The sequence below is a fragment of the Vicugna pacos genome, chromosome 10 (assembly GCF_048564905.1).
Source record: "Vicugna pacos chromosome 10, VicPac4, whole genome shotgun sequence".
NCBI classification, from domain to species: domain Eukaryota; kingdom Metazoa; phylum Chordata; class Mammalia; order Artiodactyla; family Camelidae; genus Vicugna; species Vicugna pacos.
Genome location: NC_132996.1, coordinates 71,662,834 through 71,717,033, shown reverse-complemented (window position 1 = coordinate 71,717,033; position 54,200 = coordinate 71,662,834). Strand labels below are relative to the sequence as shown.

General features: G+C 54.5%; 2 protein-coding genes across 2 annotated transcripts; one reads left to right on the top strand and one right to left on the bottom strand.

The window, feature by feature from the left end:
• Positions 1 to 10,665: 10,665 nt before the first annotated feature.
• On the top strand, positions 10,666 to 16,804 carry LTO1 (LTO1 maturation factor of ABCE1). The gene is made up of 5 exons (XM_006210730.4): positions 10,666 to 10,861; positions 12,242 to 12,347; positions 13,272 to 13,342; positions 16,249 to 16,366; positions 16,649 to 16,804. Exons 1-5 carry the CDS (start codon positions 10,812 to 10,814, stop codon positions 16,715 to 16,717), a joined length of 414 nt encoding a protein of 137 aa, XP_006210792.1. The 5' UTR covers positions 10,666 to 10,811; the 3' UTR covers positions 16,718 to 16,804.
• Positions 16,805 to 26,614: 9,810 nt separating this feature from the next.
• CCND1 (cyclin D1) lies at positions 26,615 to 41,717 on the bottom strand. The gene is made up of 6 exons (XM_006210729.4): positions 41,549 to 41,717; positions 38,671 to 39,083; positions 36,895 to 37,110; positions 36,200 to 36,359; positions 32,357 to 32,505; positions 26,615 to 29,895 (listed from the first exon to the last, which is right to left on the bottom strand). The coding sequence occupies exons 1-6, from the start codon at positions 41,700 to 41,702 to the stop codon at positions 29,731 to 29,733; spliced, it is 1,257 nt and encodes a 418-aa protein (XP_006210791.2). The 5' UTR covers positions 41,703 to 41,717; the 3' UTR covers positions 26,615 to 29,730.
• Between the last annotated feature and the right edge of the window lie 12,483 nt (positions 41,718 to 54,200).

The window sequence follows — 54,200 nt, the reverse complement described above, 5'->3', positions numbered from 1 at the left end:
CCATCAACCTTCCTTCCTCCCTCCCTCCCTCTTAACTTTCTTGATAACTTTGAACTACCTGCTTGCTTTTTCTTCCTCCCATCTAGGGTTTAAGGCAAATATCACCAACTGTCATCCTTCTTAGAGGCTTATGTGTGCAGGGGACATCCTCGGAAGGAAGCACAAGGAGGGAGCACCTGTAGGAGGCCTGTATCCTGTACGTACACCTGTGTGTGCCATGGACTGAAGTACGTTCCCCCAAAGCCCTCTGCCGACGCCTTGGCCCCGGACACCTCAGGACGTGGCCGCATTTGGAGCGAGGGTCTTTCAGGGGGGCAAGCAGGTTAAAACGAGGTCATGAGGGTGGCCCCTCACCCAGCATGGCTGATGTCCTTGTAAGAAGAGGGAGAGACACCAGGGATGTGTCCACAGAGAAAAGGCCATGCAAGGACACGGGGAGATGCCATCTGCCAGCCAAGGGGAGAGGTCCTGGACTGGCGGCCTCCGGAACGGGGACAGTGCATTTCTGTTGTTCCAGCCCCTCACTGATGGGATTGTGTGGTGGTGCCCTTAGCAGACTGACAGACAGCACCACATACTTTTCTGAGACTGGGGCTGGATGAGAGAATGGCACCTGGACTTGGCCCAGGGAGCCCCTGGGAGGCCGGCTGCGGGCCACTCACCCGAGAATGAAGGAGGGACAGTCCAGATGAGGAGGGCTCCTCTGGGCCAGACTTGGGGGGAGCAATTTGGAGTCCTGCAGGCCCCTGGGAAGCCAGTGCACCCTGAGGAGCAGACGAGAAGGAGGGGGATGTCACCACAGGAGCCCCATCCACCCTGCTCCAGGACACGTGGGCTGGGATGCAGCCTCCATGGCTGTGGGGGCTGACGGACAGCTGCGCTGGGGAAGCCTGCTGAGGGGCCCTCAGGGGTCGCAGCTCTAGCCCCGGCAGCAGACCCCCTTGGTCTTTCTGGACCTCCACCTTACTGTCTGTAAAATGGGGGGGGGGTAGTGTCAGACTTGTGTCCTTGGAGTCCACATGACATTCCTTTTAAAAAGGTATGTATTACATGCATCCCAATGTTCACAGCAGCACTATATACAATAGCCAAGACATGGAAACAGCCTAAATGTCCCTTTTCAGAGGACTGGATAGAGAAGTTGTGGTATATTTATACAATGGAATACAACTCAGCCATAAAAAAGAATGAAATACTGCCATTTGCAGCAACAAGGATGGACCTGGAAACGTCATTCTAAGTGAAGCAGAGACAGAGAAAGAAAAATACCGTATGACATCACTCATATGTGGAATCTAAAAAAAAAAAAAAAAGGACACTGAACTCATCTACAAAACTGAAACAGACTTGCAGACATAGTAAATGATCTTATGGTTACCAGGGAAAGGGGGTGGGAAGGGATAATTTAGGAGGTTGAGGTTTATAAATTTTGGACACTATATACAAAAATAGATTTAAAAAAAAGTTTCTTCTGTATAGCACAGGAAATTATGTTCAATATCTTGTAATAACCTCTAAGGGAAAAAAATACATAAATGAGCATATGCATGTATATGCATGACTGGGACATTGCGCAGTACACCAGAATTGACACATTGTAACTAACTGTACTTAAATTTTTTTTTCAAAAGGTGCATATTAGTGGGCAGGGTAGAGCTCAGTGGCACAGCTTGTGCTTAGCAGGCACAAGGGCCTGGGTTCCATCCCCAGTACCTCCATTAAATAAATAAACAAATAAATAAACCTAACCTCCCCAACCCCCCCAAAATCAATCAATCAATCAATCAATCAGAAAGATGTGTATTATATATGAAATAGATCAACAATAAGGTCTTACTGTATAGCACAGGGGACTATGTTCAATATCTGATAATAACCTATAATAAAAAAGAATGAAAAAGAATATTCATGTATAACTGAGTCACTATGCTGTACACCAGAAATGAACACATTGCAATTGACTCTATTTCAATAAAAAAATAAATAAAAAGGTGTGTATTTAATTACACCACAGCAAATTCTATGGGCACAGAGGAAGTCTGTCTCTCCCACCCCTCCCCTCCCAAGCCCAGGGCATCCTTTGCCGCCTGAGCCCCCACTTGCCTGCCCTCCTCTCCCTCCATCACCCGCCTTCTATCCCTCCCTCCACTCCAGCCTCCCTGGGCTCTTCTCAGCTCCTCCAACCTGACCACTCACTCTCAGGTTCTCGAGTGACCGCTGCCCCCTCACTTAATTTTTCTAATTAATTAGTTTTTTATTGAAGTAGAGTTGATTTGCAATGTTGCGTTAGTTTCTAGTTACAGCATAGTGATGCAGTTGTACATATAAATTCTTTTTCGTTACAGATCGTTACAAGGTGTGGAACAGAGCTCCCCGTGCTGTACAGGAGGACCTGGCAGTTTAGCTGATCCGTGCGGAGTAGTTTGCGCGCCCTCACTACAGCGCAGCCCTACCTGAGCACGCCGGCCTCGGCCCGCACGTGGCCGCGGCCCCAGGGCGCGCGGAGGCCCACAGGAGGCTGCGGCACCTGCCGCCCACCCGCAGCGCGGGGGCGACGCCCTTGGCCGCCCCTCCGTGCTCCCGCAGACGTTTTCCCGGGGAGCTGTATCCCCTTCCTAGAACTGCCATGGACCCCACCACAAACCGGAGGCTTAGACCCGCGCAGATCTTCCCCTCCCCAGTTCTGCAGGCGGGAGGCTTGAGATCTGGGTGCCAGCAGGGGCCGCTCCCTCCTGGGCTCAGCGGGAGGACCCCCCCCCCCGCCTCTTCCAGCTTCAGGGGCCGCAAACAATCCTGGGCTGGTGACCGCATCCCTCCAACCTCTGCCTCTGTCTCCACGTGGCCTCGTCTTCTCCCCCGCGTGTCTCCTCTTCTGCCTTTAACGTAACACTTGTCATTGGATATAGGGCCAGGGCGGGTAACCCAGGGTGAACTCACCTCCAGATTCCTATGTCTGCAAAAATGCTTCTTCCAACTAAGGTCACATTCGCAGATTCTGGGTTTAGGATCTGTCTTCTTGGGGCCATCAATCAACGCAGGATGGACGGACCCAGACACGTGGAATTGCTCTGCTGGAAGGAGCATGCCCATTTAAAGCCTTTCCAGAGGCCGCCAGGCTGCATTCTCAAGTTATCTGTTTGGGGGCAGTTTTAATACAGGCTTGGGCACAGAGTCAGGCTCATCAGAAACACGGACCTCAATTTACTTCAGGGAAGGCTGAGAACCGATGGTGATGGCACCGCGCCCAGAGTTTCACCCACGGCTGACACCAACCCTGGGCTGGGAGCCCCACCTCCCCATACACGAGGGTGTGGGTGAGGCCTGAAGCAGGCCGGGGCTGGTGGGGGTCACCTCCTTCCTTGTCAGTTGTTCTGCCCTGTGGCCCCAGGACCCCAGGTGAAGTGACTGACGCTGTAATCTGGACCCCAGCACCAGCCCCGGATGAGGAGTCTGAGGCCTTGGGGGGCCGGACCAGGCAAAGTTCCAGAAGATGAGTGTCCCCCTGGGGCACCTGGGAGACAGGGCTCCAGAACCCCGCTTCTCCCATCAGCACTGGGCAGCCTGTCACCTGGCCCATGTTTTCTTCTCCCCTCTGTGATCTGAGGGCTCTGAGCCCGCAGGGGCAATGGGTGGGCCCATCAGCCCCTAATGGGGGCCGGGTAGGCAGAGGCTGAGCGTGGGTGGTGGGTGTAACGAGAAGGCCAGGCAGCCTGGGGTGGCCAGCCCCGGGACCAGGCTTCGACATTTGCTTCTGAAAAGCCGCGTAGCCCTCCAGAGCCTCAGTGAGTAATGCTGATAAAATCTATCTCCAAGGCTGCTGCTAAGAACGACAGTGATAATCTAAGAAGAGGATCTGACACATAGTGGGTCCTTATCAGCGTTATTACGGCCTGGCTGGGGGGAATGTTCCGGCACCCGTCGAAGGGCAGCGAGGAGAAGGTGCCCGAGCCCTGGCTGCGGGGCGGCGGCGGCCCGAGTGGGGCGGGAGCCTGTCTGAAGCGCAATGGCGCCCCCCAGTGGCGGGTGTGCGAACGGCCCCGCGCCGACTCAGGATGCGAGGAGCCCGTCGGCAGCGCCTGCGCGCCCCCTTCCACGGTCTCATGTGGTGGTTAATCCGCGGCCGGTTTCGCAGACACGGGGGAGAACCTCGGATAGTGGACCCTGGAGAGGAGGGCTCCATCCCTTCTGCACCGCGACATTAAAAATGTATGATATCTATAATGTTTTTGAATCGTATTTCCCGCGTGCCAGATACTCATCCTCTTACCAGCTCTGCGAGGTGGGTACCAGTATTCCTCCCATTTTACAGGCGGGCAAACTGAGGCGAGAGGGAGGGGAGTTCCACTAATGCCCGGTGGGTGAGACTGTATTTCAGATGCCGAAAAAGTTGGCTTCCTGGACCAGCACCACCCATGGAGCAGAGGGAAGGAAAGCCTGCCGAGGGGAGTGCCCACCCTCCAGCCGCAGACCCCGCTCTGGGCTTGACTGGAGGTTTCGAAACGCCTTCCAAATGCTGCCGTCCAGTCGTGGAGGGGGATCTTCGGAGTTGGAAGATTTGACAAAGGTGGACCTCCACTCTCCTGGCTCTGGAGAAGGAGCCCAAGGGGGGCTTTCTGCCCAGTGTGGGTGGGGAAAGGAGGGAGCCCCCTGGCTGGGGAGGACTGGGGGGACGCCTGGAGACGGAAGGGCTGAGGGGGAGAAGAGGAGCAGTCCCGGCCATTGCAGCCCCACTTCTCCAACTGCAGGTGTCAGGAAATGCACCTGGCTCGGAAGGGTTGGCTCCCATTTTGGTAAACGGTCTTTAAGCTCTGAAAAAGAGAGCTCTTTACCTGGGCACCCTCTGCAGGGGTGACCTTGCAGGCCATGGTCAAACACAGCCGAGGTGATGTCTGGCCCCTTCTCCCTCCAAGGCGGTAGAGGGTGGACCTTCTCATCCATGCGCATCCTCTCACTTATTCATTGAATAACCATCTCTTGGCATCTACTCTGTGCTAGACCCTGGGCAAAGTAAGCTCTGCAGTTTTGGTATCTGCTACCACTCAAATGTTCATATTTTCTTTTCAATTTCAACCTTTATTGCCTTTGAAAATCACAGTTTTGGAGAAACTGCTGCCTGGCTCATACTGGACTCAGCGTAAGTGGAAAATAGCCTTTCCTGGGTGAAGCTGTGCGGGTGTATTTGTTATGCAGCACAGCCTAGTCCAACCTGACTAATACAAGGGTACACAGTGGTTTGCATGCCCGCTCAGTGGAAGTCCTATTGCCACATCTTTGTGCTACTTTCCCCAGATACTCTGCTTCTCTATCAACATATGAGACCAGCCTGGGTTTAAGGAGTTTGGGGTTGGGGGGGGGCTTGCCTACCCAGATTCTCCTTTCAAGAAAGTAAGTGGCAGCCAACACCTTTGCTTCTTCCTGCATTGGGGAACAATGACTGTGTCCCTGGGGATCCCAGAGCAGAATCAGAAAGATGAGTGATTAGGAACTAGGGGGCTGGAATCACACCATCTGACCCGAATCTCAAAGCTTGTCCCATCAGCACTGGCCTAAGCCATGCAACCCCCCAGGGGTCCTGGCTGCTTTGGGGATTCGCAAGGCAGAGGCGGACCCCTGCTGGCCAGGGCCCTTCTGTAGGGGATGGGCATTTGCTCCTGGTCACTGGTCACAGCTCAGGCGCCCCCCATCCCCCACCCCAGGGCTCCTGCTTGGTGGCTGCTGTAGGATGCAGGGGTTCCTAAGGGGCAGGTTGAAAATGGCCCTTCCAGACAGGCTCCAGTGCGCCCCCTTCAGGGAAGGAGTGGAGAGAATCCACCAGAAATCCAGCAAGGGATTCAACCTTTGGATTCTTTGCCCCTAGCCCCAGAGGGTCAAACTTGGATTAAAGCCTGAAAAATTCCCCTTTTTCCAACTGCTTTTCATTTATTAATGTTAACTATAGAACAAGAGGGAGGTTTGTTTCCTGGAAGTGAGTTGTCATTTAATGAATTCCTTTCAAGAAACTGAATGCTTTTTTTTTTCTGATTACAAAAGGCGTTGTTAACTTTGTGATAAAAAAGAAATCAAATTCATAAAAACACATAAAGGAGAAAATAAAGATTGCTCATAATCTCATCAATCTTATTCCCCAGAGAGGAACACTCTAACTCCAAAATATGGATAGAAGTAACCTACGAAAGGAAAGATATCCTGTCCCTAGAGATGATTTTATTTTTTAATGGAGGCACTGGGGATTGAACCCAGGACTCTGTGCATGCTAAGCATGTGCTCTACCACTGAGCTCTACCCCACCTCCCTTGCAATTATTTCTGAACGTATGTCAAAACCAGTTGATATTCTAGCAGGTTTCTTCTTTAACTGCTGTAGGAGCAAATGACACATTTTGTTTTTAACTTGCTTTTTTTGTCCTAATAAAATGGATGTGTTTCCAGGTTAACCACGGTAGATGGACGTATCTGGTTTGGTTTGATTAGTGTTGGAGGCTGCCTAGTATTTTGCTGCAAATATAAAAATTAAAAAAAAAATCAATTCCAATAAGTCAACACTTTTCTATAAACTTTGATGAAATTTGTTCTTCATTTGAGTTATATCCACCTGGTTATCTTTGAACTTGAACAAGAATATATGCAACATTTCTATTTTTAAAAGTGTGTATTATTTGTTAATATAGTAGATTCCTAGGAATTGGTTATATCATCTCCTTTATAACTTTTGTTATAAATTAAATATTTAATAATAGTGTTTTGAAGCCACTAGAGTAAGTACAATCAAGGCAGATTTCAGAGAAACTAAAAGTTGAAACTTAGAAAGCTCTATACTTTGAACATCTTTTAAGATAGCTTCCATTGTACCCATACAAACCCTTTCTTGTTCCATTCAATTAGATGGAGAATCTCCAGTTCCTACGACAAACACATGCAAATATCACACATAACAAGGAGAGATGTTAATTCAGATTTTTTTCCTGCCCACTTTTGATGCGTTTGGTTTGCTAAGACGGATACCAAATTTGAGACTTATTTAAGGATTTTGAGATAAATTATACTTGAACTTTGAAACTGCCTTTTTCTACCTTCAAGGCCTTATTTTTATAGCTCAGTTCCCTTATTTGGGACATACCTGTAATACAAGGTTAAGGGGGCTGGGGGGAAGGGTATAAAGTTGTACATATCTGAAGATCATCGTTTTGTGAAAATTCAACGGAAGAAATATCTAACAAAATTAGCGAAAATTAATTGGTACCCAGAATGGTGGGAGAGTGGATTTGTTTCCTTATTTGCTTCGCCCTTTTTCCTACATTCCAAATGGTTGGTAATTTTGTTTGCTTAAAAAAAAAAAAAACTAAAAATGAGAAGACACTTAAAGGACAAAGTCATAAAAAGTCTATTTCATCTTCCAAAAATATATTTTATTGGACTTTTCTATTCTTAAATAAGTAATTCATGTTCATTGTGCTAACATGGAATACTCAGAAAAAATATAAAAGAGGTAATTTAAAAATCACTGAATTTTAAGAGGGAGGGTATAGCTTAGTGGTAAAGTGCATGCCTAGCATACACAAGGTCTTGGTTTCAATTCCCAGTACCTCTGTTTAAAAAAATAAACAAGCAAATCTAAAATTACCTCCCCCCCATTAAAAAATCACTGTAATTCCAAAATCTGTAATAATCACCACGATCATTTTTGTGTCCTTACTTTAGTTCTTTTTAAAAGCATAAATTATTTACTGCTGTTGGAATTGGAGTATATGCAGAGTTCCCCCCCTCCCTTTCCTTGAACATCATGAGCATTCTCTGTGACATTACTCTTTTTATTATTGTTATTATGTTTTGAAGGAGGTACAGGGGATTGAACCCAGACCTCCCGCATCTACGCATGCGCGCTACCACTGAGCTCTCACCCACCCCCCACATTGCTCTCATTTCAAATATTATTTTTGGCGGTTGCTTAAGAGTCTTCAGTATGCGTGCTCTACCATCTGTGTGTCATCGTTCTCCCTTTTGTCATTGTAAGCTGGTTTCTTTTTCTGGTTATCACGCTGCATCGAACAGCGTGGTACAAAAATTTTTCACTTCTCTCTGGTTATTTTCTTGAGCGGAAGTCCTAGAAGTGAAATTACCAGGTTGAAGGGTAGAAATATTTAACATGTCCTTCACACTTTCCCAAAACTGCTGGACCAAACGGCAGCTTTAACTTATGCGTCTGTGGACACTGATAGTATCTCTCCATTCTAAAAAAGTTTTTTTGTTTTTTGTTTTCTTTTTACAATTTTAAAAGGTAAAAAAATACAACTCGTTCTTTCGATACGCATTCTTTTACTATTAGTAAATCTGTCTTCTCTTTAACTTTTGTTTGCCAGCCAGCTGCAGTTCTTTTCTGTGAATTACATATTCAAGTCCTTGGCCCCTTTTTCTTTTTCTTTTTCTTTTTTCCTGTTAGGGCACATTTATTTTGAATCCATTTTAATAAGTTCTTTATAGACCAGAAAGATTATAAATTTAGTTATAATGTTTGTGGAAAACATATCTCCAGATCATTCTTTGCTTTTTGATTTTGCTCATTACCACCTTTGGCAGGCATGCATTTGCCTTGGTTTCCTTTGTGATTTCCTCCATGGTTTTGTGTGTGTGTGTGTGTGTGTGTGTGTGTGTGTGTGTGTGTGTGTGTGTATTTAAAAATATTTATTAAGTGTCCCTTACGTGCTGGGCAGTGGAGATGCAGCAGAGATAAGACAAACATAGCCCTTATCACCATCCTCCACGGTTTTTTACGTGTTAAAAATGCATCTCCATACTTAACTGAATGTTCCACCTGGATTTTTCATTTTTTAAAAAAAAGTCTTTAATTTGTTTGGAACTATTCTGATGAATGGTATGGGATTCATAAACTTGACTTTTCCCAAACCACAAATTTCTCTATTATAGTGATTGATTAATATCCCCTTTCACAATTAATTTGTGGTTCTTTTGATCACATGAGATTTTACATTTCATGGAGTCCCCTTCCAGGCCAGTCCACTCTTATTTCATTCACCTGTCTAGTCTTTTTCTTTTTTTTAATTGAAGTATAGTCAGTTATGATGTGTCAGTTTCTGGTGTCCAGCACAATGTTTCAGTCATACATATTCATACACCTTTCTATTCTTGAACCAACATGCGACAATATTTATATGGAGACTTTATCTTTTCATATCTGGTATAGCAAGTTCTCCAGATCAATGTCTTTTTCAAAAACATCTTAGTTATTCATATCAATTTAATTCATCCAGATGAAATTTAGGATTTTGACGCATTTCCCCCAGATCCTGTGGGATCTGATTGGCATTGTGTTTCTTCCCATCCAGGGTGGTGGTGTAGCTGTGGTTTTCTTCATATGGCTCAAATCTTGTTCCCAAGAAACAGATTGTGACTGTGGTGAAGTGGGTTTTCCCAGTCACTCCTGCTCAGGCTGCTGCTCATGATTGTTAGAATGACAGAAGGCTATTTTTTAAAAACTATTCATCGTGTATCTAGATACTTACTGAACTCTTCCTACAAATTCTGAGAGTGTCTTATGCATGTTTTGGATGGGCCAGCACACCTACAGATAACGGTACTTTGTGCTTTTTGACAGACTTCTTGCCTAATCTTACTGGGTTGGTTGGGCCTCCCAGATGTGCTTACTGGGCTTATGATAAAGGTATTCTTGTTTCACTCCTGATTTCAACGGGGATGCTTCTGGTATTTCATAGCTATGTTCCATCGTGGCTGACAGTTTGAAGTACCTTTTAAAAATCGTGTTCGGGAAGTATCTGTCACAGAAATGACAAATGGGAGGACCAAAACTAGAAGCTGTTTTTAAAAAATGGGGTGGATGCCTCCCGCTGGAGTGAGGGCCACCATTGCTCTTAATTACAAACCCTTCTCTGCTTCTTGATTCTACGTGAATTACGAATGACTCTGCTTTCGCTTTCAGAACCAACAACAGCAAGAATAAAAACACAAAACTTTTATTTCCGTTTTCAAATAACTCTAGGATTTCAAGAACGGACGCCAACATTTATTAACGCCTTTCCCAGGGAGTGTTACGCCGACCGGGCTGGTTCCCTGTCACCTGCGGCTGTTTCGGATTCCTCGGCGTCGAGCCAGCCCCGCGCTTCTTGAACAAAGGCCGCAGTCCCTGGATTACGGTTAACGAATTTGGTGGCATCTCGGGCGGGGGCCTGAAGTCTGACGCCGGCCTGGAACGTGCCCCTGGCCGTGGGCCGGAGTCAGCCAGCGCGGGGGGCCGGGCCACCCTCCCGTGGGCGCTGCCTCCACCCCGGGAGTTGCCCTTTCTGGAACTTTTCCCCCCCAAACCCCACGGGCAGAGCCTCCTGGCCGGAGCCTCAGGAGGCGTTGGTTCTTCGGTAACCTTCCCAGTTTCTTCCTTTCTTCCCCAGTTCTTTCCGAGCCGCTTTCGGCAGTTCGGCTTTATGTGCTTAGATTCGTGGAAATGAGGCCCTGGGTCACCGCCCGGCACCCAGGTTGGACGCTCGGGCCGGGAACGCACTGGCCTCGGGCCGGAGCTGGGGGGCGGGGCGTAGGGGCCTCGGGGCGGGGCCGCGTCTCAGCTCAGTCCGCCCAGCGCCGGCGCCGCGCACGCGCCCTGGCCCCGCGCTGTCGCACAATGAGCCCTCCCGCGTGCCGTCCTTACCCGGCCTGCCCCACGCGGCCGCCCCCGGAAGTGGACTTCGCCTCCGCAGAAGCGGTGCGTCTGTGCCTGAGTCTCGAGTGCCTGAGGCCGCAGCGCAAGGCAGCGGAGCCCGAGGGGCAGGGGTGGGCCGGGCTGCCGCCATGGCCGGGAGTCAGGACATGTTCGACGCCATCGTGATGGCGGATGAGAGGTGAGTGGCGGGGCTGGGCCAGGACCCCCCACTCTGGTAGGTCCGCTCTCAGCTGATGGGCTGCGGCTGCTGCGGCCGCTCGGGCCTTAGGGGAGCGCGCTGTGGTCCTGAAGGCGGCCTGCACGTGAAGGTCCGAGAGACTATTGATTCTCCTTTACTCATCAGCCTCTCGGGCCAGCGTCACGTGCCCAGCTGCTCCTCCGGACCCGCCTTTCCTGTCAGGGACTGCCTCACGCATCTGCTCGGCCTGATGACTGCCTTCTCCTGGGACGCCCCGTCCTCGGGTGGGACGGACCTTTGCCATCTGGGCGCTGCCCCTTTTTCTTGTTCTTTAGTGGTAGGACATACGGCAGCATTCATGGACATGCTGATAGATGTGTCAGGTGTCATCCTTTTCTCTCCAGAGTCCCTGGGGAGCGCCTAGGGCCGTGACGAGGGGGAGCTGTTGGTTGCTTTGTGGCTGTCTTTCCAGTGCCCGGCCCACTTGAGACCTCAATAGATGTCAGTTAAGAAAGAGAGTGAATACTTAACAGTCGGTCGCTGACATTTATTTAGAGCTTGCTGTGAATTGGACACTGAGCTAAGTGTTGTACCCGAGTAAGTGATTTTAGCCCTACTTGTGAAGTAGATCCTGTTACTCACCTTATTGTTCAGATCAGGAGGCAAAGTCACTCCTGGACCACACAACCAATAAGCGGGAGCTATACACTCTGCCTCACTGAGGGCACCAGCAAACGCCTTTCACTTTGGTGACTGCAGGTTGTGATGGTGCCAATTCCACTGTGAGCCGTCGAGGTCGGAGGTGCATTCTGAACCAGGCTCCATGGTCTTGGTGCATTTTGTGGCGATGTGATGGCGTTTCCCCTGCTAGTCTACTGAGACACGATGGAAAGCCGTGTATATATGGCAGAGTTTTTTGAAGCACTTGGCCAAATAGTCTGGCTTACAGGCTCACATATCTTTGGCTCTATGACCTGGCTGCAGACTAGTCACCTGGGAGAGTTTGAAAAGTAGATTCCTGGGCCTTACTCCAGACTTAGCGAATGTGAGAGGTGAGGCTCCTGAAGTGGTGTCTTTTGAGCTTTTCCTGTGTTTTTTTGGTATTTTACCAGATATGGGAATCATGTGTTTAGCCCATGTTCCTCACTGTAGAAGCAGTAAATTGGGCTTCAGGAGGGACAGTGACTTGCCAGAGGAGAGACTCAGAAAGGGGGAAAGCTGGGATTGGAACCTAAGTTTTCTGGCTTAAATGCTATCCTTTTCCTGCTGTACTGTGTCTTGCCTCGCTGGGGCTGGGATAACGTGGAAGGGAAGAGTTTTTCCAGGAAAAATACTCTTTCTTCTTTTTGTTTGCTCAAGCTTGCTTTCTCTCTGTCACAGGTTCCATGGGGAAGGCTATCAGGAAGGCTATGAAGAAGGGAGCAGCTTGGGCATAATTGAAGGAAGACAGCATGGCACATTACACGGAGCTAAAATCGGATCTGAGGTAAGTGGGAACCCCTCCAAGATGTGATTACTTTTCTGTTACAGTTTGTTATTTCTTTTGATGATCAGTGTGATGAAGCCACCACTTCAGACCTCTTAAAATGGCAGTAGACGAGACAGAGCGTTGGTGGAGATATAGTCTTAGGACAGAACCATATTTCTGTATAGAGACAGTGAAGTTGTGTGGGCTGGAGAAAGAGAAAACCAGTCCCCCTGGCACCTCAGTTCACGTTGAGTGTTCTGGTGCTGCCTCATGTCTTAAGCCAGCTGAATGAATCCTCACCCAAAGAGTGAGTGCCCTGTGTCGTGGGGAAACGTTCCGTTTATAGTTACACTGAAATTCCCTAGAATCCACAATTTTCCTTTTCTTCTGCCCTTCGTCCTAGTTTGGCTCCAGGTCTCTTGGTGTTGGAGTTAAGTAACTCAGCCAGGATGTGGTTACTTGAAGGCTCAACTGGGGCTGGAAGAGCCACTTCTCTTATGGCTTGCTCACACAGCTGTTACCGCTGTGTGGACCTCTCTGTCCACCTGGCTGCTTGAGTGTCCTCGTGACCTTGTGCCAGTAAGCCAAGGCAGCAAGGTGGAAGTGACCTTGTCCACCGACACCTAGATTCCAGAGTCATGTGCTGCCTCTTCCTTGGTGTTTTGCTCAAACAGGCCACCCCCATACAGTTGGAGGGACTGCACAGGGCATGGATATTCGGGGTTGGGGGAGGCGGGGTGCAGTGGGACCACCTTGAAGGCTGGCCACCCCCGATGACTTGACCGTCTGACTTCTTTTGCCTGCTGCTCGACAGGTGCTTCCAGAAAAGCATAGAAGGAACACCACCCCTTCTGTTCCCACCTTTTGTTTTGAGAGCTTGATAATTAGTTCAAATATAACTTTGTTATTAATTTCACTTGTGAATGTCTTGTCAATTCACAGATCGGGTGCTACCAAGGGTTTGCTTTTGCTTGGAGAGGTCTTCTGCACAGTTGTGCCACTGAGAAAGACAGGTAAAGCCTGAGATGTCTTCCTTGTTTGGTGTCTGGACCAGGAGTTCTGGTTCCATGGTGCACTGTGACCTTGGGTGGTTAACGTTTCAGTCTTCTCATCTGTAAAATGGGGAGAATAATCAGGCCAGAGTTGAATGTTGTTGTGTGATTTACAAGAAATAGTGAATTGAAAGTGCCGGGCACATTTTTGTTGTTCAGTGAACGTCTGTTCTTCTCAAGAGTTTGCGAACCACACCTGCCTTTTCCCTGGAGGCGTTAGAGCACTGAGTGGCTGTTAGGTGCCCTGCCAGGAAAGTAGTGTTGAAATCAATGAACTCTTCTTGCTTGTCTTTCCCTTAAGCTTCTAATAAACGGAGTACAATCGTCTCGGTATGATTAAGGCTCAGAAGTGCTGACTTCGTTGTCACTGCCTTTTTAACGTAGCCAGAAGGCCTGTGGATGAGGTGGCACAGTTCAAGTGTGTAACACACATCTGGTACTTGGAAGCACTGAGTAAAGGCAGCTGTTACTTGTGTCGTTTGTAGCCTCTTGAAACTGCGCTTACTGGGCGCTGCTGCTGGAGCCCACGGACCCTGTGGCACTGGTCTTCATTCTTACGCTGGCCATGCACCCTTGCCTGAGGGGCCATCCTGCTGCTCCTGGGAGCTGACACTCGGCTTCAGCGGCCTCTGTGTCCCTGTGACGCCTGGTGGCCTTGCCTAGCCTGGGAGGGCGCGAGGAGGGTGGGTAACAGCAGGGAGGGTGGCGTCCCCCATCCATGTGACTTGTCATTTTATTTGAAATATTTTGAAATTCTAGAGTTGGCGACAGCCCCGTATTCCCACGTAAGGGGAGGGGCGCTCACGCCGGAGCCTCGGCGCTGCTGGGATGGCCTGTGCCTGCGCTGCTCTGTTTGCCTGAGCAGTTGGTAGTTGACTGGATTTGCCCATTAGCCAAGGGCCACCTTCGAAGATTTTCCTCTGGAGACTCAGTGGGAGTTGTCAGTTGGTGATCCAGTTGGGACAGAGGTTGGCAGCCCATGGTGCCACTGGGTGGTGGTCAAAGCCAAGTGCAGCTCCCCACTCTGGGCGAGAGGGGAGGTCGGGGTGCATCATCTGGGAATTCTCGGTGCAGTCTCCCCTTCTCCCCGCACTGGGCTCTGCGGCTCACAGAGGGAGCTGTACCGGGCGGGAGGGGTCCCACACCCAGGGCTGCCAACCCACGCCCCAGGGCAGGGGTCCCTAACTTCTCAAAGCCGTGCACCCCGCCTGTCAGAGGAGCCCCAGTCTGGCCTGGGGCAGCCCCACCCCTGCTGCCCCAACCCTGCCAGCAGAGCTGAGGGTCCCTTTGAAACACAATCTAAGAGCCTTTATCTTAGAGTAATGGTTCACAGGTTTTTGGATTTTGTAAGTCTACAATTTTTTAAAACTCGGTAGAAGGCTGACGGAGCATCTTCCGCTTCGTTAATGCTCCAAGTGAGGGTGTGAACGAGAAACGCCTGCTGTCTGCTTCCTCATCCAGAAGGACAAGGGGCTTTTCACCCCGGAGGCACCATGGGGAGCACAGTGTCTCCCACTGAAGGCTGGTTCCCCGTTGGGTGGCTGGCCCTTTCTGATCCCTGATACGCGACTCTCCCTTCCCGAGCCTGGCGAAGCCTGCGGCCCTGCTCTCAGCCAGGGCTGAGCCCCGGGGCTCTGTGCCCACGTTTCCTCACGCCGACTGCGAGCAGGTCACACTCTCCTGACACGCACTGGCTCTGACCGTGCGTTGGGCTGGGTGTGTTTGGAGCAGCTTCACTGACGAGGAGAAGGGAGGGTCCGTCGAGACTTACAGTTGGAAGCAGTGGTGTTCTTCGCGGGGCGCCGGGACATTTCCCACGTGTCGGCATCTGCCTTCCGTCTCCCAGGAAACCAAGCGCTTTGTTGCTCTAACTGACTCGCTTTGACCTTTTGCGGTTTTGTGTTTTCTCTGAAAGGTGGCCATCGTAGTTTGTAAACTGATTTAAAAATGTGAGCCAGTCCTGGTCCCTTTAAATTACTGTCGATTCATCTGAGGGATGAGTCCTTGAAGGTTCTGTGGATCAGCTCTCTAGCCCTCTCCTGACACCCAAGTGATCAGATGTGGTCTAAGGGAGGCTGCTCGCAGGGTCCTTGTATGTGACCCAGAAGAGCACCTAAATGAATCGTTTTTAACCACCACCACCCCACCACCACTGAACGGGGGCCCCAGCCCCCAGGACCTGGTGGAAGTGAGGAGACGAACGTTTATTGAGCACCTGCTCTGTGGTAGGTTCTGGGCTTTGCTGGGATCATCGATCCCATGGAAGCCCGTGAGGTTCTGTCATCGCCCCGTTTGACAAATGAGGACGCCGAGGCTTGGAGAAGCGAAATCCCTGGGAGTCTGGGGGTGGTCGTGCTCCCTTCCGGCCGCCTCCCCAGGGGAGCTCTTGGTCTCCTGGGGGAAGGGGAGTTGAACTGGAACACCAGGTGCTGGTTGCTGCCCTTCAGAGGGAGAGGCTTGCGAGTTTACCGGCTGCTGACCTCCCCGAGGCTGTGAGCGGGAAGGTGTGGGACCCTGGAAACTCCCCAGCTCAGAGCTCGTGGTCATGCCGGGAGCTCTCTCCTGTCTGGTTCTGTCTGCTCCCGGGTCAGACCCGCGGGGGAGCGGTGGGCCTGCTAGTTGTCAGATGCTGGGCCACGGGCCTGGGGCGGAGGCCTCCCTGCAAGCTCAGTACACACCTGAGGTGGAGAAGCGCTGATGGGGCCAGGTGGGTAAATGTCGTTCAGCGTGGTGAGGATGTTAGTCACTGGCTTCTAAGCGCAGGCACGCCCCGCACGCCGCTGCCTTAAGGTGAGTGGCAGCGTCGTCACGCAAGCTGAGCCCGTTTTGCACAAGGGACTAAAAGTCTTTATTTCTGTGTTTTTCAGCAAAAAATTGAAGGTCTTAGAATCGCTGATTGGAATGATTCAGAAATTCCCTTATGATGACCCTACTTACGATAAACTTCACGAAGACTTAGATAGAATTAGAGGAAAATTTAAGCAGGTTGGTGTCCTGTGTGTTTCTTTTTGCTGGGGCGCCTTTCTCAGACATGGCTGGGCCAGTCCCTGGGGCTCACTTTGCTCGTGGTTTTGGGGCTGCATGTGCTGTATGGATGGTCAGTAAAAGCAAGTCGTTTTGCATCTTGATGTAAGAAAACCCACGATGGTCTGTGGAACAGGTGTTAGAACTGCTTTAAGGGTCGGCGACCTGGACGAGGGAAGCTGCAGCAAGAGAGAGCATTATGTTCTAGTTTTAAAAACCATCCTTTTGCTTTTGTGTCTTCAGCTTTGTTCATTGCTAAATGTTCAGCCGGACTTTAAAATTAGTGCAGAAGGTTCTGGACTTTCGTTCTGAGGATGACAGATGAACAAAGACGAAACATCAAGGAACAGATGTCCGTATGTTAAGTGTTTCAAAATGTGATTAAAGGCAAGACAATGACGGGGTATTCATTGTTTTGCGGGGAGGGTTCCAGCTTGGCTGGTGAAAGGGCTTCCTTCCCCCAGGGTCTGCCTGTGTCGCCTGGGCACCCCCGACGGGGCCCCTCTGCACAAGCCTGTGCTTTGTTGGGCCCCGTCTGCTCCGTGGTCTGAATGCGGCCCTGGCAGAGTGCTCGCGGGGCTGCGCACTTCTGGTCCAGAGTCCAGCCCGCCGGCCTCAGGGGTTCTTGGCACCTGGCGGCCTGGCTGGATCTAGAGTGGGCTTGGCTCTGGATGTGGTCACTGCCGGAGCCTCGGGCAGTGCGCAGAAGAACGATTTTAAAACCAAGAGCGGCAGAGTCGACAGGAAGTAAGTTACCGAAAGTGGTGGTGAGAAGTGTGGCGTCTGGCCAACCCTCAGGCGCCGGCGCTGGTGACATGCTTCCTGCCTGCTGTTCAGTCCTTCAGGACCCCCGAGGCGGGTGTCACTACCGCTTTACAGATGGGAACACCGGGGCCCAAGAGACTGCCTCGCCTGAGGGCGGCGGCAGCAGAGCTGGGACTCTGACCCCAGTGCCCGCCTCTCACCACTGTCTGGAGCTGCCTGTTCTGAAAGCCACAAACTCGGGGTCTCTGCCCACAGGTCCCCGCTGTGCTCCCTGGAGTGTCCCTTGTGGCCAGCCGACAGGGAGAGAGGCCAGCGGGTCCCAAGGGAGCCGGGACACGCTCTTGCTGTCTCCAGGCGGGTGGGGCTTGGCAGCATTGAAAACGGTTGAGGGGAGGATGTTTTAAACTGGACGCTGAACACGGGCTGCAGTCTACCTGCAGAAGCTTTGGGAGCCCGGATGCTGTGTTCTCCTGAGTGTGAGTCCTTCTGTCTTCTATCTTCTGCTCGTACTCAACAGGCGTCGTCTCTACACGGTGAGGCACAGGCTGGGGAGCGGGTTTCCCCATCAGATCAGTCTCTGCTGCCATGAGGGGTGCGTGATCATTTCTCTGCACGTGACGGCCCACGTCCAGGCCCCAGGACTCTCCCCATTCACCTGCTCCCAGCCCAGGGAGCAGATCTGGCAGCGATGGGTGAGATTAACGAGGGGTAGCTGTGGATCCGCTCCAGATTTCAGAATCATCGTGTCTGAGTGAGCTGTGCTTCCCCGGTGTGCGGCAGGGTCTGAGGCCTGGCTGGCGTCCTCGCCCGGTGCCAAGATAGAAATGGCTTTTAGCTGTTGAAGGACAGGCCCTGGCCTCCGTCCTGCTCAGCGGTTTTCCGTGTGGGTTGCTGGATGTCCGGTCTGCGGCTGCACCTCAGTCTTGGGGAGCCCAGGGCTGCGTCCACGGCCTCAGAGGCGCCTTCGTCACAGAGACCAACGGCCTGTGGGATCCAGGGGCTTCTGTTGTGGTTTTCCTTGGTGGGTTTTGTGTTTTCCAAGCTACCTGTTCTGATAATGTATTCTTTTTATAATTGGAGAGAAAAATAAATAGCATGTTTTAAAGCAAAAGGCTGTCTGGGACCATTTATGATGCCACGTCCCGCGAATTCATTCCTCAGTCGTGGGATTTGGGATTGAGGTACAAGGAGGGCCCTCGGCAGGCCAGCACCAGGCAGCCTCCTGTGCGTTTTCTTAGCCCGTGGAGAAACAGCTACTGTGAGAAAGTGATGCCCCTGATGTGCAGGAAAGGCTCAGATCCTGCTCCCCATGGCTGGCGCCCTGCCCGCGTGTATTACTCATCTCTCCTGCCCCAAACCTCGCTCTCTCCCCACCTCTACCCGCCCCAAGCTCAGCCTCTCCCATGCCAGGTGTTACCGGGAACAGCCGGCAGCTCCTTTCTCCTCTCCCCGTCACCTGGGACCAGGCTGCCTCCCTGATGTTCAGGGTCCCTGGACACCGGACTTGACCTGTGCTGGCCCAGCTCCTTCTTGGAGGGCGAGACCCAGTTTCCAGGAACCCTTGGTGGCCGAGAAGACGTCCTGGGTTACAGTACAGACAGAGCCTGCCTTCCTGTCTCTCCCACACTGTCCCAGGGAATGCCACCTGCGGAGACGTGGTCAGGAGAGCTTGCTGGCTGATGAGATGATGGAGGAAGTCCTGTATCCTGGGAGCTTCTGGGAAAGGTTGCACGACTCTCCTGAGAAGGTATCTCTTTTGGAAGTTGTCCCACAGGGATGTGACACCTGGAGATACGACAGGCACCTTGCAGCTGGCTCAAGACGGAGCCACACCTGGGCATGGCCGAGCCAGGCTGTAGGGCACCCGGCGGTGATGACGGCGTGGAGCAGCTGTGCTGACCAGCCCCGTATGTGAGCTGGTGAGCGTGCTGGTTCAGGGCCGCTTGGGTAGGGCGTCCGTTGTGGGCAGCACAGGCCTCCTGCTTGCCCCCTCCCCCGGCCCACTCCCTCCCATCCCTTCCTGTCCACCTGGACCGTCGGGTATAACCTTTTCCAGATGGACCTGGAGTGCAGGAGCTCGCTGGTTGGGTTTCATCCCTTTTGAGGGGCTCGTGGGTTTCCCAGGGCTTCGGCCTGCTCGCTCTTGCCTGTTGGAAACTCCAGGAGTTTTGTGTCAGGCCAGGCGGTTGTAACAGATGCCACACGCTGGGCGCCTTAAACAGCAGATACTTTCTCACAATTCTGGAGGCTGTGATCCAGGGGTGGGCAGGGCCGGCTCCTCCCTAGGCCTCTCCTCAGCGTGGAGACGGCTGTCTCACCCCCATGTCCTCATGTGGTCGTCCCTCGGCGTGTGTCTGTCCTCTTAAGGACCCCGTTCTGTTGGATGAAGGCCCCATCTCCAAGTACAGTCTCGTTCTCAGGGCTCCAGTGTGCATTTGTGGGGCGGGGACACAGTTCAGCCCATAGTAGCCGCCCTGTCTGGCTGCCTGGGCAGACTGTTAACTTGGGAGAGAAAAAAGCCTTTTCACTTAAAAGTTGAAGTTCATTTTCTTTTTCCTAGAACATTAGTCATTGGGAATAAACAGACAAATCAGCGCTTCACCTAAGCGTCCCACTTTGGGGCTGCACTGTCCGGGGCGCCGTGGTGGCTGAAGGGAACACCAGCCTCAGGCCAGTTGCAGGCCGGGGCACTCACTGTTTTTTATTTTTTTGTTTTGTTTTTTTTTTTAAGTTGAAGTATAGTTGATTTACACTGCTGTGTTAGTTTCTGGTGTACAGCATAGCGATTCAGATATATATATCTGAATATATATGTCCTTTTCCGTTTTCTTTTTCATTGTCGGTTATTACGAGATACTGAGTATAGTTCTCTGTGCTGTACAGTAGGACCTTCTTGTTTATTGGACGCTGGCTTTTTATTTATTTTACATTCCGTCCATTGTTTTTCCCCACCCGGTGGTGAGAAAAAAATGAAATGATTTGGAGGAAGAGATAAGAAGCCTTATTTACCGAGTGGCTGCTCAGTGGCTGCTCAGGGCTGCCTTGACCTCCCTCAGACACTAACCCTGGGAGGCGGGGCTGCTGCCCCCACCTCACAGATGGAGGCTCGGGGCCCCCAGTCGACTTGAGTGACATGCCGACGGTCGACGGTCGCAGTAAGTGGCTGACCTCAGGCCTCACTAAGCACAGCGGGGGCTCTAGCAGTTTGCCTAAATTATCCTTAGCCAGAACAGAGCCTCATTTTTCTGATGATTTGCAGCCTGTCTTTGTGACCAGTCTTGCATCTAGTGGATCTAGGCAGAGACAGATGGATTTATGGGAAGGGCCCCTGGCTGGCTGCAATAGGAGAGGCAGGGACTGAATGGGCTCACTGAGGGCTGGATGGGGCACCTGGAGAGCCTGGAGGTGTGTGCGTGGTGTGGGGTGCTCAGCTCTGCCTGGGGAAAAAGGGAGTGGAAAAGTGGGTGGGGAGACTTCCTGGAGGAGGTGACCTTGGCATGACTGGCTTTGTGAGCTTTCATCTGAGCTCAGCACCACAGAGAATCTCTCTCTTGCCCTACCTGAAACTCTGTGACTCAGAGAGATCGAAACCTGTAAGTAACAGGTGAGGCCATCCCAGCTCCACAGTTACTCCAGTCCCTGAGGAATGAGGTGAGGAACTGGTCTGCGGCTCAGGAAACTAGAATCACCAAACAAGTACGATTGATCTGAGAAAAGCAGGCAATGTTTTCAAGAGTCTTGCAGTTGCTGGTTAAGCCCCCAGAGGGGCAGAGGCCTGTCCAAGCCGCCAAGACTAGGGAGCTCAGCTGGGGCTTCCCTGTTCCGAGAAGGAAAGTCACTCCTTGCCCGTGAACTTCTCCATCGCCTTTTCTTCGGGGCTGATTGAATTCCGCACCTGACATCCAGGCCCTTGCTGGCCTGTCCCTCGGGGGCCCCCGCGGGGACAGCACTTTGGCCACACCTCCCCGGTGCCCTTCGCCAGGTCAGCAGGGCCTCGGGCCCCCGGGGTTGCAGGGACACTGAATGCGATCTCGTTTCCACCCGCTCGGGCGTGTGACGGGCCGGGGGCCCCGAGCGCCTGACAAATGGCCATTGAACTGAAGACTTAGGGGTGGGCTGTTTCCATCCTTTCTGCAAGGACTGATCGAGCTTCCGTTGTTGTCAGTGGGTGTGGGCCCTGAAGTCACAGGGCCTCGGGAGCGTGCTCCCTGGCTCTGAGGGTTCAGACACCTTGGGGTGGGGTGCTGATCGTGTCCCCTGAGGGGTCTGATGAAGTCCTGGCCCCTGGTGCTGTGAATGTGTCCTTATTTAGAAATGGAGTATTTGCAGGTGTGGCCTAGGGGCAGTTAAGGGGGGTTGTACTAGCGGTGGGTGGCCCCTCAGCTCGCTGCCTGTGCCCTTGAGGAGGAGAAGGCCGCGTGAGGACAGGTACACAGGACACACAGCCATGCTCGGGCAGAGGCCAAGACCAGAGGGATGCGGCTCCAAGCCAAGGAACGCCAGGGGTTGCCGGCAGCCAGCAGAGCCGAAGGGGGCGGAGGGCCCTGCCGACGCCTTGCCTTCAGTCTTCTGGCCTCCAGGACTCTGGGAGAATCGGTTCCTGTTGTTTTAGCCACCCAGGCAGTGGTCAGTTGTGCCGGCACCCCCAGGACACTGATGCGAGGTCTAGGCTGTCATTTGCCTGTCTGCAGAGCGAAGATACTGGACAGGTGATGTCCAGACCCTTCTTCCTCGCCTGGCATGGGGATTGGTGTTGGGGCTTCCCCAGGGGATTTGCCTCAGCTTCCTTGTCTCGGGTGCTCTAAGGAGCCAGTGGCAGGTGGCACCCGCACCCCAGAAAGACGCTGTTGTCTCAAGGCACAGGAGCCCCCTTGGCTCCATTCCCCTGAGAGGCTGCTGCCTTCGGGGGGGGGGGCTCTGCTGATTCTGTATGTGGGCTGACACGGGGTCCACCAGTGAAGGCTGGCTTGAACCTCTCCGCCGGTCTCAGCCCCTGCAGGGCCCTGGACCCTGTTGTTTATATCAGTAAGACGTACTTAACCTAGAAAAGGGAGAAAACCCGCACGTGGTGTAACAGTTAAGAGGCTTTGAAAACCAGATGTCAGAGTCTATGTCAAAGGGACTTGAACAGCGAGGAACAGTGATGGCTCCTGGAACAAAAGGGAGGCCTGAGCCAGCAACTTGTCTGGGGGTCTGGTACCCCCCATCTCCTTGCATGACTGGCCTCACACTCAGGCTCCAGCCGGTGGCCCTTCTCAGGGCAGCAGAAGAGCTGTGCCGGCCCCCAGGAGACCTCAGCGACAGAGGGGATGCTGCCTGTTCCAGAAGCTCCGGAAAATACCTCCCCGGATCTCGGTGGCTGTCAGACTTCACATCCACCCTTGAACCTGCCGCTCTGTCCCAGGAGGCGGGTGTGCTGTTGGCTTTGAGCCCATCGGCATCTGTCCTGGAGCTGGGGTGGGGTCAGTCCCACCCGAGCCGCATAGCTGAGAATGGTGGGCTCTGTCGAGAAACAGCTGGGTGCTGTCAACACCAGGAGAGGGGTTGGCGCTGGCACGGAGTCCAGGATGGCCAGCTCTATGAGCTGGAAGGGGAAAAGGAAGACGGCCTTGATGCCACCACCTGGGGGGACCACGTTTGCGTGTTGGGGCCTTTTTCTATGCCTGGATGATGCATGAGATGATGGTGCTAGTCCCACTGAAGAGACGGTGACATTGAGTGATAACTGTGTACCAGGTGCTGTGTGCTTCATGAACATCAAGCCCCCAGTCCTTCTGTCACCCCAGGAGGCGTTCACTGAGCAGAGGTGGACCGAGCCCCGCTTCCGTGCTGGGCACATCATGGGTACCAGGCTGCCCTCCCTGGAGCTTCTGTTCTTATAGACATGACCGTCCCCGTTTTATGGGTGAGAAAATTGAGTCTCGGTAGGTGAGTTCCTGGCTGTGGGATCCTGGCTCAGTCACATCACCTTTCTGGGCCCCAGTTTACTTGTCCACAACAGGGGTCAGCTACTTGCCCCCCTCAGCCCGGATCCAGCCCACTGCCCATCTTGGTGGATGAGTCCTGACCGGCGCATGGCTGTGCCCCTTCCTGTCCTGCCCTCTGTGGCCGCCCTGGCTCCACATGGTGGAGTCGAGGCGTTGGGTGGAGACTGCTGGGGCCAGCAAAACCCAGAGCACTCACGATCTGGCCTTTTGTGGTAGAGCCTGCTGGCCCTTGACCTAGAAGAGGAGGATAATTGTACCTGCATGAGCGAACGTGGGCTCCGCGAGGCCCTCTCCCCAGGGTGTCCCCTGCCTGTCGCCAACCCCTTGGGTTTGTTTCAGGATCCAGGGAGAAATGGTGTGTTTGACACTTAGCACAATGCCTGGTACCCTATACGGGCTCCTTGAACTTGAGCTATTATCCTCCTGCGATGGAACGAGGGAGGGCGGGCCTGGGGTCCAGAATGTGGGACGACCCTCCACCCAGATCAGTGTGCTCTGGAGACCGACCGCCCTGGGGAGGCCGTCTCAGCTGCTGGGAGCTGAAACTTGAAAGGATTAGCAGACGCTGCCGTCTTGGTAGGCTCAGGGCTGACGGCAGCCTTCAGCGGAGAGCTTCCCTGTCCCCCGGTGAGCCCCTGTGAGTGGCAGTGACAGCGCCCCCGGATGTGGGCCTCAGGCCTGCGGCCCCAGAGCTGCCCGCCCACCGGCCGCGGCTATTGTCTGCTGGCCGCGGTGTGGCTCAGGGCAGGGGCCTGTGGGCAGGGGGACTGTGGGAACGGATTAGAGGCCAGGGGCTTGCGTCCCCCCTGCATAAACTCCTGATCAAAGGCATTCCTGGGATGACAGAGCCTGTGTGCTGCAGAAGCCAGGCCAGGCCAGGCCAGCCCAGCGTGCGGGACACACGCCCTGCGTAGTCGCCCCCGGGAGCCCATCCTGCAGCGCCAACGGCTGGGATTGGCCTCGTGGTGGGATGGCTGTCCCCCACCACATGCAGAGCCAGCCCCGGCTTCCAGGAGGGACAGGCTGGGGGGTGGTCGCCCACCTCTGCAAGCGTGCCTCTGCCTCTCATCTGTGGACCTGGCAGGGAACTGACTGGCTTTAGCTCCCACGCTGTGTCCTGGGGCCTACTGGGCCTTGTCAGACAATGAGATGCTGCCTGGCCCCTGGGGAGCCTCCCAGTCCCAGATTCCTCACAGCCGAGGGCCTGCCCCCTGCACTCGGGTCAGGCAGGGCCTGGCCTCTGCGACTCACAAAGCCTGGAGTTCCTCCGCACAGCTCCACTCCTGAGCACCCACTGTGTGCAGGCGGGGAGCAGGGGCGGGGAGGGGTGGAGAGCGGGTGGGGGGAGTTGGAGGCTGGCAGAGAAGGATCAGTGAGACTGGCTGTCTTCAAGGGCTTACGAAACACGTGTGATGGTTCCGGGACCACCCGGAGCCACCTGTCTGGGGCCAGGGTGGGGACTGCCTGTAGAAGATCTCACATGAGCCTGAGGGAGAGCAGAGGGGGAGGGACTTCAGGCACCGCACTGGAGGTTGGAAGTGGTCTGGGGTGAGGCTGGGGGAGACAGGCCAGATCCCAGGACCCTGGATGGAGCTGGAAGGAGCTAAAAGCCCTAGGAGGGTCTGGCAGAGGCTGCCTGGGAGGCAGGAAGACCCCCGGTGAACCAGAGGGCCCGAGAGGGAACAGGGGTTCGGGCTGCCGGGAGTGGGCAGTGGAGGGTGCTGCTGGAAGCCTTTGTCTCAGAAGTCCCTCAGAAGCCAGCTTTATGTTTGCCGTCTGCATGGGGCAGTCACCCCCCCTGCCACCAGGGTATGAGGCCTTGGCTGCCACCCCACGAGGGGACACAGCTGCCCAAGGTAATATCTGTGGTCTGAGAGGTCAGTGCCCACGGCATAACCAAGAGGCGCCCACTGACCCCTCCTCCCGGGGGCTTCACAGCTGGAGAGACGGCCCTGGGGGACTTGGGGCCCTCCTCACTCAGCCCAAGCCCAAACCCTCTGTGTACTTACGGCCACGCATCGTGTCCCATCCTGGCTTCCTCCCTCTGCACCCCCTGCCCTGCCACCCCTCGTCCCCTCTGCACCCTCACTCCCTCTTCCTTCCCACTGTCTGACCCCCCAGCCTACAAATAGGTCTTCCATCTGAAACATCAGAAACCGTGAAACAGCCCCATGGGCCTGGCCTCCTGTGTGTAGAGCGGGCGGCTCTCCCGCCTCCTCTGCCTGGATTCTTGCTTGAATTTAATACAGCCAGAATATTACTCCTGGTCCTCCTGAAACTGCTCCTCAGGGTACCCCGAGGCCACCGCTTGGGCCCTGCTACACGCATGTGGTCTGGGGAGACAGACCATCGATGTCACCAGGCACCCCTGGTTCTCCCCATGCTGACACAGATGGCGTGTCCCTGGGACTGCACCACCGCAATGCTGCAGTCATCGGGCACCTGGCCTTCAGGGCGCCTCCTGCGGCTCCGACTGTCCCCGGTCTCCTGCTGTGTGGGACTCCTTTCTGGGCACCCTGCAGGCTCCAGGGCAGGGGCCTGGCCTCACATCCCATCTGCCCTGCCTGGGGCTGGCGCCCTGACCTCGTGGGATCCCCCCGGACAGGTGGCGCTTCCTAAAGGCTGGAGTGAACTGACCTGACAAGGAGGGACATCCTTGGCATGTGACCTGGCCCGCCTCCTGGCTCCCAAGCTCTCGCTGAATTCTCAGCCAGGGCTGGAGGGTGCATCAGGGAACCCCAGGCCCTGGGAAGAGGCCTCAGCCCCACAGAGCTGGAACCAGGGTTCACTCTCTGCTCCCCACCGCCACCCGGAGTTGGAAATGTGGCAGATGTCCAGAGGTGGGCGTCACAGGTGTCCACTCAGCCTCCCAGGTTGCTCGGTCCGTGTGAAAGGCCACTGGACCACGCCCAGACACTTGAGTTGCTCTCCCTGAGCTTGGGGCACCTCAGGGCTATGATTGCACCAGAAGAGTTAAGGAATGCAGACTTTATTTTCCTATCTGCAGGTAACCTGGGAGGGTGATCTGGCCAGACGTGGTCTGGTCACCAGGCAGTGGTGTGGTTGCATTATGGAGGCCAGAAGCCGTTGTCTGAGACGGTCGGGGCTGCCTGCGCATGTCTCCCCAGTGTCTTCTCAGGGGCCTCCCTCCTGGGGATCCACAGGGCCCTCCCACCACGCACCCAGCTGGGAGAGCATCTTGTACTCCTGGTCACCTGCGGACGGCTGGCTATGTCCGGAGACATCTTTGGTTGTCATCTAGTGGGTGGAGGCCAGAGAGGCAGCTAAACACCCCACAGTGCGTGGGACAGCCCCCGATGGTGGATGACCTGGCCCCAGGTGTCAGCGATGCCGAGGAGGGGCCCCAGCCTGTCCACCACCCCCACCCAAGGAACCGGCAGCTTGGGGCCCCCAGCCCCGACTCCCTGCCCACCCCAGAAACAGGCAGGCACTGCACTGGGGTTTTACCAATTTTATTTCTAGGCTTTTCACGTTTGTCTTGTTTCCTGCTGGAAACGTGCTGGTTACATGTCTGTGCTGGGAAACACCGTGGTGTGCGACGAAAAACACACAGACCCGAAGCACCTGCCTGCCGGGACCCACAGACTCGCTGGTCACGGGACAGACTCCCTGCGCTCCCGGACCCCCCACCGGCCTTTGAGCACATACATGTCGACCCCCCACCACGGACAGACGGTCCCTAAGAGACCCCCGTTTGGTTCAGACAGAGATGCCGCAGGCAGAATGGTTGAGGTAAGCGGAAGCCGTGTTCCCGCAGGCGCGGGTAGGGCGGGCGGGCTGCGCATGGCCTTGGTGCTCACGGGCTGGCAGACCAGCCGGTGCAACTCCTTTTGGTTCGGCAGCGTGCTAGGCAGCTCTTGGGGGCACAGCTCTGTGAGCTGGCTTCGTGGAGATCTGTAGTCTTTTTAAATTAGCATTTTGCTGTAATGAACAGAACAAGACAGAGAACACTAGTCCGTGATAACAGACTCAACACACCCCGAACAGTAACACATTGCAGAAGCTATTCCAATCTCCCCAAGGACTGAGTCCTCAAGCACAGCACCACGGTGGCACGTGAAGGCGCACTTGTTACAATAATAATAATAATAATGATGATGCAACTTTTCATAGCTATATGCACAGGACGACACAGGTGTCAAAACTACTATGATGGGACATCCCAGGTCAGACGGAGAGTCCAGCGTAACAGGCACAGGGCAAGGGAAAGGTCACAGCCTGTCTTCCGAGACGCCCGGGGTCCCCGGCGGGGGGACCCACCACGTCCCTTCTTGGGATCGCGTCCGCATGTCTGTTTGCCGAAGCAGGAGGCCGTGGGTCAGCCGGAGCCTGGCCGCCTGGCCTGCACATGGCTAAGTGAAGCATGAGGTACTGTGAAACAGGGACCTTTTTGGAATAGAGCAGTAATCACATTAAGTCAAAACTGATCACATAAAACAAAAAAACAAAAACAAAACCTACCAAAAAAAGGCCTCTGTCATACATTTTTCTATGAGAAAATCAAAACGAGAACATGGTAGTTATCTGACATTGTAAAACAAACAAACCAAAAAAAAAAAAAACAAAAACAAAAACAAAAAACCGATCCTCCAATAGCAGCAAAACAATGTGAAAGAGACACAGAAGCGACATGAATCTGTTTCCAAACCGGGCTGGGAAGTCATCGGTAGCAGCGAATAAGAAAACAAAGACAGCGGAGCTGCAGCCTGTCCCAAGCGTGGTCCCACCCGCCTCCCACCCCACACTTCCTCCCTCACCTCCTCTCTCCCTCCAAACGCCCCCTACATAATAATTACGAAAAGGTACATAGCCAAGATGTGCAAATCGTCTGTTGGTTGCTGTATTTTCCTTTGAAAGGAGGGGACGGGGGCAAGAATGCATTGGAACTGAACTTGTTTCAAGCATCCTAAATGGTCCTTGGGACTCCGACGCCCTCGGACTGCGTCACTCGGGAACGAAAACACGCCAGATCAGCCGAATCAATGTCTGTGTTTTTTTCCCTTGGGACTTAATTTTTTCCCCTCTCCTATAAAAGGACCTAACTTTTATAAACTGTAGTACACCTGCAACATCTAAGGCAGAAAGTGTGTGTGTGTGTGTGTGTGTGTGTGTGTGTGTAAATCAAGGGGGAGACTGCATTACTTTATAAAATCATACTGGCCTTACGAACATCCTCTGCAATAAATATTCTTTTTAGCCTTAACTATAAATTATATATTTTAGTGTTTAAAACCCTTCCGTTGTAAAACATCTAAAGATAACCCTGAAACTGTTGGCTCTCTAGGTAAACCTTTAAGGCCCCTACTTTCAAACACCAGTTGGCACCAAAGGACTCCTAAAACTTCAACTGCTCTACAGAAAAGGGAAGGAACACATCATCCTGGCAATGTGAGAATGCACATTTTCTTCTTGACCGGAACCTAGCCTTCCAAAACATCCCCCTTTCGCTCACACCATAGTGACATGCACCTGCCCTGTAATCCTGTCTGCACACAAGCACTGGAATATTCCCAAACCATTCCATTAAGAAACTGCTCCACCCCCCACCCCCCGCCTTCCTCCACACACATCAACAGAGATCGCCTAGAACTACGGGACTGAAAGTGCTTTGAAATGGAATGGTTTTGGAATATTGAGAAGGAAAAAAAAAAAAAAGCTGTGGCTTTCACCTGGACGTGAGCAGGCTGCAGGTCTGTTGGGTGAAAAACCAGCATTTCATAAACAGATAACTACAAAAATAGGAAGATTATAAAAATAGAATATATTAGGTCACTATCGCGGTTTCTCTTTGCGGTAGCGGACGCTGGGAGTCGGAGGTGGCTTTCCGTCCCTGCTACGCTGGCCGGCGCCCGACAAACCGCTCAGGTGGTCGGTCCACAGGAAGAAAGAGGATTAGCCCTCGAGGATGCTGAACTCTACGCTACGCCAGCCGAGAGGTTACATCAACCATGGGCAAGGGGAAGGTTACACGCCTACCTACGAAATAAAATAAACACGCACAAATGACTTATAAAGTGACTACATGCATAAAAGCAAGATACAGGATGCCTAGAACCGCTTTAAAGCTGTGCTCTGAGGAGAAGCACACAGGTACATTTCTCTATCTAAAACCCTCTTCTACTTTAAAAACGGGTTGTGGACTTTTTTCTATTTTTTTAAACCGTTTTTATGCTTTTTTTTTGTTTGTTTCTTTTAAACACATAAAGAATCAAACCTACTCCTCCCCTGTAGACTTGCTCCTTGTGTTAATAATGCCTATCCTTACAACAGAGACACGAACACATTAATATAAAAACTAGTTGATTATGGGGTATAAAATCGTCTATTTTTGTAGCACAACCCCCCTCCTGCCAGCTCAGGGTTACGCAAATACTATTTTTTTCTCTCCTTTTTTTTCTTTAAAGACCGGCTTTCGGGTACTTTTTTTTTTCTTCTGCTTAAGTCAGAGACGGAAGGGAGAAAGAGGAAAGAGAAAACCAGCAGTGAGGGGCGGGCCGCTCTCCCTCAGGTCGTGGCCAGGCCTGAGCGGCTCTGTCCCCGGAGCGAGCACCCTCAAATGTTCACGTCCCGCACGTCGGTGGGCGTGCAGGCCAGGTCGACCTCCTCCTCTTCCTCCTCCTCCTCTGCGGCCTTGGGGTCCAGGTTTTGCTGCTGGGCCTGGCGCAGGCTGGACTCCAGGAGGGCTTCGATCTGCTCCTGGCACGCACGGAGGCAGTCCTGGCGAGATGGGGGTCCTCAAAAGGGGGCCTGCAGCGAGGGGTCCCCCCCTGATGCTAACCTAAAACACCGCCTCCCCCAGACCCAGGGAAGGAAGACATGGAAGCTGCAGCCCAGGCTCCAGGACTGACAGTGTGGGCCCATTTGGCCACCAGCTGTCCCCCGAGGGGCCCCCACATCAACCAGGCAGTGGTGAGCACACTCAGGATGGAAGGTCTCCCGAGGACGCAGCTGCTCCCTGTCCGCCTGCCTTGCCTGCCCCGAGTCCCTAGCAGGGCCCAGGCCCCTAGCTGGAATTCCTCCCCAGGGCTCTGCTCTCCAGCTCCAGGTTCCCACCAGCCCCACCGCTGCCCCCAGCCAATTCAGCACCATCTGATCCAGGGCAGGGAGGCCCTCTGAGCCCTGCTTTTCGGACTTAACCTCTGCCACATCGGCCCTCATGGTGAACCCAGCCGGCCGTGATGAATGGCCGTCAAAAGCGTTCGGCCGTGCATGATCGGGAATGAATGCTGGGTGGCCCAGGACCCTTTATTTCCCATCCTCTCCTGCTCAGGCCCGCGTCCTGGGAGATGCACTGGCCTTGCACAGCTCCCACCCGCTGCAGACTTCCCCTCAACGTGACCACCCTGCACTTTCAATGGGGAGGCGGAACCACGGAGTCCAGGGGGCTCTCCTGGTCTCACTGGGGGCCGATCTCCCAGCAGCTCGAAGGCGCCTCTTGCAGCCCAGGCAACCTCGGCTCCCAGGTCTGAATGGGGAGGCCGCCCCAACCGCCGGAAGGCCACCCTCTACTCTACTACACCTCAACTCTAGAACCAGGTAAAGTCTCCTGTGCAGCGTGGGAAACAGACCCACGCCTTTCCCACAGGCATGGGGATCAGCCGCAGGCCCCCACGGGGAAGGGGCTGCTAACTTCCACCTAGCCAGGGCTGCAAACAGGTGGCCCCTAAGAGGTGGAGCCAGGCAGAAGGGCTTCTGAACCCCTGGGGCTCTCCTACGTGTAAGGGCTCTGTGCCTTCCAGGTGGGGGGGGACTTTCCTCTCCACTCTCCGGAAATCCATCAGGGCAAATGAGGAAGGCAGGGAAGGTGCAAGTGGTCCTTCAGAAGAGGAAAGTGAGGCCCAGGAGGTCTGGTGTGGAACCCAAGACTCCTGATGGGCACCTCAGGCTCTGATCTAAACCCCCATGGCAGCCTCAGGGGAGATGGCTTACTTGCCCCTGGAATCCAGGGGGCTGCGGGGTGGAGCTGAGAGCAGAGAAGGGCAGGAAGGGCCAGCTTATACTTGGGCTCCCTGGCCACGACCTGGGGCCTCCACTGCCTAGGGTTTCCCGCGCCTGAGCTCAGTTGCATCTGTCCTCCAGGCTAATGAATTTTAGCCTCAATCAACTTCTCCCCCACCCACCAGCCGTGAGGCACTTTTGTTTCAGATCTAATTAAAACAATATTCAAATGAGGGTTCACAAGACGATGTCCTACAACTGTCTGTGGACAGCACACTGTTGGTGGCGTTTCCAGCCGGGGGAGGCTGACCTCCGGCAAGGATGCACCATCCCTCAGGTGGCCACAGAGGCCGACAGGGGAGGCCTCCCGCCTCCAGGAGCTGCCTGCGCCTGCGGACAAGGACGCTTCTGCCTCTGGGGGGGGACACACAGGTGGCAGCCAGGCGCCGTTGGCAGAGGACAGGCAGGCGTCCACCTGGCACCTACCTTTCCTTCCTCGAGCCTTCTGGACACTCGAGGGCGGACTACCAGGAGGCGGCCTGAGCCAGAGCTGACCTGGACTGCGGCCAAGGTGGTCACTCGCTCCCACCCCGCATACCAGCGGGGTCGCCACTGACCTGTCTCCCCCCCACCCCCGAACCTCGCTGGTCTAATTTGGTAAATGCCGCGAACCCTTGTAATTATTTTAATTCTTTAAGAAAAAAGACTCGGGAATAAGACAATGGCATTTTTAAGAAGAAAGATACAACCGACTGTGGCTTTAACTGCCGTGGCCCCTCACAGCGCCGTAAAGACAAGCCGCCTGAGCCGGGCCGGCTGCGGGCTGCAGACCTCGCAGGGCCCTTGTAACGCGCCCACTTACTGGGCATCCACGTTGTCGCCGGACAAAGCGCGACCGTGCCCCGCCCCACTGTTAGGGCGTAGATCATTGACCCAGACTGCCTTGTGGCCCCTCTCCCTGGAGGGCTCCCCCTGGTAGGGGTTCATGCTCCTGGGAGCCCTGGGGACACCCGGAGTCTGTGAGGACCCGCCCGCCCCCAGGAGAAGGGGTGGAGTGGCCCCTAGACAGCCTGGGCCGGAGCCGCGGCCGGGTCTCTGCCTCTGCATGCAGGTGGCTGCCTGTCCCCACGTGGCCCTGGCCCCTGCAGCTTCCCACCCCGCCAACCCCAGGGCACTCGATGCTTCCAGTACCCAGAGCTGGCAGCCCCCCCCACCAGCCAGTGCGGGAGCAGTCACTTACCGGGTCACACCTGATCACTTTGGAAAGGAACCGCGTGAGGCGGTGGTAAGACAGGAAGCTGCTGGAGCCTCCCAGGTGCAGGCCTTGCACCGCGGCCACCACACTCCCAGCAGCCACCATCGAGGGCGGGTTGGAAATGAACTTCACGTCTACAGCAGAGGGAGAGAGGCAGAGGGGTCGTGAGTGGGGATGCTGCGGGATCCCAGTGATCTGGGAACCCCTGAGCCCCTGGTCTGCAAACAGCCGATTTCGAGGGGGCCATCGGGAAGTGGGCGAGGCTCCCTGCACCCCAGCCTCAGTTGGTCATCATCCTGGGCACCAGCGAGGGCAGAAGCCAGGCTCGGACCCGCAAAGTGAAAGAGAGCTTGTGATGCTCAATTAAAAACAGCAGACAAGCAAACGAGAAACAGCCATGGGAAGACACAATGGGCGGAGGCCTCCGGGTGGGTGGGGGGTGTCCTTCCCTTCCTCCCTCTAGCCCAAGAGTTCTTACAAAAATAAAAGCCCGGAGGAAAAACGGGGAGGACTCAGAAGCAAGCAGGAGTCCCCTCTACAGCACTGACCCCAAGTCCCTGCACGGCCAGGTCATAGGGACTTCGCCGGCAGGCCTCATCCCGGGCAAAGCTACTCCCCAGATCCCTCGGGCGCACCGGGGTGGCCCCTCACTGCAGTGAGCTGCGCGCCCCCACTTTACCTGCCTCCAGGGAGGCCGTAAGGGTGTAGTGATACCCCATTACTTTCGTCCACCCCTGTCAGCACCTCTTCAACTGCAGTGAAACCCTCCACCTCCAGGGGGGCCCTGGTTCCCTGGGTGGCACCAGGCCAGGGCCACCTCCTGGCAGTTCCCTGACTTGGGAACGTTTTGCCTCCTGCGGGAAACCTGTGGCCCCTCGCACACCTGTTATGGAGATGGGGAAGCCATAAGGACACTGAAGTGGCCACACAGCGCCCATGGGCTGCCTTTCTCTTGCTCCCAGCGAGGAAGCAGCATCTGAACCAGGGGATCTGTTGGCCTGGAGCCCTGCCCTATAAGGGCCAAGCGTGGCACCTGGCATCTGTCAGCCCCCATCACCTCCTCCTGCACCACTGAGCACCCAGAAATGGGGCCAGTGAGCTGAATGGGAGGTGATCAGGCACAGAGTGGGTGGGGCCCCCTCGGGCTGAGATGTCATCCCGGAATCAACAGCCTGGGCCTTGGGGGGTGGGCGCCATTGGTAGGGCTGGGGAGGAAGAAAGGCAGCCACCCCGATGGGGTGGAAAAGCAGCTGCTGGGCGCTCTGACCGCTTAAAAGGAAGCCCTTCCCAAGGAGGCCACCTCTCCCCTTCAAATGAGAGCCATGAATGGAAGCTCTCCATCGAGGCCGACCAGGCCTGCACAGAAATGGCCAGAGCACAGGTTCTGACCTGCTGCACCTCCAGACCCCAGTCTAAGCGGGGCGGAGCGGCGGGAGCGGGCTGTGTGCCCACGCGCCTCGTGGGGCTCGTCCGCTTACACCAGGCGCGTGTAGATTTCAACACCAAAGCTCCAGCAGTGGTTCCTACACGCCGCCCCGCTGTTCAGCCCAGCGGGCCGCAGTCAGAGCGGGCATCGGAGCCGCGTGGCTTTGCTGCCCACACTCAGACCCACTCATTAAGCTTGGTCCATGCCAGCTTCAAAAAGCACTGATAATTCTTCACCTCGCCAGAAGGCTCTACTGTGGATACATGTACGCACGCGTGTTAAAAGGGCAAAACCCAACCAAGTGTGTGGGTGACATGCCCCCCTCCACCCCGTGCACATTTGGGAACCCAGGTCTGCAGGGTGCACAGAGCGGGGAAGCAGGGCCCGCCCCCGACAGCCCCATTAAAAGGGACCCTTGCCATGTGGAGGGCAAAGTATCTCCCAGGACTTTTGCTCACGCCTCCACTTCACAAAACTGGTTTGTTTCTAGGCTGTAATATGTCACTCTCATCCCGAGGCCCCCGGTGACTAAGGACACAGCTGCATGTCAGCGCGTTCAAACGGTGCAGGACCAGGACTTGGGGGGCGGGTGCTGCTCCCCTCCCCTGGCCTGCCTGTCCCCCGATGGGGCCCCACTCTGGAGTAAATGCATGCGAAAAGCTGGGGTTGCCCCCAGCCATCCCTCCACCTTCACCCCAGGTGTGCCCAGGTGTCGATTCCTCGGGCCACACCCCCAGGCCAGGAGTGCTTGCTGGCCCAGGCTTAGCTGCTGGAGAGCTGGCGCCAAGCACAGTAACAGCCTCTGCACCAGGCTTCTGAGCTGCCAGCACCCCATGAAGGCTACACAGCCCGCTCCCCAGGGGTCCTGGGAGACGGGGAGCTCCGGGCCGCCCTGGGGGGAGGCTGTGCAAGAACTGTTCCTCGCATTATCTACAGGAAACTTCGCTGTTTCTCTGCACTACTTTCAGCTCCATAAAAGGCTGCCTGGAAGTCTCCGGAGGCCTCTCTTCTCGGAGGCGTCCCAGCCAGAGAATGCCTCCCTGCCCGCTTGCTGGGCTGGCCCCTGGAGGCCGAAGGGACGTGGGTGAGAGGCTCCCCACCCCCGCCCAAGGGCCTGTGCTGCGGGGCAGGAAAGCCTGGGGAGAGGGCGCCCTGAACCCTCAGATCCAAAGAGGCCAAAGAAGTTTTTGGTCTCTTGTCTGCCCCTCCCCCAAAATGGCTCACTTGGAGGGACCCAGAGAAGGGGATCGCGCCTTGAGCAGCAGAAGAGGGTAGAGGGGCCAGCAGAATCCTCCCAAGACTCCTGACCCAGAAGTACCAGCCCCCAGAGCTCCCGCATATTAGGGAGGCACAACAAGATGTCAGGCTGGGGGGGGCTCTGTCCCTTCTGGGGAGGAGGTAGATGTCAACCCCCCTCTTTGGTGCTGTGGGGCCTTCAGGTCACCCAGAGTGAGCCCCAAACAGATTTGACAGCTGAGGCCTGACCGGGGTGGAGGTGGCTCACAGCAGGGCTGGAGGGATGGGGGCATGGGCCCTCTGGTCAGGGTCTCCAGGTGTCCTGGGCCCGGCTCATTGGATCAGAGGCGAGGACGAGGTTGCAGGGGGTCAGAGGCAGGGTTGGCAGAAGCAGGAAGCAACACTGTGGTCTGCACTGGGTTCTGAAGACTGGTTGCCTTGGGGGCTGGGGACAGGGTAGTGCCAGGGAGGGGCCTCCAGGGACAGTCCAGAGCAGTGCCGGGGAAGGGAGGGAGGAACCCCTGCCGCCAACCACAGCAGCCCCAGCCCGGGCCCCTCTGGAGCCACTCCCAGGGCAGTGAGCGGAGCCGGCCTGCGGCGCCCCTGGCGGGGCCTCAGGCGGCCCAGCGCCTCTGTTGGCCGCCCCCGCACAAGGGCTGCTGCCGGCTGCCCAGAGCACGTGGTGCAGGCCCTGCCGGAGGCTCTCCCCACCCCTGTAGGCGCCCTGGCAGGTGGCCCAGCCCGGGAGAGGCCAGGAGGGGGCCCCCGCAGCTCAGGCTCCTTGAGGACATGGGAAGGACTTGGGGGGGGGGGGCAGGAGGCAGGCTGACCAGCCAAGGTAAACGCCTTTCAGCATGGAGTGACCCCCGCCTGGCGTAGGGAGCAGAAGCCACAACATGGCTGGACACAGGCAGGCCACTGCCCACCCCTATCCCCATGGTGGCAGTGGCCAGGCTCAGCTGCCCCGCCCTAGGAGACAACACCCCCCCCCCCCCCCGGAGCCCCAACGAACAGCCCAGATCTCTGCTACCCAGAAAGGGACAGAGGAGCACTTCTGAGAGTGGGAGGCGCCAGGGGCCAGCTCCTCAGATGGGGAAACGGAGGCAGAGGGCCAGAAGCTGCTTCCGGGGCGCAGGGGCGCGCGGGAGGCGGGGCCAGCACCCTACCTGTGGCACAAAGGGCGACGAAGGTCTGCGCGTGTTTGCGGATGATCTGTTTGTTCTCCTCAGCCACCGGCATTTTGGAGAGGAAGTGCTCGATGAAGTCGTGCGGGGTCATGGCCGCCAGGTTCCACTTGAGTTTGTTCACCAGGAGCAGCTCCATTTGCTGCGGAAATCGGGGGCCAAGCATAAAGAGGCGCACGCAGGCGCAGCTCGCAGACGACCCCAGTGGGACCGGGTTGGGGGAGAAGGGACAGGGGTGTTGAGGGTCCTGGAAGTGGCGGCCAACGCGCGATCCCACATCAAAACTGAGAGGGTGCCGCTTAGTCTCCCGCTCTGAATTAAGCCGATCCTTCGCCAGTGGAGACCACAAGACCGCCCACACCTTGAACGCGAGGGCTAGTAATTCGTGCGGGACCCGCGCGGCCACCGCTAGAGGGCGCGCGCCGCCTACTTTTCGCGGCGCTAGGGGCGTAGAGGTGGTGGGAGTCGGAAATAAAGTGTGAGGTGAGACTGAGGGGATGGGGGACGGCGGGGGTCCTGCCCGCTCCTCGAGAGGGGCCCCACCAGTGTGGCCGCCCTCCCTGGGGCCAGAAGGTCTGTCGGCGGCCCGCCGGGCCTCCTTGCTCTCTGCACCTCCCCCACTCCCGGGGTCCTGCGACTAACGGGGCGTCCGGGGGCGGTGGGGGTCCCGGGGTTACCAGCAGCTCGTCGGGCCGGATGGAGTTGTCAGTGTAGATGCACAACTTCTCGGCCGTCAGGGGGATGGTCTCCTTCATCTTCGAGGCCACGAACATGCAGGTGGCCCCCAGCAGCTGCAGGCGGCTCTTTTTCACGGGCTCCAGCGACAGGAAGCGGTCCAGGTAGTTCATGGCCAGCGGGAAGACCTCCTCCTCGCACTTCTGCTCCTCGCAGACCTGCCGGGGCACCGGGGGCCGTGACCGCCGCCGCCGGGAGTGCCGAGCCCCCTCTGCGGAGACCTCGCGCCCCCCACCCGGATCCCGCCCGGGCTGCGGGTCCCCGAGCGCGTGGAGGATCGGGGGAGGGGGCTGGCAGGAGCTTCTGCTGATGCGACCCCTCCGAGAGCCCCCAATACCCACCCACCCCGAAACTGAAAGGGAAAGTCCCCGCGAGGCTGGCACAGTGGGGGCGGGAGCCGGCACGGCTGGGCGGCGTGCCGCGCGCGGGCTGCGGACCCTGGAGACCCCGGCCCGCGTGGGTGCCTCGGGACCCGCCAGGCCTGGGGTCGGCACCAAATGGGGTGCACGGCCACGGGGCGGGCCGCGGGGCTGGGCGCCGCGCTCACAGAGCCTGCGAGACACAAAGGTGGCGTCCCAGGCCGCCGCGCCGCATTTCCCCAGACGTCATCTTTTCAAAAAATATTTAAAAATATAAAAAAAATAACTAGGCACATAAAGAACCCCTGAAAATGACCCTCAGGCGGCCCTTTACCCAGCCTGGGGGTCAGGAGCTCGTTAAGGGCTCAGGGGAGAGCCCCAGGAAATCAAACTCGGGGGCCCCCCTTCCCCATGGGCGCGGGCGCCGTTTCCCTCTCGCAAGGGCACCACGCCGCACTTTCAAAAATTATTTTAAAATACTTGCGGTGCCCCCAGGATCCCACTGAAGACCTGAAAAAGTGCCCCGGGTCCCCGACTCGCTCTAGACAGGTTCCCCAAGCTGAGACCCTGCAGATGAGGGTCAATCCCCAGCGTCTTGGGGGCCACGCGACCTTGCAGCCCGGCGTGCTGTCCGGCCCAAGCTGGCCGTGCGGGGCGCCCCGGGACTCACTGCTTGAACAAAGGGGCCCCCTTTCCTGAGCGGGGTACCCCCAAAACTGCCTGAACTCTATCCCCGCGCCCCTCCCGCCGGTTCCCGGTGGCCGCGCGGCCCCTCGCGGCGGCCCCAAGCGCCTCGCCGGCCGCTCCCCGCCCCCACCCTGCCCCCAATTATTAATAAACACTTTTGCTTTGCAATAAAAGAACAAAGATGGCGCATAATACTGGCACGGGCGGCCCTTGCATACGTGTCCATGGATATTAATTTAAAAATCAAATCTATGCCCCCTCCCCCTGGAGCTGGCGGCTCAGCGGCCGCGCGGCCGGGAGAGGAGGCGCAGCGGGCTCGGGCGCAGGCGGGGGCTGCGCGGTGGCGGTCCAGGCGGGGGCCACAAAGGGCGCTCAGCCTGCCGGCCTGCACCCTGAAACCAGTTGGGGTGCTCCTGGCAGTGGCTTTCCCCGAAGGTATCCCTCCTCGACCCCTCCCCCCCAAGGGAATTTCTAATGACCCCACCCCCACCCCCTCCTCGTTCAAAAAATACCCGCAATATCTATATATTTTGGAATTACGATTCCCAGCAACACTCCTGCAAACTTCAAAGTTGGGGTGGGAGAGAAGGGAGGGAGATGAGTGGCAAAGAAGTGTGGGTTTGCGCAACAAGTCGCAGCAAAGTGTTAACAGAGCCGCCCGAAGCCCCGCACCTCCAGCATCCAGGTGGCCACGATCTTCCGCATGGACGGCAGGATCTCCTTCTGCACACACTTGAAGTAGGACACGGAGGGCGCACAGGTCTCCTCCGCCTTGAGCATGGCCCGCAGCACCCGGTCGTTGAGGAGGTTGGCATCGGGGTACGCCCGGCGGATGGTCTCCACTTCGCAGCACAGGAGCTGGTGTGCCATGGCTGGGGCTCTGCGAGGCGACCTGGGGCGGCGTGGGTCCGGGGCTGGGTCCGCGCTCGGCTCTAGCTCCTGCTGCCCCGCGCTCCCTCGAGCTCTTCTGCCCCTCGCCGGAGCGCGCGGACGCTGCTGCTCGCTGCTACTGCGCCGACAGCCCTCTGGAGGCTCTAGGACTTTGCAACTTCCAACAAAACTCCCCTGTAGTCCGTGTGACGTTACTGTTGTTAAGCAGAGATCAAAGCGGGGCAGAGAATGGGAGCGGGAAGGAGGGGGGGCGGGCGCAGGGGGAGGGGGCGCGGGCGCCGAGCGCCGGGGAGCGGCGAGGGGCAGAGCCCAAAAGCCATCCCGGAGGCGCCGCGCAGAGCAGGCGCGGATTTGCCCCCGAAGCCCGGTTTTCATAGAAATGCAAATCGCCGCGAGGCTGCCTTTCTCCCCGCCGGCGAAGAGGGGTGCAGGGGGGCCTGTGCTCCCCGAGTGGGTCTCTCAGGATTTGGGGGGTTGGGTGAAGGTGGCTGTGCAGAGGGGGACATCTAGGAGGGCGGGCAGGCCACACGCAGCCAGGGGAGACCGCCTGGAGGGGGGAATCTGGAGTTCGGTGACACCCTGTATCTGAACCGGGAGAATGGGCGCATTTCCGAGAACGCCACGAGGGCACCCACGGGCGGAGAGGCAGCCAAGGAATCTTAGCTTATACATCTTCTTTCATTTTCATTAACACGTGTAAATTTCAGGAACCATTTAACATTCAGGGACGCAGGGCAGAGCCGGCAACTCTGGTGGAGGCTTCATTCCGGCACACAGGGGGGTCGTTGCAAATGCCCGAAGGGGTAACCCTAAACATTACAGAGATTTCAGCCTAACATGAGCTCGCTCAAAAAATAAAATAGAATAAATGCCCGAAAATTCCAGCAGCAGCCCAAGATGGTGGCCAGCATTTCCTCCATCCTGTCCTCTCGCCTGGGGGGATCTGAGGGCTGTCTTCCTACCTTGGTTAGTCCATTCTTGTGGGGGCCCCTAATACCCCCCACCCCGCCCTATCCCGGCAATTTAATAGTTAGAAAAACATTCTGCAAGGAAGGCTGCAAAGTAGTGGTCTCTGTCCTGTCTCATTTTTTTAAATTAAAAATTAAATCGCTGGAAATATTAGTCGCCTCTTCGCCGGGGACAAGACCACCGGAAGCTTCCTAGTTGGTTTTGTTGGGGGTATGGACCTCACTTCACCTTTAGAATTTGCCCTAGGGCTGCATTCGTAAGCCTGAGGAGGATGGCTGGGGCTGGCAAAAATCAGAACAATTACAAGTTAGGAAATGGGTGTATTGATCTGATGATTTTAAACAAAATCTATGTATGTTCACGGTTATACGAGAGAGCCCCAATATTACCGCAAACTTATAAGACATATAAAATAATATATAAAGTTTTTTTTAAATTAAAGATCCAGTCTCTTTGGTACTTACTTTTTTAAAAATAAAGGACGTTTTACCCAGTCTTAACTTTTTTTAGCTTTTATACTACCTGTCCCAAATTAATAAAACTGTTCATTTATTTCCCTCTGAATATAGTTTTGTGTCATCAAACCACCACATACCCTAAAGTTAAAGGCTCAAAGAAAACGGTTTAAAAAGCCCCCTCCCATTCTCAAGGGCGCACGCAACAAGACCCCCCTCCCCTTTTGAGGGCTGATTCGTCCCGCGCCCCTCCCCCCGCCGAGAATTAGGGTTACTAATATTGCGGGTCCAGGAAGGGTAATTACCCCTGGCTCACTACTCGGAAGCGGTGGGTGGCCCGACCAGGGAGCACCCACCGCGGTGTCCCCTTCCCAGGGCACCCACGCTCGCGTTGGCCCCCGGCACGCAGGAGCCTCGGAGCATCTGCCCGCGCACGAGGGCGGCCGGGCTGCTTTTTCATTCATAAAATCCCGACCGGGCGGCCGCCCGGATGATTTATGGGGCTGCGCGCTACCACCGGGCTGCTTCTGTCCCGGGGGGCGAGGGGGTCCGAGCCCGGCGTGCGCTCCGGCCGAGCCCGAGGCGGGCTGGCGACGGCGAGGGGCAGCGGGTCATAAAGAGGATCGCCCACTCAGGCAATACGGGCTCCGGGTCCAGGAGGGAGCTTCCCCCTAACCCAGGAGAAAGACAGAGGAAACTGGAATTAGCATGAGCCAATGGGGGCGCGGCGCTGTTACTAGGCGGACCGGGCAGATCTCGACGAGGAACTTCGTTGATTTCCCCGCTCAGGGACGGGCGCAAAAGTGCAAGCCCGGCCGACGAGCGTGAAGGGCCGTCCAGGAACCCGCGGGGGAGGCGTTGGAATTTGGGGTCCAGCGGGGAGCTCCAGCCGCCCAGCCCCCACCCCCGGGAGCCCAGATCTGCGTTCTGCGGACACCTCGAGGGGCCAACAGCCTCGGGCCCTTGAGAGTGGCTGTTTCAAGGAGAGCAGGGGACACGATTTTATTTAATTTTTTTTTCAAAGAGAAAAGCAACCTTTAAACAACTTTCCTGTTAAAGTTTTAATTTTGCACTGCCTTTAAAAAACCCACCACGAAGCAGGAACTGCGATTTCTGGGCTCATTTTAAGTGCTCTGAGCTATTTCTCGGTGACTCTTTGGAACAAAGAGCCATTGGCCCAATCGGAAAGGAAACCACGTTGATTGGAAAGAAAATCCAAAAGTAATTTAAATCACCTTCTTGCTTTCCTAGTCTCCTGGCCCCCCTCCGAGGTGACCGCGGCCGAGGAAGAACGCCGGCACCGAGAGGGCGAATTCCGCTGCGGCGCGTTTGCCACCGTCCCTGGCTGTGGGAACCTTCATTCAAGGCGGGGGAAGGGAGCGCGTTCATTCAGGAACCCGCGCGCCGCGGCGCCGACCCCGGGACGCACCGCGGCTGCGCACCGCGCGGCCGGGGGCTTTAAGGAGGGGGTGCAGGGCCCAGCGGAGACCTTGCCGGGCGTCAACCTCCCGCACCCGCCCTCCCCGGAGAGGACTGAGCGGCGGGCGGGCGGGCGCTTGCAGGTGGGGTCACCTGCCGCCGCATACCTGGCGGCGACTTCAAAAGACTTGGCTTCAGCTCCGCGAGTTTTCCATTGTTAAGCCCTTAAGTCTCTCTGGAAAACGCTTCCGAGTGCCGGCCGCGGGGTTCCGGGGGGCGTTCGGGCTCCACTCCCCCCCTCACACTGTTCGCTTTCGGGGCGCGTATGGTGGTCCACGTGCTGAGGTAGCTCCGCCTTAGCTACGCGGTACCCCAAAGCTGCGGGAAGCGCCAAGGCACACTCTGGTCCCGGCGCCCTCCCGGGACAGTAACACGATGGGAGCAGGGGCGGCTGCACCTCCCACCGCCCCAAGCCACTGACGTGCGTTTCCGCCTCTGATAAATTAATTTCAGCCGCACTGCGTCCCAGTATTCAGGCAGGCAGTGGGGACAGGACCCCCAGGACCCCCGCCTCACTCTTAAGGCCTTGGGCAAGGTGTGTGCGGCAGTTAAGAACAAACCCCAACAGGTGGTGGTGGTTGGGGGCGGAGCTGGCTCCCACAGCACCTCGCCTCTGGGATCCCAAGGGAGATGGTGCACTTTGGGGGATGAAAGATTCTAACTCCTTGACCTCCGCCCCTCAAAACGCATCGCCTGCTGCCCTGAGAAATATGGAGCCCAAAAGACCTGTAGGAATTCCCTCGTCTCTTGGCTCAGGCCCCTGGCCAGTCTCTGACCAAGGGCCGTGTAGTAGGCGCCCAGGCTGATTACATAGATGACCACCTCCAACCAAAGCGAGGGAATCCAGAGAGAGGTGGGGGTAATCACTTACGAGGCCATGCCCCTCCCGCGTCTCCCATGGCCAAGCCTATACATGGCTGAGCAGAACCCCCGCCTCGGCCAAGGGAGCTGGGCGCAGCTGAGGCGACCCGCGGGACCTCGGAAACGTTCCGCGGCCACTCGCAGGAGCGGGACCATACGGGAGGAGGAGGGCCCGCCCTAAGACCCTCGTTGGCTCCCGGGGCACCCCCTCTGTCGCCTCCAGGACTTGTCATTTGCTCCCCAACCCCGCCCTTTGCCGACTGTCTGCGGGGAGGACCCCGCATCCTCGTGTTTTCCAGCCAGCTTCCTTGTGCCTTTGAAATGCCTGAAAGTGTTCCCGTCCTTCGTGTTGGCCCTGTGGGTGGGTGGCGAGACGGCCGGGGTCTTCATTATGCGCAGTCTACGAGTTCTAGGGCCCCAGAGTCTTGCCATGGCAGGGTGGCGGGGGGTGGGGGGTGGGGCGGAGCGGCGAGAGGGAATTTCTTTTCTAGGTGCGGGAGTGGGGTTGCACCCCTTCCCTTGGGTCCCTCGGCCTCGCCGTCGGGGCTGGTGTCGGGATACGAGTTTGGACCTGCAGGGGAGTTCTGGGCGTGCGGGGATCCAGGGGCCCGATGGGCCGTGCACTGTCCCCACCCCCGCGGGGGTGCTCGCGCCGGGATCGCCTGCCCTAGGGGTCCCTGGAGACGGGACGGGGGGGCTGGGGGTGCGGTCCCGCTAGCGAGAGAGGAGAGGCGTGAGTACGCGCTGCCGAAACCTGGGCCTTGGCTCGGGAGCCGCGCGGGGCCGCGCCGCGCATTCCACGCATTCCCGCCCGGCCTCGGTTCCGCCGCCACGTGGTCGCTGTGTGCGCCGCTCTTACCGTAAAAGTCTGAGGAGGCGCGCACACCCAGCTTCGGAGCGGGCGCGGACCTCCCAGGGTGCGGAACGCGGATGCACGGTTCAGCCCCTGCACCTGACCTGCCCACTCCTGGTGCCTAGACAGGGGTTGCTTTTTTACGTAACGAGGAGAGTTGTACTGCTGGAGTAATGATACATTCATTTGTAAAGACAGGCAGGAAGTGTGCTCAGGTCCCACTGGTTTCAGCAATAGGGCGACTGTCCATCTGAGGAGCGTGACGGAACCGGACCGATGACCATATGCCTTTCCAGCAGGGACAGCGTAGAGGAGGAACTGCATCCGTCTGATGGTTTTATTCTTCTTTTTCTGATTATTCAAAATCAGTCGGTGGCTCAGTCCAGTATCCTGCGAGACTGGGAAACAGAATCTGCTTAGCACATAGGAAACGTCCATAAAGACGGCCATACTAATTTTTTAAAAAAACCCTGGGGGATCTTTTTTCTGAGGATCAGTTCAGGATAAGGCATCGAACAGCTGGTGAGCAGCTGACTTCAACCAACAGGATGCCTGCCTCCTGGGGCCACTGAGTTGGGCGGCGATCCCGTCCCCCAGGCTAGGATGGGTGAGAGGAGTTACTCCCCACACCGCCAGCTCTCTGAATCCCTACGTGGATGGAAGTCTTGCCCCACAATCACGCGGAGGTGGGGATGGGAATGCGGGGGTGTCGGCTACAAACACACCTCTAGCCCCCAGTCTAAGGGAAGCATGTCTGTTTGCTCTGAAACTGTCTCCTGTAGGGTTTGGAGGAAAAGCCTTCATTGAAGTGCCCATCCTCATCTCCTTACTTCTGCAAAGTGTCTTCCCCTTTGTCACTGTCATGCACTTAACTTTCAAAACAACCACCCAGAGACGCACTTAGTGGGTCAGTTACCTTGCCCAGGGTCACACTGTTGGCCGCCGTGATGACCTGACTTCTGAGCCCACACTCTGAACCATCAGGCTGCATCTCCTTTGGTGTCATGGGCAGTCAGAACAACTCCTGAAGCTGGTCAGGATAACAACCTACTTGCCTCCCAGAATTTATGTAAAAACCGCTTTTTCAAGATGCCAGGAAGTTTGCAAGCATGTCTGTGAAGCTGCACAAGAGTGTCACACACAGACCTTTAACTGTGTAACCTTGCGCAAATCTCTCTCCCGTCTGTAAAAGGGGGTATGATTGTCCACTTCTGAAGGCTGTGGAGACGAGTAATTATGGTAATGTGTGTGTGGAGCTAGCACAGGGCCTGGCACATGTCAATGCCTGTTAGATTTATTCATTCATGTATTTGTTCTTGTGCAGAATGAAGGCCGTGTGATGCATGCTGTATGTGGAATTAATTAAACATTTTAGGTTTATAAAAATGGCTTTATAGTCTATAAACTCGCTTTTATTTGCTCACTCCTGAGTTATCTATGAGATTTAAATCCTAGAATATGCATTTAAATAAAAAAAAATTTAACCACATTCATCTTCCCTTCTTCCTTCTCATCCTGTAAAAGGAGTAAAAAAGCTGATAAAAAATGGACACACATTAATTAAGGGCACAACTATCAACGCAATGACGGGGGTCGGACAAAAAGGGAAGGATTTGGAGGGGTGGGAGAGGGGGTTAAAGTGGGCAGACAGCGTAAGGCCCTGCCCAGATCTCTGGATGGGTGGGGCCCAGTGCCTGTCACCCCATTCACAAAAGGGAACCCTCTGCACCAGCGGAAGACGGGAGGCGGTCACAAATGAAACTGACCAAAGGTGCGGGTCAGTGACACTGGTGGAAGCAAAGAAGCAGAAGTGTCAAGAAGCCGTCGAGGCTGAAGGCAGTGACATGTCAGCCCATGGCCAGGGCACAGGCTGCCTTCAGTGTCCTGCTGCATGGAGGGAAGGAGAGGGGAGGCTGGTTCAGACATTTAGCTACAGCTGGAGCCTGCTGGAGAGAGCAGGCTCAGGGCCCACCAGCCTGCAGGGCATCCCAGTGCCCCCGGGACTCTGGTCATCCATTCTCTTTTGCTCCTTTGGACCAAGTTTTCTAGATACCTTCTAACCCAAAGATGCATCTTCCAGGCAAGATGCAACCTTAGTGCCAGCAGCGGGGCCAACAGGAAAATATTGTCCCATGAGCCCTTGTGGAGTGAGATGGGTGACCTGAGTGGTCACCTCTCCAACATGAGCCTCAACCCTCCTTTGGCTGGGATGACTCAGGCAGTGTGTGTTTCCCAAGGCTCCTGTAACTGAGGACCACATACTGGGGGTCTTAGTAGAAATGCATTCTCTCACAGTTCTGGAGGCCAGAGTCCGAAATCAAGATGTTGGCAGGACCCTGCTCCCTCTGCAGGTTCTAGGGGAGAATCTTTCCCGCGTCTTTCAGCTTCTGGAGGCTCCAATGTCCCTTGGCTTGTGGCCACATCTCTCCAGTGTCAGCCCTTGTCGTCCCATGACCTCTTCTCTGTGTGTCTTGTCCTCTTCTGTCTCTTATAAGAACACCTGCCATTGGATTTAGGACCCAACTGGATAATCTAAGAAGAGCCTTAACTCGATTATACCTGCAAAGACCCTATTTCTGAATCTGGTTATATTCACAGGCTCTGGTGGTCAGGAGGCAAACCAGGAGGTCTTCTGGGGACCACTCACTACAGGTAGAGAAAGGAGAAAGATGGGGACAGGGTTTGCAACAGCAGCTTAAAATACGCAAGCCAGTCCTTGTGTTTGATCAGGACTTGGCTTGTGCCAGGCCTCGTTAGCTATTTAGGGGCAGGGGAAAGGGGCCCAAACTTGTCTCAGTTACAGTCTGTTTTCCAGGACTTTCCATGGGGGCCCTGAGAAAGGATGCATGGAAACTTTTTTTTTTTTAATGCAAGTTCAAGGCCAAATTGACAGGTGCCTTCTGCAGGCAACCACTACACATGTCCTGCTCACTCTGTCCCAGAGGTAGACAGGGGACAGTCTCGAGCAGCTCCATTGCAATTAGAACTCTGAGGAGGGGTAGAGACAAAGTCTTCACCCAAGAGTGAGGAAGGGCAGAAACTGAACAGGCAGAGAAGGAGGAGGGACTGTCCTGGATGTGCGAACAACACGAGTGAAACCCCAAAAGAAGAAAGTGCAGGGTGCGCCCTTGGCTAAGAAGCGAAGAGCCTCTGACCCCTTTAAAGCGGAGGCGGGCGGAGCTCTGCCCCTTAATCGTTGCCGTTGCCTGACAAATTCATGTTTCTGTTTTGGAACTTTCTGGATTTTAATTTTTTTGGAATACTTTTTGATCCGTGAGTGGCTGAATCTTAGATGTGGAACCCACGGATACGGAGGGCCAGCTGTAAGGAGAGTATTGATTTCACAGGGTGTTCACGGAGACCAAAAGAGTTAGTGCAGGCAAATCTGGGCACACAGTATGGGCTGCCATTATTAGCCAAGATTCACAATAAACCCACCCTCTGAAAGCTGTAGGCATGCAAAGCGGGCGGCAGTGGCTGAGGCCACAGGGTCCGGTGACAGGATCCAGGCCATGGCACTCGTCCTGTGGGTCCGGTGCTGGTGGCGGGTGGTTCGGGCTCCTTCTGAGACAGCATCAGGGCGTGGTCTGGTGGGGATGCAGGCTGCCTTCCCTCCCTTATTCCTGCCTGTTTTCTCCACCTGGTTTTCCTTCGCTGCTGAAATCCACTGGCATTGGTTTTGGTCGCCTGCAACCAAAAACTCGGAAGAGGAGGGCACGTCTGCAACTTGCATGAAGACCTATGACCTCACTGCCAAATACTGTACTTACAAGAGTCACCTGGGAAATGATCTCATGTCCAATAATAGGGGACGGCCGATTATGGTCTTGTCAGAGGGTGGAAGAACAATAAGTGAAAAAAACCAAGACACAGAGGTGCACGTACTTAGCTATGGGACAGACGTAGTGGGTCCCAAGGACGGCACGGAAGTTGCTGAGCCTTGTGGGCTGACAGGAGTGATTTTTTCCTTTCTCCTCTGCTCCATCATGTGCTTTCCATGTACTGTATTCTCTTATGAACAAATATAATTTTTAAAACCAGAATAAAAAAATCCAACCAGAAACAATTCCAAAAGATAGGCCTCCAGGCCCCCTGGCTGCCCTCGGAACCCCTGAACCAGACCCTCTGTGGCTCACAGGTCATAGCCATGCGGGGCTCTGCCCATCAGGGAGATGCGCCCAGCTCGGCCCCAGGTATCAATCCAGGAGGAGCCTAACTGTTCTTGTGACTCCAGCAGACAAGGTGGGAGGCTGGGGTTTTAGGGAGAGATTCATGGGCCCCAGGGTAGATGCGACTCGTAAATGCAGAGCCAGGCCTTCACATCACTAGGTGGTGACCCCTTCGGAGCAGAGGAGGCCCAGACTCTGCCTCCTAAGTTGCCAGGTGTGGGCTGAAAGCAGGAGGAACTGTAAAGGGGTACCGATGGGCACAACCTACCGTGTACAATGCACTCTCCTCGCGTCCTTAAACAACTAAAATTAGAGTTACCATGTGATCCAGCAATCCCACTCCTGGGCATATATCTGGAGGAAACTCTTAATTCAAAAAGACACCTGCACCCCAGTGTTCACAGCAGCATTATTTACAATAACCAAGACATGGAAGCAACCTAAATGTCCACTGACAGATGACTAGATGAAGAAGTTATGATATATTTATACAATGGAATATTGTTTAGCCATCAAAAAGAATGAAATAATGCCATTCACGGCAACATGGATGGACCCGGAGATCATCATACTAAATGAAGTAAGTCAGACAGAGAAAGGCAAATATCATATGACGTCATTTATATGCAGAATCTAAAAAAATGGCACAAATGAACTTATTTACAAAACAGAAACAGACTCACAGACATAGAAAACAAACTTACGGTTACCAGGGGATAACAGGGGTGGGAAAGGATAAATTAAGAGTCTGGGATTTGCAGATACTAACTACAGTGTATAAAGTAGAAAAACAACATGATCTTACTGTTTAGCACAGGGAACTACACTCGATATCTTGTAATAAGCTATAATGATAAAGAATATGAGAAAGAATACATACATGTATAACTGAATCACTCTGCTGTACACCAGAAACTAACACCACATTGTAAATCAACTCTACTTAAGTTAAAATAAACAGCTCTCTCCTCTGGGGCCAGTTGGACTGGTGCTGAGAGGATGACTTGAGAAGAAGTAGGGGCAGCTGTCTGGTTTTTAAGATGGTCTTGGACCACATGATCTCTGAGAATCCATGAGGTCCTTGGGAGACACGAGTGTGTGCTGATCCAGTGGTTGCCTGCTGTCTCCTAGGACAAATAAAGATGCCTTGAAGGGGGCTCAGCTTAGAGAGTGTCCCACCCCTGGAATCCTAGCAAGGGCATTGTATAGACGGAACCATGAGAGGAGGGACCACTGGGGGAGGAGGCTGTCACTGCTGATATTCATTCCCTTACTTCCACAGAAATGGAATTTGTTTGTTTTATTTAAAAAAAAAATTTTGGTGGGGGAGGTAATTAAGTTTATTTATTTATTTTTGGAGAAGGTACTGGGGATTGAACCCAGGACCTTGTGTATGCTAAGCATGTGCTCTATCACTTGAGCTATACCCTCCCCCCGAAATGGAATTTTTAACTAGGCACCGGCTATTCACCTAAGGACTCCATTTCCCAGCCTCTCCTGCTGCGGGGTATGGCCATGTGACTAGTCTTAGCCAATAGACTGTGAGTGGAAGTGATGACTAAAACTTCTAGTTGGATCATTAAAAGGCAAAGGCATATAGCAAGATTGCTGAATACAAAGTTAATATACAAGAGTCAGTCATGCTTACCTGTGGACCAACAATGAACAAGCAGAATTTGAAACACAATATTGTTTACATTAGCATCCCCTCCAGCCCCTGAAAAAAAAAAGTACTGAGGCATAAATCTAAGAAAACTTGAACAAGATCTATAGGAGGAGAACTACAAAAGTCTGTTGAACAAAATCAAAGAACAAAATTAATTGAGAGCTAGTCCATGTTCATAGACAGGAAGATTCAGTCTTGCCAAGATGCCAGTTCTTCCCAACTTGAGCTGTAGATTCAATGCCATCCAGTCAAAATCCCACCAAGTTATTTTGTGGATATTGACAAACTGATTCTAAAGTTTATATGGGGAAGCAAAAGCCCACACAACACGAAAGGAGGACAGAGCTGGAGGACGGACACCACCCGGCTTCAGGACTTACTATGGGGTGGGTGTAGCGCAGCGGTAGAGCGTGTGCTTAGCATGCCCAAGGTCCTGGGGTAAATCCCCCGCACCTCCATTAAAGATAAATAAATAAAAAAACTAATTGCCTGCCCGCCCTCCTCCAACCCCTGAACCCCCGTCAAAAAAAAAAAAAAAGAAAAAAAGAGTTACTATAGAGCTGCGCTGTCAAGTGGAGGCAAGCTGTTCAGTGTTACCGCGGTCGCCAGCTGGCTTGGAGGCAGGACTATTACGCTGCTCTGGATGTAACTGCTCCTCTTTCCGACTCATCTCATGTGCAGCACCTGAAAACTCTATCTCATGATGCCACGGGTACCCTCAGCTGCTCCCCAAGGCCCCTGAAGATACTCTAAAACCACTGGTCTGGGCTCCAAGGCCCTCTTTGCTCAAGTCAACTTGTCCTCCCTTGTCTCCCACTCCCCTGTCAAACCCTCACACGTCCGCCACTCCCCTGTCCTTGGCATTCAACTTCTCTTTGCAATGGTATCCCCGCCCCCAAGTGCATTACACGTTGACCTTCACACAAGACCCCGCTGCCATCCAACCCCTTCACAAAGCCCACTCCGCCTGTTTCTTTGGAAGTCTTCGGAGTTTGGGAAACCCACTCTGACTTTTGGTGCGGGGAGGCAGGGGATCTGCCCGTGAAGGTGGCTCTTTGGAAATCATGACAACCCAGAGAGCTCATGGCCTGCCTGCGCCACGTGGTCAGATGCCGGGCACGTGGGGGCGGAGCTGGCAGGATGCCTCTTGGGATGCTGGCTGGGTGGGCGGCCCTCTGGTGCGCTCAGCTGGGGCGTCTTGTCATTGCTGCTGTTCTGTTTGCCACAGGACTCTGGCTCGCCGTGCCCACAGCGTCCTCAGAAGAACACGAACCAGGAAAATTAGAGGGAGGCTGCGGCAGAACTTTGCAAAATTGGAAAAATGAGCGCGCGCCCCATTGCAGAGGGCCTGGCTCAGCCTCCCGGCCCTGATTAAGGGGAGTCGGTGTTTGTGGGGGCGTTCAGCAAGAGGCCTCTGATTGGGAGACAATTTTGTGGCTTTGGCCTGTAATTTGGATTCGGGGGATCAGGCACAGTTAATGTGATAAACTTGCAAACCTCCGATTGTGACCAGACTGGGAGTGTGGCCCCCATGGTGCACACGCGGGGCTCCTGTGGCTGGGCCAGGCGAGGCCGGGCCTGGAGGGCTGGGCCCCTGTAGGCCATGGAGAAGCCCTTTCGTGGCTGGCTTTGGAGGTCTGGAAATACAAGTCATTCGTCTGATTTGCCACCTCATTCTAAACACACACTGCTGACAGGCTTCATTTTTGTGGGACCCTGGTGTCTGAGGTTATCCGTGTCCTAGACAACGAACTTTCGGAGGCAGGAAGGGAGGCAAACGTTCCCTGTCCTGGGTCAGTGGCACAGTGGGGCTTTGCAGGAGGGACGCACGGGATGCAGGCCTTTGGCTTGAAGAGTGATGGCCTTCAGGGCATTTTGGGTTTGTGTTTGCCCCAAGAGGTCTTCTGGATGGCCAGGGACATTGTGTAGCCGAGCAGGACCCTGTGGGGCCTTCCTGGGGTAGCCTCCTCTCCTGTGTCCTCGGCTGTAGCTCCTCCCTGAAGTGCCAGGCCATAGTGTCTCATGTACATTTCCCGAGTATTTCAGATGCTACAAATGACCACTGAAGGGAAGGACGTAATTACTTGATGACCAAGGGCACGTGGCCCCAGCCCTTCTGGCGCCTAGGGGTTGATAGTATTGACTGCCCTGTTCCCTCCACACCAACCAGGGAATTGTGCCCGAGCTGATCACGCACCCCCGGCCCACCCTCCCTTACCTGGCCTTTAAAGACGCTTCGCTGAAAACTTTTGGGGAGTTTGTGGTTTTCCTGGGCATGAGCCTCTCCGGCCCTGCAATCAGCCTTTCCATGGCCCAAACTCCGATGTTTCTGTTTGTCTGGTCTCATGGTGCGTTGGGCACATGAACTTGCATCCGGCAACAATCTGATTGTCACCTGGAACACAGGGGTTCTTTTTGGCTAGTGACCACTTTAGTACATTTCTCTTGCTTTGTAAATCACCAAGAGCAGGCTACTGAGAAGCCAGACAATCTCTAAGTGTGTATGAGTGTGTGTGTGTCTGTGTTTTAAATGTTGTGGGAAAGCTGAGAGGGATGGTGTGGAGTAAAACATTCATTTACTTACATGAATTTTTATATAGTGATTTTTTTCAAATGGCTCCTTGACATCTATTGAGATAATGAAGTGATCCTTTACCAGTTCTCATGCTAATATGAAAGATAATTTTCCCACTTTATTCTTGGCATAAACCCTACTTGGTTGCTGTAGACGCTTTTTAAAAAAGCGTTGGGAGTCTCCGCTTGTATTTGGAATTTAAAAGATGCACGTTTTGTTTAGGAATAATTTAGATAGCACAGGGGGCTTCCATACATCCCTCGGGAAGCATTCCTGCTGTTAACATCTTACGTGACCGCAGCACGCGCGTCGAAGCTGAGAAACCGACGTCAGGGCATCGCTGGTAACTGGACTCCAGGCTTGATTGGATTTTGCTGGTTTTCCTTAGTGTTTGGGTTTCTGGGTCTGTGTTTATGATTGATGTTAGCCTGTATGTGTTCACTGTTCTTTCCAGTTTGCTTCAAAACTCTACGTGTGTCATGCTTCTCTGGTGTACCCCATACATTTTTATATATATATATATATATATATATATATATATATATATATATATATATTTATTTATTTATTTATTTATTTATAATAGTTTATTGATGGAAGGATTATTTATTCCTTGAAGGACATGAATTTTCCACAGTTCAGGCCTGTGGACAAACATGTGGAAGGTTAACGTGTTGTGTTAGCAATCTGTGCTCTTGCTGCTCAGAAGAAGCCAAGGCACGAGAGAGTCCTTTCCTCTTCGTCCAGAAGGCGAGCAAATCCTTGAGACAGGGAGCCGGGGGCTTCTCCGCCCGCAGGGAAGGGCTGACTCACTCTGATTTTATTTATTTATTTATTTACATTGAAGTATAGTCGTTTTACAACGTTGGGCCAGTTCCTGGTGTACAGCATAACTTTTCAGTCATACGCCTACGTACATATATTTGTTTTAATGTGCTTTTTTATTATAGGTTACTACAAGGTACTGAATTGTATAGTTCCTTGTCCTATACAGAAGAACTTGTATATCTGTTTTATATATGGTGGTTAGTATCTGCAAATCTCGAACTCCCAGTGTATCCCTTCTCACCCCTTTTCCCTCCTGGTAACCATAAGTTTATCTTCTGTGTGAGTCTGCTTCTGTTTTGTAAATAAGTTTATGTGTGCCTCTCTCTTTTTTGATTGCACATATAAGTGATATCATATGGTATTTTTCTTTCTCTTTCTGGCTTACTTCACTTAGAATGACATTCTCCAGGAGCATCCATGTTGCTGTCAATGTCGTTATGTTGTCGGCTTTTATGGCTGAGTAGTATTCCATTGTATAAATATACCACATCTTCTTTATCCAGTCACCTGTTGACGGACATTTAGGCTGTTTCCATGTTTTGGCTATTGTAAATAGTGCTGCTATGAACATTGGGGTGCAGGTGTCACCCTGAAGTAGGGTTCCTTCTGGATATAAGCCCAGGAGCAGGATTCCTGGATCATACGGTAAGTCTATTCCTAGTCTTTTGGGGAATCTCCACACTGTTTTCCATAGTGGCTGCACCAATCTGCATTCCCACCAGCAGTGTAGGAGGGTTCCCTTTTCTCCACAGCCTCTCCAGCATTTGTCGTTTGTGGATTTTTGAATGATGGCCATTCTGACTGGTGTGAGGTGATGCCTCATTGTAGTTTTGATTTGCATTTCTCTGATAATCAGTGATATTGAGCATTTTTTCATGTGCTTTTTGATCATTTGTATGTCTTCCTTGGAGAATTGCTTGTTTAGGTCTTCTGCCCATTTTTGGATGGGGTTGTTTGGTTGTTTCTTATTGAGTCGTATGAGCTGCTTATATATTCTGGAGATCAAGCCTTTGTCGGTTTTCACTTGCAAAAATTTTCTCCCATTCTGTGGGTTGTCCACTCTGGTTTTAGAACAGTGCTGACATGGCACAAGGGCTGGGGAGGCCAGGGTCTGCATTAGGGGCGAGAAACAGTGGTCAGAGCTGCAGGCAGCTGGACCTGGTAGGCAAGATGGGGCTGTAAGTGAAGGGGGAGTATTTAGAGAGCAGGAAAGCCCCTTGCCCTGTTTCCCCGCAGCACCCGGAACAGTGGCAGCTCCTCCGGCACGGTGGCACCTGGATGCAGGGCTGGGGACAGAGGAGGGGGGCTTGGGGGTGGACTTGGGGCAGAGCATCCCTGTGCCTACGCCTTCACCACAGGGTGTTGCTCTGCCTTCAAATGGCCAGTGAGGGCTCATTGGCGACACGGATGACCCAAAGACTGGTGGCCTCTCTCCCATCCCAGAACCGTGTAACCC

Coding starts and splice junctions, on each gene's coding strand:
- LTO1 (XM_006210730.4), top strand. CDS start 10,812: ATGGCCGGGAGTCAGGACATGTTCGACGCCATCGTGATGGCGGATGAG. Junction 10,862..12,241: donor ATCGTGATGGCGGATGAGAG/GTGAGTGGCGGG, acceptor TCTCTGTCACAG/GTTCCATGGGGAAGGCTATC. Junction 16,367..16,648: donor TTAGAGGAAAATTTAAGCAG/GTTGGTGTCCTG, acceptor TTGTGTCTTCAG/CTTTGTTCATTGCTAAATGT.
- CCND1 (XM_006210729.4), bottom strand. CDS start 41,702: ATGAACGCGCTCCCTTCCCCCGCCTTGAATGAAGGTTCCCACAGCCAG. Junction 37,111..38,670: donor TGGCCACCTGGATGCTGGAG/GTGCGGGGCTTC, acceptor GTGCCCCGGCAG/GTCTGCGAGGAGCAGAAGTG. Junction 36,360..36,894: donor TCCGGCCCGACGAGCTGCTG/GTAACCCCGGGA, acceptor CGATTTCCGCAG/CAAATGGAGCTGCTCCTGGT.